General features: G+C 34.8%; 2 protein-coding genes and 1 pseudogene across 6 annotated transcripts; all 3 read right to left on the minus strand.

Moving 5' to 3' along the window:
• Nucleotides 1-1,893: 1,893 nt before the first annotated feature.
• Nucleotides 1,894-21,260, minus strand: Klrf1 (killer cell lectin like receptor F1). 3 transcript variants are annotated; one of them, XM_046423955.2, is made up of 8 exons: nt 21,133-21,260; nt 13,804-13,869; nt 12,843-12,941; nt 11,507-11,638; nt 6,832-6,974; nt 5,943-6,055; nt 4,174-4,323; nt 1,894-2,429 (listed from the first exon to the last, which is right to left on the minus strand). In XM_046423955.2, the coding sequence occupies exons 1-7, from the start codon at nt 21,137-21,139 to the stop codon at nt 4,185-4,187; spliced, it is 699 nt and encodes a 232-aa protein (XP_046279911.1). In that variant the 5' UTR covers nt 21,140-21,260; the 3' UTR covers nt 1,894-2,429; nt 4,174-4,184. The 3 variants fall into 3 exon arrangements, with proteins under 3 accessions (XP_046279911.1, XP_046279913.1, XP_046279910.1); XM_046423957.2 differs by lacking the exon at nt 12,843-12,941; XM_046423954.2 differs by lacking the exon at nt 21,133-21,260 and having other exon boundaries at nt 13,804-18,780.
• Clec2d (C-type lectin domain family 2 member D) lies at nt 18,914-55,955 on the minus strand. 3 transcript variants are annotated; one of them, XR_009224860.1, is made up of 6 exons: nt 55,747-55,955; nt 49,882-50,007; nt 45,003-45,181; nt 44,335-44,441; nt 31,051-31,152; nt 18,914-21,272 (listed from the first exon to the last, which is right to left on the minus strand). XR_009224860.1 is itself a non-coding variant. In XM_058572508.1 (5 exons), the coding sequence occupies exons 1-5, from the start codon at nt 55,823-55,825 to the stop codon at nt 31,149-31,151; spliced, it is 495 nt and encodes a 164-aa protein (XP_058428491.1). In that variant the 5' UTR covers nt 55,826-55,955; the 3' UTR covers nt 24,175-31,148. The 3 variants fall into 3 exon arrangements, 2 of the variants coding, with proteins under 2 accessions (XP_058428491.1, XP_046279914.1); XM_058572508.1 differs by lacking the exon at nt 18,914-21,272 and having other exon boundaries at nt 24,175-31,152; XM_046423958.2 differs by lacking the exons at nt 18,914-21,272; nt 31,051-31,152 and adding an exon at nt 41,580-42,855.
• LOC131423379 (poly(rC)-binding protein 2-like) lies at nt 52,367-60,286 on the minus strand (annotated as a pseudogene).
• Between the last annotated feature and the right edge of the window lie 5,197 nt (nt 60,287-65,483).

A 65,483-nucleotide genomic window follows, 5' to 3' on the forward strand; every position in this document is an offset into this window, starting at 1 on the left:
ACAAAATTCTTATACAATTTAAAATTGTTCTCTTTGGTTTCCATTTTTTCTTGGACAGTGTATCTTGTCAGAGATTGTCTAGACATTAATACCCATTCTCCAACTTGTACTCAACTATGGTTATTTTGACCCACTTCCTTTCTGCTTGCTTGCTGCCAAGCCAACCCAGAAAGTCCCATGGGAAATACTAACATACCCATTGCATTGTCTCCCTATCTGCCCAATTCAGCTTCTGTACCTGCTTGCTTGCAGCTACATCAACCTGGATGTGGTTTTTGTGGGTTTTGCCTATAAATATCCTAAAATGTTCAGGCTCAGGGCTGTTTCTTGCAGAGAAATCATGGGTCCTGTGAGGGGCAGTCACCAGCTTGCCAGCTAAATAAAGACTCTTCAATTTGGACAAAACTGGGACTTGGAAGAGTAAGTAGATGAATAGGGAGAGGAAGAATGCTTGTTAAGCTGAGGCAGACAATGTGATCAGATTAGAACAGAAACTGCCCCAGGACATTGGCTTTCTAATTTAACTAAATATAAAATGTCTAAGGAGTCTCCTTCTGATAGTAAAAAGAGCACTGAGAGTCCATTGTGTGAACTCTTGAAAGAGGCAAAGTAAATGCTTTTGATGCTCATACTTCACTACTAATAAGATGAGAGGAATTTATCAACTCTATATATAATAGTTTAGAATACTTCTGCTTCTAACATTGCTGAAAAAAGTAAAAAAGAAAAAAAAAAGAGATTCAAATTCAGAGATTCAAATTCCCAGCTCCAGTTATGCATAATAACTTCCAATCTTCTAAGTGTTCCCTGGAAAAGAATCCGATTTCCTATAGCCACAGCACTGAAATTGCTTAAATTAGCCAGTTGTATGCCCTCCTCGTGTGATTGGCTAAATAACAATGCAAGTTTAACACCCCACCTTGCAACAAGGTACAGTTAGGTGAAGTCATTGACTAGGAAGGAATGGGATATTGTGACTTGGGATGGAGATGTGTTGGAGGACGCTGATGAGGCAGGGAATACTAAATAAATTACAAAGAGTTTATTTTGCCACATGAAGTGGCTTTATTTCTTACCCTCCATGGCAGCAGCATCCCCTCCTTTACTGCCAGTACCCCTGCCCTCTCCTCCTCTTCCTGAAGGAGCTGACACTGAATTCCCTTAGGAAACAGTAATGAGTTGGCTTATTAATGGGATAATCAGATCCCTTAATCTTCCATAATTTTTCTCTCCTTTTTGAATTTTTTTTTTGGGGGGGGTACTGGGGATTGAACCCAAGGGTACTTTACCACTGAACCACATGCCCACATGCCCAGCCCTTTTCAGTTTTTTGCTTGTTTGTTTGTATAGATAGGGTCTCACTAAGTTGCTTAGGGCCTTGCTAAATTGCTGAGGCTATCCTTGAACAACTAATGCTCCTGTCTCAGCTTCCTGAGCCACTGACATTACAGGCCTGTACCAACTTTCCAATGTTTACTCTGACAAAATAGTACGTATTTTTCATACTTATTAAACTAAAAAAGCTTGGTTCCATGAAAATTTCTATGTTTATTTTATTAATTTATTGTTCTTAATAGTGCTAAGAATCGATCCCAAGGCCTCATGCTTGCTAGGCAAGCACTCTTTCACTAAACCACATCCCCTAGCTCTTTTAAAACAAATTAAAGATTTTATAAAAATAAACTATAATTACTTCTGTGTACACACACGGATTTGAAATTAATGTGATTTGTTTTCAATTAATGTTGACCTTTCAATTTTATTCTGAGTAGATATAAGGCCTTATGATTAGATTTTGATTGGTGAACCCATACTTAAGAACATTAATGTAACATCCCCCTGTTCCAAGTTTTAATATAGATTCTACATTAAAAATAAAAACAAATAGGCAAATAACCTAGAAATTTTTATTTTATTAGTCCATTTAAACTTAGCATTAACCCTTACTTAAAAAACAAAAACAAAAAAAAACAGTTTATTTCCCTATGTGAAAGTGGACAGTACTCAAATATGTGCATAACCAATAGAAGTTGTTCTGGGATGAGTCTTAGAACATATTAAATACATGCTGGACACCACAGGTATTTATTCAAGTATTATACATCAGGTACCTTGCTCCACACAATGATGAGGATTAGTGAGTCTAAAAAGCTTATGACACATTAAGAAATATGAACAACTAAACAAGAAAGAACCAAAATGATTAGGATGTTGACTGTTAAAATTAGGTATGTGCAAGGAGCTGTAAAAATATATATGAAACCTATGCAATTTACTCTGCAGCCTCTGCTTCCTCTTCTGTCCTCTTACATACTGATGTTCCTCAGAATTCTGCCTGAGTCCTCTATCACACACATGCTGGCTACATCCACTCCATAACATCAGTTGTTCAAGGAAGTATTTCCTCCAAATGACATTTAACTGGTGACCTGAAAAATAAGGAAGCTTAAGTAGATGAGTAGGGAGAGGAAGAATGCTTGTTAAGCTGAGGCAGACAATGTGATCAGATTAGAACTGACAGAAAACCTGACATGTCTGAATGACTCAGCAAAGTTGAGTGTGGCTCCATCATATGGAAGCTCAGAAATGGGGAGGAATGAAGAGAAGCCAAGACATGAAGGAGCTGGGAAGTGTGAGTAAGGGCCTTCTACAGTGAACCTCCCTTGGAATAAAACAGTAATACTCTCTGATTTGAGGTTTGCAGAGAAACAATATTGAGAATAGATTTGGTGGGCAAAACTAGAAGCAATTGCAGTCATCCAGGATGATAGGTTGGGTATGAACATTGTGTAGACCAATTCCAGAAATAATTAGGTGTTAAAATTGACAAGACTTAAATATTTGAATGTGGAGAATGAAAAGAACACATTCTTTCATTGTTGTTTTTAGTTATGCATGATAGTATATTTTGACGTATTTATGCAAACATGGAATCCATCTTATTCTAATTAGCGTCCCAGTCTTGTGGTTGTACATGATGTGGAGATTCACTGTAGTGTACTTATATATGTACATAGGAAAGTTGTCACATTCACACAGTCATTCTTGATTCCAATGACTCCAAGTTAAACTAGTATGAGAGTGTTTCTGCAATTCGCTAAATTAATAATTTTAATTTTTAATATGGGAAAATTGAGAGGCCTTGATAGGTCAAATAGAGATGTTTGTTGGGCAATCAGATATATTAGTGTCAATCCTTGGAAATATGGAGTTGGGAGTTATCAAGTTGATGGCAACTGATGTTATGGAGTGGATGTAGCCAGCATGTGTATGATAGAGGACTCAGGCAGAATTCTGAGGAACATGAGTATGTGAGAGGACAGAAGGGGAAGGAGATCCTGCCGTAAAGACTGAGGAGGAACAGCTGGGAAAGTAGATAAAAGTTCTAGAGAGCATTGTGCCATAGATGCTAAGATTAGAGAATATTTCAAGAAGAAAGGATAAGTCCATAATGATCAACACTGCTCAGGGTTATAGTGAAACCTAGAAAGTTCTCATTGTCTTTAGACATAGGAAAGCCAGTGTTGACATGGTAAGAATATTTTTGTGAAACAGTGTAAAAGCAGAAGACAAATTTTAAAGAACATGGAGTGAAAGTAAGAAAGTAGAAAAAGCAAGTATAAACAACTTTCAGGAAGTTTGACTTAAAAATGTGGGAGAAGTTGGGCAGAAACTGGAAACCACATGTGGTTAAGGGAAATTTTTCTTGTTACTCTTGCATGTTTGGCTGTTAAAGAACAAGAGTGAAATTAGAAAGAAATAACCAAAGGGTTCTCTTTGTAAAAAAAAAAAAATTATAAGGGCTGCAACCCCACTATAAACTAAGATATTTGATTTTGATATAAATGAATTCTGTAATTTAAGTAGGAAATGAATTCTGTAATTTAAGTGGTAGAAGATTTAGAAAGATATCATCTAATGGCTTCTCCTAAAAATCAAGGTCCCCTGTAAGAGGCATAGAGTGAAGTTTTGAGAAGTCAGTGAGAGTGAAAGATAAGTGTGAAATTCAGTGCTAGTGTCAAGGTTAAGCTGAGGGTGAATGCTTGAATTTACAGTAACACCATTATTATCTACACCTTTATTATCATCATCATGATATTTGTTAAAGAAACAATTTCTTTAAAATATCTAAATGCAAAAATTATGAAGAATTTTTTTTAATAAGAAGAATACCTATGATCAATTCAGAGATTGCCTGCTTTGGATGAAGAAATCACTTCTTGACAAATCCAGAAACTTTCCATCAAACACTTTTCAGAAAAAACACCCTTATTTGTTATCAGAGCACAGGCATTCTCTTTAATCTGGCCTGTGACTTGAAATCTGTAGAGGAAAAAGCAACTTTTTAGTGATTCCCAGATAACTGTTGTCAGTTACTATTAAAAGCACAACTATGTGAATTTTTTATGCTTTTTATTTCCATTTTAAGTTATAAATTTCAGGTACTGCAATATTCGAGCAAGAAATATGCATTAAAAAATATTTCTGCTGGGTATGGTGGTGCACACCTGTAATCCTTGTGGCTTAAGAGGTTAAGGCAGGAGGATAGTAAGTTCAAAGCCAGCTTCAGTGAAAGTGAGGTGCTAAGGAACTCAGTGAGACCCTGTCTCTAAATAAAATACAAAATAGGACTGGGGATGTAGCTCAGTGGTTGAGTGCCCCTGGGTTCAATTCCCAGCAACAGCCTCTCCACCCCCCAAAAAATTCTTCTTTAATGAAGAAATTGCTTCAAATTATTTCTTAAACCAAAAATGCTCACTTGTATGTGATCAATGGAAATAAGCAGGTGAATAAAACAATATTCCTTTACCAATCCTATGAAATAATATGAAAAATAAAGATCTGAGAGGACAATCTGACCATTTTAAGGTAAATATTTACTTTCTTACCCCCAAATTCCTGTTTTTAGTATCTTTTTTAGTATCCACAATAATTAATTAATATCAGCTTCCATACTAAACAGTATCATATTCATCATTTTAAGTTTGGAAATATCGACACTCAAAAATATACATAGTTTTCAAAAAATATTAAGCCAACTTTCTGTATATCAAACTATTAATTTTTCATCTTCCGCCCTTAAATCTCAATGTCACACTTAATAAAAAATCTTCTCTTTATTTGATAAACCTCTGATTCTCTTTGATTCCTAGGTACCTCTATGCTTCAAATGGTGGCAACATTACTCAAGACAGGACTGGAGGTAGAAATGAGAATTATAATGAGGACTAGGGAAGAAAAACTCCCTTTTAATTTTTTTGAACTCATATTGACAAGAGAATTTCTGTGCATGCAATGTATATATGGGTATATCCAAATTCATTAACCTTATCACAAAAGATGGAAGTTTCTCTTTTTTTCCATTTTTCCATGATGTTCCAACCAAATTTTTCTTAGGCAAATAAGTTATAAGGCAATTTCATAATCTAAAAGTAATCAGCAAATACCCAGTTCTAACAATCAGATTAGTAAATTAATTACTCTAAGCAAGTTTGTATGTCAGTTGACAGAGGTGGTAGATTTCTGTTAGAAATCATCAAAGCTAAAAAAAATTCTTAATTTATTGTGTCTGATATATGGAAGGATGGCATAAATATGCAATTTATAATATAGAATATAAATTTTAATGAGAGATGTAGATCATCTGTAGGTGAGAATCTTCATTTGGATGGTGGCCTTCTATTCCAGGGCATTTTTCACTATCCTCAGCCTGCTTACCAACTCTTGCATTATTAAATTATATGGAAGTCTTAATATAAGAATAAATTAGTTTAGGAGTCTATTTCTCTAACACAGATTTTCTATTCTTCACACATTAAAAGAGATCAAAATCTTCCATCTGTAGCAACCAACTGGCCATTGGAATTCCAGAGAGTCACCAGTAGTTGCACACTGCAGAGCTGTTACATTTCCCCAATGATATTTGCATGCCAAACACTTACAACTGTAGATTTAATGGTGTGCCATCCACCCAGGTCCATGTCTTCTGTGGGTATGTAATGTTTAACCCAATCCAAAAGTGGTTTCCAACTTGTATATTACTCTGTATGAATTCCTGTGAAAGGAACCAGTGAAAATTAACCAAATTAAGCCTCTGAAGATAGCCTCTTCTCACTTTTTCTCCTGACTGAAAATGGCCTTAGTGTTTATCTTGGTAATCAGGAAAATTATAAGAGGTGTCCATAATTTTATGGAAGAAACTCAATATAGGACAATTTTCAAACCACATGATCTTGTTGTGTGAGGTCATATGCAGCTTTCATAAAGTCATGGCAATGTGAGCAGCTGATGAGGGGTGCAAAGAGATGTGAAGTCCCAACAAAGAATTAATAAACCTTCCTGATGAAGGCAGCTGTTCACTAGTTGTTTTCAACTATCAATGAGCAGTCTCAAACAAATCTGGTTCCTATGCTGAAACTATACACTAACCAAACTAAAAAGCCCGTCTCACCTACTCCAGATACTAGCAATATTCCCAGAAATTGGTAATGCTTTGATGAGTATCTCCAATCATTCCTATCTTTCCTTCCAAGAATATGGAAGGCTGACATTGTAAATGGGCCTTAGTTTAAAACCTAGATTTGCCATTTACTTGTACAATGAAATTGTCTAATTGCACACCTGGCAAAGTTCTGATTTGGAAGCAGGGAAAATTCTATTTATCTTACAAGTTTATCTTGAGCACTGACTTATATAAAAATTGTAAAATGCATAGCACAATGCCTAGCACATAGTAGGAATGCAAGAAATGGAAATAACTAATACTTGTATAATTCCTTTGTCATAAAATGGATCTATTTTTTCCAGTTTTGAAGACAGATTATTTCTTACCAGCTCTGCCTTGTCTTGTATCACCAAGAGATGTGACTTTTTCAGAGAACATGAGTTTTGGCTATCGATCCATGATTTGAAATTCATGAAAAATTTATAACATTTCCCTTTTTTGTGTAGCCAATCATCAGGGCATAAGTTTGCTGAAATAGGAAGATAGGATGACATAGAAATGAGAAAGAAGTTTCAATATAAAAACAATTTTTGCATTATTTTTTAAAACTTCTTCATTAAAAGTAAGAATTTTGCCCCATTTTTATGAAATGAACACACGTTCCAATGAAGAATGTCTTTAGAAGAGACAAATGCTAAACATATTCATATTTATTATTTTAGTAACTACCACACATGAAATAATTTTCTGAATTTTGAATGTATGTGAATATATGAAATTTTTGCCTAACAAACTTATGAGAGCCATAAAATTATCAATTTTAAACTCCTCTTTGTGTATATAAGGATATTAAAGGTTAGTTAAAGTAGAAAGAGGGACAGTGAAGCAGAGATACAGTAACTGACTCAAAAGTTCAAAGAGATAATAAGTGTAAGGGCAGAAGGAAACTTTAAGCCATGGTCATATTAGTACATTTACACAAACTACACAAGAGATAAAAGGTGCTATACTCTTAAAGAACTCAAAGGGTAAATTTTCAGCAATCTGATCTCTGACTGGGTTCCTGTTCCTGTCGTGATTGTAAGAAACTGACTTTCAGGATGTAGATCAACCCAAGGATTAAACCACAAAACCAATGTCTTAGGAAACCATGACCAGAAATTTTAGCGATCAAGATCTGTTGCCCACCAACAGATCTTGAACAGAGGAGTGATTTTTTAAAAAGAGAATAAATTAAAATATTTTATTTTTTATAGCAGACAACCATTTTTAAAATTCTAACTAGAATCCTCAAGTAAATTTCTGAGTGATTAAAAATCAAAGGATATGAGAGTTATCTTTGAAATCAGAGAGCATAAAAGATATCAGGGGGAAAAAAACTGATGAGGAAAAAAACCAATTCCTTTAAAAATTCCTTTTTGATACAGAAAAATATATTCCATACATACATTATCAGAAATTTGTAAAATAAATGATTTACCATGACCTCAGTATCTGTGTGTCTCAATGACCACCAAATGTATCTTTATGAAAAGGGAAAAGTTGAAATGGATATTAAAATAAACCTACATTCAGAAAGGGTACATACAGGTTTCAACTAATGCCATATGTTTTTATATATTAAGCTATATAAATATTGATTAAATTTTATTTAAATTTTAATTACTTCATTATTTAAATATTATGTATTTTTAAATATCCATAAATTTGTGCATAAACTTATCTATCAAATGATATATAAACATATAAACATAAAAATAGAAAGTATAAAATACTTTATACAAAAGTCCTTAAGTGCTGCATTGCTGGAGGAGGAGGAGAGCCTCCAAGTGACCTAGAGAAGCCTATGGGAGCATAAGCATGGGGGAAGACGGTAGTGCCTAAAGTAACCTACTGTGGGAGTGTGGAGAAAGACTAAAGTCTTAACCCAGAAGCATCATTATAAACATGCACATTAGTTATATTTTTCATGTTGTATTCTTTCACTCACTTTAAAACACAAAATAACACATATACAAATTATACTAAATCTACATAAGCCTTAGAAATTATCTTGGAATGATGCATTTAAAATGTATAAAATTTATGGCTTGGGGTAGATTTTCTACTTAGGAAATAGTTATAACATCTGAGAATTTTTTATGGTATAATAGGAACTTACAAGTAAGAAAAAAATAGGCATCCTAATTTTTAAAAGGGGCCAATATGATAAACATTTTATTATTTCTTAACAAATGGGCATTTTGAAGAATAAAAAAATAAATATCTAATATATATGATTTTTATATTACTACTTTGTAACAATACAATTAAAATATATTATATGTATTTTTACATGCTTTTATCATATAGAAAGAATCTTAGCTCATATGGTCAAGTTGGCTGAAATTAAATGGATTTTTTTTAAGTTTTAAACTGAATTTTGATTTTGATAGGATAGCAGTGCAAAACTAGAGTTTTGTTTTCCTTTTATTAAAATGATAAAATTTTCTTGGAATTTTTTGTTTATTCTTCATAAGAGATTATAAAATATGTTTCTTTACCCTGCAAGTAATCTGTTTAGGAAACAGATTCTGAACCTTATTCAAATAAATTCAACTACTTTATGTTGTGTTTATCGTGACTGATTACCGAAAACTAAGTTTTCACAATACTGAAAAGAGCTAAGTTTTTTTTATATTCATGTTAACTTCTGTATTTGCTTTTTAATTTTTTTATCATGTGGGTTAAACATATGACTAAGTATTATTTTATCATGATATATATGATTCTGTTGACCTAAGTATTCAAATTTTTGGATATTTTTGACTCATTTCCCAAATCAAATTAAAAACAAACAATTTTGCCCAGAGAGCACCTAGAAAATCTTAAAGGTATTACTTTTGAAAAATGTTAACCAGTTAGATTCATTTGAGATTCTAAATTGTGTGGGAAGCCTTGTTAAATATGAAGGGGGCTTTAATTATCCTTGTTATATTTGTATGGGGTTACATTTGTTAATATAAATATTTCAGAATTGTTATGAGGTTACTAAAATTTTAACAATGTCCCTACTATACATGAAATTTCTATGAATAACATTATCTGTCAGAATTGCAGTTATTATCTTAAAATATGTATCATAGAAACAACCAGAGATCTTTATCAATTGCATTACTCTCATCAAATCTTAAACCATAGCCATTTTTAAGCCCTTTGTCATTCACAGTTACTGTTTTATGCTTTCCTAAATACATAAAATTCATTACAGTTCAAAAGGCTTTGTCTTCTAAAAGACCCATGGAAAAAGTAAGAACTTCTGGTGTCATTGCATCAATAATTTGAAGTCCACAGCATTGGACTGGGTAAAGAATCAGAACTAATGAAGGAGCTAACTGGTAAAACTGCTATCCCAAGATAAAGTAGAACAAGAAAAAAATTATAGGAGACCAAATGAACTAAAGAAAAATGATCATGATTTCTTTTATAAAATTCTCTCAAAATGTTACTGGCTCTTTAATATCCTAATTTCTGAATATATAAGCAATTTTTGTCTCTTTTTTCTCAGCTATGTGTAATTTATGTAACTGAGTATTTTATGGCTTTATAAACAAAACTAAAAAAATTATCTCTTTTCCTCTCCTAATGTCTCCAAAATATGGAAATTCTAATTGAATATTTTTATCTTCACGGTAGTTCAGTTAGCTGTTTAATAAGAACCTGTTATCCTTGCAACAGAACATAATTAGAAACATGAGATTTTACCAGGAATGTCATGTTTGAGAATAATGTGTATAAAATTAGATATAACTGGACAGTTTCAAAAACTAAGGTTCAGTTTGTGGAACCAATTTTAAAAAATGACCTGAAACATGGCTTATAGTATTCTCAGACTCATATTTGAATAAGGAAGATTGCTTCTGGGCAAGCCCAAGAATCTGAAGATGCATAAGGGCCTCTAAAAAGACAGGAATTCATTCATATCTATAGATACTACCAGTGAGGTCTGATGGAGAGTTTGTAATTTGGCTTCCTATCTTCAAGAGGTTTCTAGGAGTCCAACTTGATTTCCTTATTCCAACAAAGCAACCTTTAAAAGACTTATATGATCAATACGCTCCCTGTTACCCTTATGCAAATAATCAGGCCAAGTTAAATGATATTTATTTTTGTAAACAAAATAATTTGACTTTGATTATCTTTGATAGAAATGGAGATGACTGTAGAGAGAAATGTTGTTTCAGTTGAGAATGAGTATCACTGAAAACTAAAACTTGACTGCCTAGATCCTTACCTGGACCATCTGAAGAAGTCCCACAAGCTAAATAAAGTTCATTGATCCTTTCTCTACACAGAAGAATTACAGTGACTATAACACTAGTGTGCATGACACGAAATTTACTAAATTTCCCCCATTGTACACATGCCACCATCTGAAGACACTTTAGAAAATTCCAGATGAGAGAAATAAAAAGGATGGTAACATGCCTTCTCAAATATTCCGGTTTTGCATAAAAATTATTTCAATATGAAGACATTTGAGGTTCAACAGACAGAAAGAATCCTGGAGGCTCCCCTTCTCTGACCAAAGGCAGAAACTTCTAAGAAATGAGGCGACATACTTTCCTTCTTCATGGGTCAGGTTGTGGATGGGGTGGTGCATATGTGTGATGGGGGGGTCACTCCCAGGAAAAAGACTGGGAATAAATCTACCAACTACCAACATCCTCTCCCTGAGAAGTTAATGGCCCTAAAGAAGACAAGAAGACCATTTGCACAAGGATAAACATAAGATATTATTATAAACTTTCTTATCCCTCGTTTGTTCTTCTGAAAAACCTGTAGGTCTTTCCTAAAGAAATCTACTTTTATTCTCATAGAGGCTTCCTCCTGGTCTTTCCTTAAAAAGCTAGGTACCATGTTAGTGATTTGGCTAATTCTCTCTTTAGTTTCTATATCCGTTCTAATAAAATCTTGTCTTCTGTTAATCTTTTATCAGTTTGACTTACTTACTGACCACCCCTAAGAGGATGGAGGAAAAGACTTTCCTTCTCAACATTACAATGAAATAAAATCACGTACCTGCGGAGTTTGCATTGTTCAGCTGTTTTCTAGGAGAAGTATTCATACAATTGCAATATTTGGTTCCATTTTCATTACTAAATATCTGCTCACTGTGGTTATCACTGAAGGAATGCATGTTTTGATGACTTACTAATAAACAAAAACATTAACAGTAATTATATTTCTATAAATGGAAGCGTGTGCCTTTTAATTATTTATTTCAATTAAACTGCAAGTGAATCCACAAATTGCTTGTCAAGAAATCTGTTTAGAGGCTGGGGTTGTGGCTCAGCAGTAGAGCACTTGCTTAGCATGTTCGAGGCCCTGGGTTTGATCCTCAGCACCACATAAAAACAAATAAACAAAATAAAGGTATTGTGTACAACTAAAAAGTAAATATTAAAAAAAAGAAATCTGTTCATTTAAATTTGACAAGAAAAATATGAATTTCAAGATTTGGGAAATTTCTTCCTACAAAAACTTAAGTAGAAACAAAAAGCATCATTATCCAAATAAAACTAAATTTAAGCTTTTATCTCTTTAGTCTGATAGGTTAGAATTCTGCATGTGATCTTGAAATTCTGTGTGTGCTCTTCCCTGTAAAAAGGGAAATGCTTAGCAAACTTGCACATTCTTTTAAGTTTCAGAAATGATGTATATAAAATGTTTACATAACTCCTAACATGTAGCAGGTAACAGCAAATAGAAACAATTATGAATATAATTGTACATATTTCGTATTTACATTTCATAGTTAAAGATCTTAAATTTAACTTGGGCTTATATTTTAAAGTAGCTGATAATTTTTGTTCAAAACTCCAAAGCATCAGGTCACCTGTGAAGTCCAAATTTTTACTGAAAGGGCCAGATCAACTTCTACAAAATTTATAGAGCTATCACCAAAATATGTAACTTCAGTTCCTAGAACAGTGACAGTCACTAAAGATTTGCCAAGCAGGTAAATGTATGAACAAAGTAGTTTTTTATAAAATAATACATTTGCTGCTTCCTCTGTATAGGCAAAAACTAATTATAATGGAATCTGAAGTGGTATCATTTAATGTCAGTATAATTAAAATGATGAAAAAGAGTATGAGGACTTCATTAAAAAATGTATCTATACACGTGGAAAAATGAGGATTCATACCCTATTTGAATCAAATGTATGATATGTCAAGATCATTGTATTGTCTTGAGCAACTAATAAAAAAAAAAAAGACCATGAACACAGACTTCATAAAGGTGGCCTTCTAAATACAAAAAAAAAATGTAAGAAGTTAGAGAATGTAGAAGTTAAACTCCAAAGGAAATGTTTTTGCCTCTCTAGCTAAACATGTAAATTCAATTTACTCACCCCGAATGATTAGTCCTATCACTGTGGTCACCAGTATAACAAGTACAATGCCCATCAGTCTCAGAGCAGTCTGATGCCACTTTGGACACTCTGGGTAATCTGTAATGAATAATTTTTCTTCTAAAACTTTTAGACATTAAAATGAACTTAAAAATGTGTCATATAAATGAAAAATTCTGAGTGTATACATTGTCTTTCCATGGTATAATGGAACATACAAAGTCTGTTAGATTACCCTGAGATGAATTTGTATGTAATTATCTTTAAAAATTGGATTTGATTATAAAAAGTCAAAACACTTCATTCATTTAATACTTATTAAATATCCTTCTTATATTAACACTTTTGTTCCCAAACCATAATTCATACAGAGAATGGGTGAATATTAGTTGATCAAACAAAATATTCCAACTAAAATTTATCATTTATATTCATTTACATCTTGACTGAATTACTTGTATTATATTCAAGTAGTATCAAAATAACTGAGTGGAAGTTAAAACGATTGTCTAAAGGAGATACACAAGCAAAACTGAATGTTGTAGCCATTTTCATTTTCCCAAATATTATTTAAATTAAAACACATTTGTATTAATTCATGAAATAAAACTTACATGCTCATCTTTATAATTGTATATTTTTCTTTAACAAATAAGCATTGTAAGAATTTCATAATCTTCAATCCAGGGTAAAAATGTATTCATTATATTCATTTTAATAATATTTATAAACATTATTATTGCCAGGAACTGGGCTGGGTGTGTGAATTGCAGAGATAGATAACACAGTGTACCAGTAAGACAGCTAAGCAAATATATTATTTCAAAATAAGGTAGCAACATTTCTTAACACTAGGCTGTAGTTCAAGTTTTTAAATGTTCTTATTGATAACAGAATTGAAATTCTCCCCAAGAATTATAGATGCATAATTGGTAGTACAATGGGAATTATAAGTTCTTACCTTTATATGTCCACTTGTGATGACAATGATGGGAATGTTTTCTTGGCTTCTGAAATATAGATCTTTCTGTGTTTTGTCCAACCATTCCATAAATAGAAAAATCCATTTTTGAATGAGGTGGAAATAGAGACATTATTTGCCAAAAGCAATCAGTGCCTACAAAATGTCTTGTTGAAACAAAGCTTACCACTCTAAAACCACAGAGGATATGGTTTAAAAAGGGAAGGGACCTCTCCTTCATACATGAAATGCTTTTTTATCATAGTTCTGTATTTGTAGCAAAATTATAAAGATAATACAAAAAATTCTCATTAGGTTAATATGATACATATACCAAAATTATTGAATCAATATTGACACATTACTATTAATTAAAGTCTATATTGAAAGATTCTCAGTTTTTACCTAATATCTTTTCTTTAAGGATCCCATATAGAATACCACAATACATTTAGTTCTTATATTCATATCCTTAGTTGTAATGTTTATTACTCTTTATTTTTGATGACTTTGAAAGTTTTGAAAAAATAATGGTCAAATATTTTGTAGAATATTCCCAAATTTGAATAGTCTGCTGTTCTTTTCATTATTATACATGGGTTATAGATTTTTGGAAGAAGAATGCTGAGATAAATTGTCAGTCTCATCACCTTATTGAGGGTATATATTATCAATATGGGTTCTCACTGTTTATGTTAATCAACTGGCTGAGATAGGGTTTAAAGGTTTATTTAGTGTAAAGTTATTCTCCCCCTCCCCATTTCCAAATTGTACTCTTTGGAAGAAGCCCAATATATGCATCGCAAGGAAAGGATTGGGTTGTATATAGACACTGTGAAGACATTTTCAGAATTCTCCTGGGAATATTTACCTACTTTTCTATTTACTTACTCCTTTATTTTAGTATATATCTACTTATATTGATTTTATAATTCTAATCAGTACTACTTTTTTTGATGCCCACATTTTTCTATCTTTGGCCATTGGGAGCTCTATCAGTTGACTTCATGAGTTCAGTTCACACAGTTGTCTACAATTCCAATGCACATGAATACTTCTAGCCTCTTGCCTCACAATTCTATAACCTCCCACTCCAATAATAAAAAATCAGCAGGACTATTACCATCATACTTAATTTGCTTAATTTTTTGATTTCAACATACATATTTAATGGCTTGGGAATGGTTTCCCCAAACCTCATAAGAAACTATTTATCAACTAGATCATAGTGCTTAATATGCACAATTCCTTTTGTCCTACAGTTTCTACTCATTTCTAAGTTACTTAGATCAGCAACAGCCTCACCTTCAGTGAGGCTGCTTATGCATTTGTAATGAAGTTAAAGTCTTTTGGCACTTTCTGAATATCATCCTAGAATTCTCAACCCCCAAACTGATTTTTAAATTTGCATGAATTAATGTTCATTCTTTCTGTCATAAAGTCTTATGAGTTTTCAAAGATATCATACCATAATTATATCATACATGCTCAAAAAACCTCCAAGTTCTTCATCTTTCAACTCTATACCTCTCCTAAATGCTGGTAACTCTTGATATATTTGGCATCTCTACATTAGACCCTATCCAGATAATGTATGGACTCATGCATTATAAAGCCTTTTCAGACTGGTTTCTTTCAATATGCCATACACATTTAAAATTTATAAATATGCTTTTATAGTTTGATAGCTCATGTTCTTTTATTGCTGAATTCATCATAGGAACATATGCAGCTTGCTTATTTATTCACTCATTGAAGGACATCTTAGCTATTTTTTAGTTTGGGGCAATTATAAGTAAAGGTACAATAAACACTCATATGTAGGCTTTTGTATTGATTTAAATTCTCAAATATGTTGGGTAAATGCCTAGAATTTTGGCTACATGGTCATATGATGGACTCTGTTTATCTTTGTAAGGAACTGCAAAGCTGTCTTTCAAAGTCCCTGTGTCGTTTTGCTTCCCACTAACAATGATTGAGGCTTTGTCTCTCCCTCTTCTCATCAGCAATGGGTGTTGACAGCATTTTGAATGTTAGCATTCTAAAAAGGTCCTAGTGGTATCTCTGAGTTGTTTTCATTCTCATTTCTCTAATGAAAAATGATGTGGAACATTTTTTTTCATGTGCTAATTGTTCATCTATCTTCTTTGATAAAGTGTCTGTTCAGATCTTTTATTCAATTTCTATTTGGGTTTTTTGTTTTCTTATCATCAGAAGGTAGATGTTCTCTACATATTTTAAGAACTTTTTTTGTTATCAGATGGTATGTATTTCACAACTATTTTCTACTAGTTTGTAATTTATGTTTTTATTCTTTCAAATATATCTTTTGCACCCCAGAATTTTTAAATTTAAATAAAATCCATCTTATGTTCATGGATTGTACTTTTGGTGTTGTGTCTAAAAACTCCTCACTAAATAAAGGTCATGTAGATTATATTCCTGTTTTGTTCCAGAAGTTTTATAGATTTTTTTCATTTTATACTTGGTTCTATGATTGCTTGAATTAAAAATTGCTTGCGATATAAAATTTGCATCTGGGTTCTTTTCTGTTTGTTTTTTGCAAGTGGATATACAGGTTTCCTGGTACCATTTGCCACATATACATAAACATATATATGAAATAAATGACAGATGAATAGTTAGAAAATAACTCCTTTTCCTACAAGTTCACCTTTTGCCCTTTCTCAAAAATGAGTTTACTATTTCAATGAAGGTGTTCCTATTCTGTTCTGTTGAGTTGTGTATCTGTTTGTTCACTGATAACAGAAGAAGACTTGTCTCCAAAGAAGTGTCCAAGGAGTTCTGAGAGAGAGGAGGGAACTCCACTCAGGACCAGTGGGATTCTTTGTATATGTGACAGTAAAGAATTTCAACATTCACCTGTCAGAGGCATAGACTGAGGGTTACTTAGGAAAGAAGATAAAAATTCAAGAGAAAATTGGGGCAGTGTAAAGAGAGAGATGTCTTTGAGAGTGAAGCAAGGAATGCTCATTCAGCAGAGAATGTGGGCCACTTTGAGACTGAGAGAAGTATTTTGGGGGTACCCAGCTCTTCTTTTAAAGAACATTTGGTGAGGGTTGTGTATGGAAAAGTATGTAGGAATGTTATCAGTCCAACAATCTCAAAGACAGTTTCTGGTGGTTTCAGTCAATCTCTGGAATGTTAGACTGACAAGGTCTTTGTTATCTGATCCACAGACAGCACCAGAAATTCCCATAAATTATAGGTCTCTCATTACATCATCTCTTTTTTTGTTGTTGTTGTTGTTTCATCTAATTATTAGGAGGTTAATTAACAGTGGACGGGTACATTTAGAGAGTTCTGAGAAATTTCTGAGAAAGGAACGTCTCCTTTCTACCTTTTCTTATTTCTTCTATTCTACCTCAATACCATGCTATTTTGTATACTTTAGCTTAGAATAAGTCTTGAAATTACATAGTATGAATCCTCCAACTTTGTTCTTCTTCCTCAGCATTGTTGTAGGTATTCTGACCATGGAAATAGGGAACCGTTCCCCCAGTGAGCAAACTCCCTGGGGTTTACTGGCAGCCTGATTCCCATGATTGAAATACCCAGCAGTTTTCTCCTGAGGCTATTAAGATAACTACCTGGTTTCCATAGCAACATCCTTGGGTTTGAGAGGCTCTGTGTTTGTATTAACTGGGACCTTATCTTAGTTAGCTAGCACTCAGAGTTAAAGGAATACTGATTAGAGTGTAGTCAGGTGTGATGGGTAATATGTAACCTTTTATGAGTTAATAAAACTCAGCAGGAGGGAGGAGCAAACACTTCACTTCTATACTTCTTCACCACATCACTTCACTCCCTCCACCGCCCCTCCATCCTGTCTGTCTGCTCATATCCTGTGTCTGTGTCTGCTCTTTGTGCACCTCCTCACAGGTATTCCTCCACAGGTGTTCCTTTACACATTGTGTTGACTGCTCCTGGGTTTTGCCTTTCTCTATACTTAAAATCAGTTGGCCATTGCCTACAAAATAGTTTCAAGTCATTTGTTTGAGAGTGCACACTACAGATAAGTCGGAAAGAACTGACACCTAAACCATCATGAGTCTTCCAACCCGTGAACATAGACTATCTGTTTTTAAGATATATGATTTCTTTCATATTTTCAGTTTATAGTTTTCCAAATAGATATTTCATGTATGTTAGATTTACGTCTAAAAATGTTTATTGTTTTGGTGCTATTGTGAGTGGTACTTATAAATGTTAAATTTCAATTGTTCATTGATAGTACATAGGAAAATAACTGATGTTTTTGTATTAACATTGACTACTGAAAATTTGCTGCACTTACTACTTAGTTCCAGGAATAATTTATGTTTATACTTTTATGGAGAGGTCTACATAGCGATCATGCCATCTGATAAAGAAAATAATTTTTTTAAAATTTGTGTAACTTTTCTGTCCTTATATTCTTGCACGAGCTAATACATACAATTCAATGTGGAAGAGAGTAGTAAGAGTGGACATTTTTGTCTTATTCCTGATCCAAAAGGGAAAAGCATTCTTCTTTAACCATGAACTATGACATTAGCAGTAGGTTTCTTTATAAGTTTTTTTTTTTAATCGAGTTGAGAAAATTCTACTTTATTTGCACAGCATTTGTACCATTGATGGGTATTAGATTTTGTCAAATTTCTTTTCTGTTGACATGATAATGTTTTGTTTTCTTAGCATATTAACATGCGTATTAAATTTATTGAGTTTTAACTGTTGAACCATCCTTAAATACTTGGACTAAAGCCCACTTGTTCATGTTGCAGTTCTTTTGTACATTTTTATTCAATTTGCTGTTGCTTTGTAGAGGATGTTGTCTGTTCATGAGAGATACTGATCTGTTGTTTTCCTTTCTTTTAATGTGTTTATTTGCTTTCTGTATAAATAATTATGCTGACTTTACAGAAAGAGTTAGGAAATATTCTCTTTTCGTTTCCTTTTAGAAATTTTGAAGAATTGGTACTGTATCTGCATTACACATTGTACTAGTTTATTCACTTGAAAAGAATGTTTATTAAGCAGTTACTAAATGGAGTATTCTATAAATGTCAGCTAGTACATACCATGGATTAGGAGAAATGGTTGTAAATTACACTTTTGATAAAGTATTTTTATTCTGAATACATAAAGCAGGCTCACAGTTTAATAATAAATCAAAGAATATAATCTAAAATATATAAATTATACAAAAAAGACATTTTTCAAATGAGATATACAAATAGTTAATAAGCATAAAAAAAGACATTTAGGATTACACTTACAAATATGACCATCAAAAATATTGCAGTAATTCTCCGCTCTCTTGTATTCTGTCCTGAAAAATCTAACAGCCTCAGTTTATCTGGTCAACAGGATTCTACTTAACTCAGGGAGAAAGCCAGAATGGGCTAGCCTTGTCTGGAGTCTCCCTTGCCACACAAAAGCCTGAACACATTATTAATTTGGTAAGCTGAAAGGAAAGCCTTACTTATTTCCCGTTTCTCAGAGGTCATGATTATACAGTGGCTGATGGGCTGTGTTCCTGTGAACTGTTTCTCCATTTTCTGAGTAGTCTGAGCATTTTGAGATTTTTTTTCAGACAAAAGGTTAAATGCATTCGATATTGCTTCATCTTGGCTTAAAGTAGAAACCAAATCATAATTAAAACATCAGAAAATATGGGGTAAAAATGGGAGTTCATAATCCGCTTGAATCAAATGTATGAAATATGATATGTCAAAAGCTTTGTAATGTTTTGAACAACTAATAATAAAAAAAAATTAAAAAAAAGAGAAAACATTCTACCTTTGACTTTTTGGGGCTGGAATTTTAACTAATCACTAGGAATTCCAACTACAGGTGTGAGTTAAAAGGAAAGCAGCTGATGGCTTTTCTAGGCATTGTAGAATCTGAGTTGGTCACCCTCTCTTTTACTATGGACTGTTTATACATATGAAAAATAGTTTTAAATGTTTAAAGGAAGTTCTTATATCCAGTGGAAGTAATTTCACAAACAGTATTACAATATTAACATCCTCATTCTCACAAAGATGAAAAAAAAAAAAACACTGTCAATGCAAATAAATCTAAAAGGACATTTTTTTAAAAAAATCCAGTGCAAAGATATTTATAAATACTTTTTGAGGCCATAGCAGTGTGGGAAAGAAATATGTGTATATTTATAATGAAGAGAACCAATGACATAGAGCAGAAAGCCAACATAATAATAAATAATCTGCTCTCATGACAATAAAAGTGGCTTGTACAATGTTGAGTTTATAGATGTGTGAGAGAATCTACATATTATATATTCACATATATATGATACATTATACACTATACATATATAGTACATATATTACTGATATAAAAGAGTCTCTAAAGAGAATCTATATATATATAATTATATATGCATATATAAATACATATGTAATATATTTCTGCTACATAATATATAATCTACATATAATTATATATGCAATTATATGTATAATACATATATATTTTCTATTTAGAGAATTTTTTAGCTCTGAAGCAGAAATCAATATTTTTTACTGGTAGTTTGTATGGAAAAAATAGTAGGATAGAAGCCTGAGTCAATTAATGACTCAGTGAACCAATGTAAATTTACTGAGAATCACTGAACTCATACTAGATATTAAAATATCTAAGGAAGGAAAAGCTTCAACTGTTCTTCATGATGGTTTACATACAATTTGAAGCCTAAGAAATTTATTATGCTATTATTTCAACACTTAGATCATATCCCATTCATTCATGTTTGAATTTATTTTTATTTTAATCAGATGAGGAGTAAGTTTGATGCCTTAAAATCATTTTATTCTTTTTTTATTTGTACTTTTTATTTATTTGTACTTTTTAGTTATACATGACAGTAGAATGTACTTGGGCAAATTATACATACATAGAGTATAACTGATTCAGTTTAGGATCCCATTCTTGTGGTTGTACATTATGAGGAGTTACCCTGGTCCTATATTCAAATACAAGACTATCAAAGTTATGTCATTTTATTTTTTATAAATATATCAAAATAATTAAATATATCCCATCAAAACATTATTAAAAATTTATGCTACCTATATTTTTCTCTAATGAATTACAATTTGCATCACTCATAGAGGTATAATTACAGTTTATTTAATCATTGACCTAAAGTGAGGTGCTGTGCCCCTCCCCTGACCCAGGAAACTGCAAGGCCTTCCTGAGGTGGACGGCGCAAGGCGACCGACCTCAGGGGGAGCGCAGCATATTTTTGGGAATTGAATGGTTTTTGTTTGGCTTTATTTTAATTGGAATATTACTCACCTCTCATTTGACCATTGAGTCTAGGGGAATTAACGTTACTCTCCAGGTAAACATAACAATCCTGGAAAATAGGTCAGCTTGCAACAACTGCAGTAATGCAGCCAATTCTCATAAACAGTTAAGCTTTATAGCAAAACTACCTAAGGAAAAAACAGTTAAGGAAGTTTATGAAAACCTTGTTAAAATTAATCTAAATAAGCCTCAAGTAACTACTCCTGAAAGCCCAAAGACCCTTCCTGCTAAAGTAGGTCGTAAGGAAAAGAATAATAAAAAATATAGGCCTATGCCAACAGTCATGGGGCCCTATTGGCCGGTCTACATGATTGGAGGTAGGTTTTGGTGTCCCCCTCCTAGTCCCGGACCAGAGCCAACTCCCACCTTGCCCCCTTGGTCCTGGACAGAAAAATATGATCCCAATGTAGGGTTGATAGTAAATGTTAATTATAAATGGGTACGCTATAGAGATTTAAGTAACTGGGAACGAATCAGACATAGGAGGACCCCATGATGCTTAAAAACTAGAGAGGAAAGTTAATCATTAGAAAACAAATAAGTAGATGGTATTGGACTCAGGGACCGGCTAGCAGGGCTGAATGGTATGATTCTTTGCCATTAGAGTGATTTAGAATAATAGCTAAGTCTTTCAAATTAACCACTTGCTATAACCGCGGCGCTGGAAGGAAGGAAGCAGTACTCAGAGAACTGAGGCCAATTTCTGTGAAAGCCAAAATTAACATCTCTTGTTAACAATTTTCTCATCAGAGAAAAGCAGGGCTGAGCCACAGCTTTATAGGATTTGGTTGCTGCACCTGATCACATGTTGTAAAACTGTCCTTTGTTTTACTGTGCTAATGAAAACTCAATACAATTGAGAATAAACTATGAGTTTATAGGACTAAACATTTTTTTAAATGGTGCCTCTCAATTATGATGAAAATCTCTTAACATATAATTTTGAGTTGTTGACCCCACATTATTTAGAAGGTAGCATATGGCAATATATATTGAATAAAATGTTGAAATAGCTACGGTGTTTTAACCATAGAATTTGAATTTGCAAGGAGGTGATGAAATGAGCACAAATTTATAATTTTAAAACTGCAATCTACTATAAACATAAGCATTGTTCTGAATTTGTCATCAGTTTTTTGTTTTGTTTTGTTTTTTTTTATAAAATTTAGATTATTGGTCCTCAATCCTAAAGTTTCTAAACCAGTAGATTTGGGATATTATGTGGAATGTCTATTTTAAAAAGAATGTTCTGGATATTATGTGTGGATTAGATATAAAATTATAAGGCAAAATAATAAATCCTTAGAAAATTAAGAGAATATTTCCATAACTTTAGGTAAAAAGATTTCCTACACAAGACACTAAAAATAAAATTGTAAAATTGCCTTTTTTATATTAAGACTCTTTTATTAAAAATCATAAAACTATTAAAATCAACAAATTAGAAAATATATTTGCAACACTTAACAATATACAATATACTAGCATCAAGTATATTAAATAAAACCCCCAACAAACTATAGGAAGTAGTCAACTCACAAGCAAAATGAATAAAAACTTGAAAAGTCCTTCACAGAAAGAGAGTCCAAATGACTACTGCACATTTTACAAGGTGATTGTCTTCATTTATAATTAGAAAAATACGAAAAATTTTACCAACCTATAATAGCATTAAATACTTTTGGCACAGTTTAACACATCCTGATACTACCAAATGTCAATGGAATTGTTGAAGCAATAGGAACAATGGGCCATCATAGTGGGACTAGACAATCAGTTTCAAGGACAGTTTAATATTACCTAGTAAAGTAGGTAAGTTGAGAAGAATTCTCAAGAAATATGCAATTCTAAGATCTTCTTCTTAGAAATGCTAGAGTATGACTAGTGATTATATTTACCAGGATACACACATAAGAACATTATTGTAGTTGTCTCTTTTAAAGACCTGAACAATAGGAAACACCTGATTTGTCTATAAAAAGAAGAAGGCTAGAAAACTATTGGAGTAATTGAAACTAATGATATATCCAGCTACCTATGGTATAGTTGGATCTCATAAACAAAATAATCATGTGAAAGAAGAAAGCTACTGCATAGACAGATAAATGACAGACAGATCAATAGACAGATATATAATAAATGCAACCATAATATTTAATGAATAAAGTTAAAAATAAATCACTTAAGAGCTAAGTGGTAGGTAAAGGGACAGTAGAAGAAAAAGACCAAGTGGTCAAAGGTGGGCAGGAAGGAGGTAAATGCTGAACAGTGATGTTGACCAAATTATATTGTTAAATTTTGTGAATATTTGAATATGTCACAATAATCCTGTCAATATGTAAAACTATAATGCACCAATAAAAATATGGAAAACATAAAATAAAAGAGTTAAGTGGCCAAGTTATAAAAAAAAGCAGATAAAAAACTACGAAAATTAGAATAAAATTCAGAAGAGTGCTAAATAAAAGAGGAAGCAGAGAGTTAAGGAAAATGTATTAAGTTATGTTGAACTATTTTAGCAGTTCTTAAGTCTGATTTTATTTTTTCTTAATAAATTACCTTAATATGTAGAGGAGCTCTTCATTGTGTAATTGGAACTGGAAAGAGGTTTTATATATAAACCAACGTAAAAGTAGGAGTTAATAATAATTACATTATTTAATGTACATGTGGGGAAGAGGAGTTAGTTTTCATCATAAAAAACTACAAAAAAAATTAAAAACAAGTTTATTTTATGCTTAAAATTTAAGATACAATTTTTAAATGCAGCAATTCTTAGAAGGAAAAAATGGTGAGATTTTTATAGGGGTTATTATTTTTCCACAAAATTTTTTAGCACAACTGTACCTTGATTTTTTTTTACTTAATTCATCCATCTATGAAATATGTTTCATTCTTTAATTTTTCGTATCTCTGGTTGTACACAAAGTAGAGTCATACCATTCGTGTCTTCATACATGTACTTAGCATAATGATGTCCATCTCACTATCTTTCCTACCCCCTAGCCCCCTCCCTTCCCATCCCTACCCTTTGCCCTATTTAAAGTTCCTCCCTTCCTTCCATGCTCCTCCCCATCCCCATTATGGATCAGCATCCAAATATCAGAGAAAACATTAAACATTTGTTTTTGGGGGGATTGGCTTACTTCACTTAGAATAATATTCTCCAACTCCATCCATTTACCTTCAAATACCATGATTTTAACGGCATGTCATCTTCCATGATTTTGTAAATGTAAATGTGGAGAATAAGAACTTTTGGAATGAGAACATGTTGAAGTAGAAGATATTATAACAGTTTTTAAGTGATTCTTAAAGTTCTCATGAAATATAGTCAAGATAGTGCTATTTCCACTTGATACTGATTTGAAAAATTTACCTGATTTGTTTCAATTACAGAGTTAATAACATTATGTAAATTTGTATTCAAATCCTTAATGTGTCAAAGTCAGGTTTTATCTAATGTATTATGCTTCCCCCAAGTGACATCAACTTATATTTGCGAGTACCTATAACATAACTATTTCCCCTTTCTTGGGATTTAAGAAGATTAAAGACTTATTTAATTCTTCTTACTTGAAGTAGTTTTTTCCCCCCTTGTAGGCAATGGTGAACACTAGCCCTCTTCAATGCATATGTTGGTGAGAGGTACAGACATTAATATCCAAGTGAAGTAAGACTAAATGGAATGTCAGTATTTAAGGAGAACCTGAAAATATTCCTCTTTTCACAAGTGTGGTCATATATGGATCTTCATAACTGAGATCGAGTAAATAAATTTAAAGGCAAATGAAAGCATACATTTAAAATGAAAAAAAACTTCCAAAGGTTTGCTTAGCCTTCAAAACTATCATTAAAATATTCCTCTATACATATTACTTGGATAAAGTCCATAATGGTATTGTAAATTATAAAATGTATATGTGTCAAAATGTAGAAGAAATTCCTACAGCTATATTAATTGATGGGATAGAGTTAAAACATTTTCTAGTGGTCAGTAGGAATTCTACTACCTGTAGGGAATTAAAAAGTAACTTTGACCTTTTCTAATGACAGTCTCTAAAATAGGCACAGAAGTTACAGCCATATTAATTTAAGAAACTGCACCAGGAACAGTACAGGCAGACAGAAGGATCCTCTGCTTGAGGTAAGGATTCCTTTCACTTGTGCACACTGGTTGCACACAACTCTATAAACAGGAAAAAGAAGCTGTATAATTATAACTAAGGTTAGAAGATAGCCCGCACCTCCATCTAGAGGGCTGGTATTACAAGCTCAGCAAAAAACCCTATTGCATCACTTTTGGTTTGAAGATCCACCTTCTTAGAGTCCTGCAAGAGCAGTAATACAAGGATTGGACCTGTTGCCCCACATGCCTTCCTATACTCTAAATTGAGTGAGCTTTGCGATCCTCTTCCACTGGCCTCCAGAGTTTACACATTGGGTGAAGACAGCAGTATTTGGCAAAACTGACAGGAACTAGAAATTGTAGTATCACCAATCTACCCTCTAGTTTTATACTAGAGATCTGTGTTCTGAAAGTTGCCAGTTCTTTAATGAACATGCCTAGAAATGAAGGGTTATCCCTTTAATGATATCCTATTCCATGTCAGGCTCTATCTCCACTCAAGGATGAGAAGACAGAAAGATACGCATTTTATAAACACACTTCTCTGGGCAAAAGAGAAATAATGTTAGGAGACAAAACAGAAGAAATGTAATCTGAAAAGTTCTTATTTTAGCTAACTCCAAATTTGCAAACAAAGTGAACAGTAAGTATTCATAATTATTGAGATAACAAGAATAAACAGCAACCATTTCAAAGATAATTCAGCAAGGAATAAGTGGACTAAAAATTTCAGTAAACTACGAAAAATTAGAATAATAGAATATTATAAGATTATAGCTATAGTAAAATATGAATTAATTTTTTTATTTCTTAATGGCAAGTAATGAAATTAGAGACAGATTATCCTATGATGGATGTAACTCTGCACCTGCCAAAAGATGACCTGTGCCCAAAGATGAGCTGAAACTCATCAACAATTAAATAAATATGCTTTATTTCTCCTTGTAATAATAAAGATTCTATTCCTTGGGGAATCACGTGGGCTTCTCATAAAGAGAAGTCTTTTTATAAAGACTGACCTGGGGATGTGGCTTAAGTGGCAGCGCACTCGCCTGGCATATGCAAGGCGCTGGGTTCGATCCTCAGCACCACATAAAAATAAAATAAAGATGTTGTGTCCACCGAAAACTAAAAAATACATATTAAAAATTCTCTCTCTCTCTCTTTTTCTTTAAAATAAATTAAATTAAATTAAAAAAAAAGACTACCGCATTTGGGCTTATAGAGGTGATTTGGGAGAGGATTCAAGAAAGTGTGTTATACTGAGTCCTGTCTGGAAGCAAGGGTAATTCAATGACAGGAATTAAGGAAGCTTCCTTAAGGAAGCTTATCTCAAAAGAGGTAAAAATAAAGTAAGGTTGAAGCTGTTGCTGTTATCTGAAAGGAACAGCATCAGTCATATTAATAGGGTATAGGGGGCATGCATGAGGGACAGAAATCAGTATTTTTGAGTTTTGTGATTTGATTTTGTTGTGTTTTGAGATCGTTATGAAACAGTCTTAGCTTTTATTTTGTTATCTTGTTCTGTTAGGAGGGGCTATTGGTATCATTTTATCACAGTCACAAAATGACCTGACATAGTGTTCTCTGACAGTCTTTGTGTTCAACAGGAAACACTCAAAATGTAACTGTCAATGCCATATCTACTCCTACCAACATCAGATCTAGCTGTTAGTGCTAGGACTGGCAAATACAAATGTGACTGTCATCAACTCATAGAAGAACCAGGTAAGCCAATCTCAAGGGCTGAGGTGCTACATATTTTAGAGACCAGAAAGTAGAAAAGGTATCAGCAGAGGAACCTGAGAAGCAAACAATGAAAGAAGAATCCAGAAAGAAATATATTGGCTTGTAAAGAAAGAATCTCACCAGGTGCAGTGGTGCACACCTGTAATCCCAGGAGTTCATGAGACTGAGGCAGAAGGATCATTGAGTTCAAAGCCAGCCTCAGCAAAAGGGAGGTGCTTAACAACTCAGTGAGACTCTGTCTCTAAATAAAATACAAAATAGGGCTGGGGATGTGGCTCAGTGGTTGAGTGCCCCTGAGTTCAACCCCTGGAACCCAAAGAAGAAAAAAGAAAGAAAGAAAGAATTTCAAAGAGGGACTAATCAAGAGTGTCAAATGCTGCTGATGCTTGAATAAGTGATCATTTTTCTTTCTTTTTTCTTTTTTTAATATCTTGCTTTTATTATATCAGAAAGAAACTTTTTCCATAGTGGCTTAGTAAAATTAAGTAGTTCAGTTCTCAGTAGGTTTAATGAAATCCAACTTAACTCCCCAGCCTGCTTGTTTGATAAAAACTTTGAGATTAAGTAACCAATTCAATCTGCAAGGCATGAACAAGATGCCAGAGTGATTATAAACCAACAAATTAGGATTGTTTTTCTTTACTTTTGTTTTGTTTTGGTTTTTCTTATTTTTTTAAAAAAATATTTTTAGTTATAGATGGACATAATACCTTTATTTATTTATTTTCATGTTGTGCTGTGGGTCAAACTCAGTGCCTCAGATGTGTTATGCAAGCATTCCATCACTGAGCCACAACCCCTGCCCAGGATTGCTTTTCTTAATAGTCCTGCCTTTAATGAATGTCTGTAAGTATGTTTCAAAAATTCTAATGAAATGATAAAATGAAATTATTATGTAAGACCAGATGCTAATATTTTAAAAATTATTTTTCAAAACATTTATTCTCTTTATCTTTTAAAATATCTAGATTTGTGCTATTTGCCAGGACTCACATCTGGTGTTCATTGCATATGTACACAATGATTTTACTTTATCATTTTACTACAATAAGCACCAGAATTTCTGAAACTCCAAATAGTTTTCCATTTTTTTATATGAATAAAAATTGACCCTTATTCTTTTCTTCATATCAACTGTGATATAATTATCATAATATAGTAATGTTCACAAATATTTATTTAAAACTTCTTTAGAACCTCTAATACAGAAAATATTTGTTTGAAATTCTCCTTATGGAATTCACATTCTTAAGTTATAAAAATCAAATATCACATATTAATAATATTTTAAGAACTTTGAGATTTCCATTAATTATATACTAATTTGGTAATAAATAAAATATAAAATCGAACTTCCACACTAAATAATTCATCATTGAAAACAGAGTTAAACTAAATCCATTATTTTACATGTGTGGTTTTGCAAATCCTTATTTCACCATAAAATAATCTTTAACATAACTTATAAACATTTGTATGTAAAGAATAGGAATACGATAGCAAATATCAGATGTATGCTTACTTAGCTATTAATGTACCTTACAAATATAATCTTTCTTTATCCTTTTGTTGAAGTCACCATTGTAGAACATGTAGGTGATCAATAAAGCAACAAATGAAATCAACAAAAGGTGATTATTTCTTATTGAAGGAAAAGAAAATCAATTATACCCTATCATGAAGTTTTTAAGTAAGATAACTATAAATTATAAATATATTCTTTAGGTATTAAAAGTCATAGCACAAATTCTTATATTTTAATACTAAGTGTGTGTGTGTGTGTGTGTGTGTGTGTGTGTGGTGGCTGGTTAGAAAGATGGAAATCCAACATTTAATAGCTACGCCATGCATCAGGGGATATTAATCTTGATCATCCATTCATAGATACTGTATATTTCAAGTACAAGTAAGTTCATTCAATTTGGCAGCAATCTCTCCAGAATGGACTTCAGGCAGAAAACTATCACATCTATCCTGGGAATGTAAATATGTTTGGATAAATGATGGTCAAGCAGCTGGCTGCAGTGATTGGTATTACTGTTCATTATAAGAGGAGCTATTTTCTTGAATTTTGGGATGTCTATTAGTTTATTGACAGAACTAAGCAGCCCTTCCTCTGTACTGACAGGAGGCTTGGCAGTCACTAGGTGACTCACAAGGAGTCGTATATGTTTAACTGAAAGACTGTGACCTTTTCACTACAATAAAAGAAGAGGTACAACTCAGATACACTAAGGAGGAACTGAAAACTTTCAGTGTCCAGATTTAGCACAACTGACTGACTAGTGAGAAGAGGCAGTTTTCAGTTATCAGAGGAGTAGAGATGTCTTCGAGTTTTTGACAGATGTCATCATTGTTGTTTTTAATGAGGTTGTGGAACAAAGTTTTTTATATGAAAAAATAAAAAGTTTGCTTTGGGGGAAGCAGCATGATAACTGTCAACCCCTACACACTATTTCACAGTATTAGGAGCAGTGTTGACTCTCTTGGTGAATGCAGATGGTTCTTATTTATTTATTTATTTTTCGGTCAGGAGGAGGAAGTTTCAAATCTTCAATCTAAGTTTTAATTTCTAAATTATTGATTGTGTCCACAAATTTGGCACAAATGGGGTTGTATCAGTGTCGCTAATCCATATGGAGTATATTTCAGAAGATCAGCCACTGCATGGTCTAATAGTGTAACTGTCCATTTCACTGTGCTGCTGATGCTCCCTCCATTCCCAAGGTGAGATTTTTGTTGTAAGGTGAGTAATTCCAGTTCTCCGTATGTGTGCTCTTGTAATTTCTCTTGAGGGTTTTTGCTTATATTTGTAGTCATCTTTAAAATGGATGATTCTTTATATAAGAAGCAACTGGATTTTTATCAATCCAGTTGTCTGGCCTTTGAGGTATAAGTAGTCTAAGGTGACTGGTGACCTCCTCTCCCATGGGACTCTGAGGTAGTCCTTCACTGAAGCACAAACTCTGACTCCTGGGTGATTTCAGCCTTTGGACAAGCCTGAGAGCTAAACATAACTGTCTGTAGATGATAGCTACAGTTATTTATTTGGCTCATTTTATAGAAGACAAAAATGTAATTCAAGTGGTTGAGTAGCATCCCAGGGTCAAAAAGGTAATATTCAGAGAGCTGAGGATTCCCCCCAGGCAGCCTGTGCCCTCCACCATAATTCCCAGGCCTCTGTGCTGGATGCTCTTGGCAAAGTCACTTCCTTTCTGAGCAAAGTCAGAGGAGGCCTGCCAGTCTTAAGTGGAGCTTATATAATCAACCACCCCCATGACCCTTTCACAGTTTATGGTGCCATTGTTTAGGCACCCACTTCAAGTAAACCTCAGGGGCCTATGACTTGCAGGTGTCTTGCCAGATATGACTGTAGAGAGTTGGATCCTTGCTTTCTGTGAACTCTGAAAGTTGGGGACAAAATCTCTTCTAGCTTTGTCCTTTGTACAAATGAGACAAAGCACCCCTGGATGTCTGTGTGCATGTTGGGAGGGTACTGCTATAAAATAAGGTACCATCCTATGTTGAATTACAGAAGGTGTCCCTTCTCCTGGATGAAGGCAGCTCCACCTCAATCCACCCAAGAGACAGAACTCTGTGTTTTGTTTTGTTTTGTTTTTAAGAGAGAGGAGAGAGAGAGAGAGAGAGAGAGAGAGAGAGAGAGAGAGAGAGAGAGAGAGAACCTTCTTAATATTTATCTTTTAGTTCTCGGCAGGCACAACATCTTTGTTTGTATGTGGTGCCGAGGATCGAACCCAGGCTGCACGCATGCCAGGTGAGCGCGCCACCACCTGAGCCACATTCCCAGCCCCTCTGTGTTTTCTTAAAAATAGTTTTCTACTATTATAGGGCTAGATTTTTACCTGATCCATTTTTTTCATCTTGAAAATTATCTTCTCCACTTCAACAGGACAATTTGGTTTAGAAGTAACAGTATTATCTTTACAGCTGACTGCAGATTAACCTTGCAGCTTGATGGATTTTAGGGTATTGTACACACAAAAATATTAAGGGCAGCAGAAGGTTACCTCAGATGGTAGTAGATATGAACCCCTCTTCCCATGAGTAACATCCTTATCGTGCTTCTTTCTGTTCCATGATGAAAGTAGAGGTTTCTGAAAAACAGTCAACTGAAGAAACATTCAGTTTAAGCTGGAGGAAGTGGTGCACAGTTGTAGTTGTTTTTTTTCTCCAGTGCTTTATCTCCCTGCAGCACAAGCACAGTGAGCTGTGTGCCCTCGCACGTGTTTTGTCCTCCCCCATCCTTACCATCTCAGTGCACTGGCAGTTGGACCGTTAGGCCAGGACTAGAATAGAGAAAATGGTATCATCTCAGCCCAGTGCCTCCTCCTCACCTGCAAGTGGGGTTTCCCGAGTGTTGAGCTGTGAATTTTTTCCCCAACTCTGACCCATTTTCCTTCCTGGAGTACAGACCTCTTGCTACCTCCTCCCAACATTCATGGGGAAGTGGGGGTGAGGCTGGCTGCATGTCAGTGAGGGAGGCAGAGACCAGAGAGAGGTTGAGATAGGAGGCACTCTGATTCTTATTTTGACTAAATGGAGAACATTGGTGACTTTGACAGGAGTAATTTTGAGGAAGTGGTAGAAAGAAAAAAACACAATTACCCAGGTGGGTTCAACAAAGAATGGAAGGAAGCTGGTGCCATGGTGAACACTAGTAATCTCAGCAACTTTGGAGACTGAGGCAGGAGTTGGATGCCAGCCTCAGCAATTTAGCAAGATCCTGTCTTATAAAGGACCAGGAATATAGCTCAATGGTAAAGTGGTTATCCTCCCCACCAAAACACACACACACACACAATGAAAGAAGAGTGAATGAAAAGCAGAATATGATAGACAACTCTTTTGAAGATGTTTGCTGTAAAAGGAGCATAGAAATGGCTGATACTACTTGCAATCATGGAAGTGCAGTTATGACTAAAGCTTGTATATTTAACCCAGAGGAATCCTTAACTTTTCTAAACACTTATTTAGGTTGATTTAGTTAGGATTTAAATTAGCCTGAAAACCTTGATTGTTTTATTCCCATCAGCTTTTAGATAAAAGGACACAAGACTAGTGAGGTTGGGTGGAATAACTTATGATAAAGAAAAATATGAGATGTGTGACATTGTAAAAAAGATAAGCCTGGCAGAGGACAACAACAGGTCAGGAGCCTCAAGATTTTCAAGTATGAACCAGGAGGTGGAGAGAACCCCGAAAGAAGGTGCAGAGGGCTGTAGAAACCCAACATTCTTCAGAGTTTCACTCAAGGCACACCATGCTTTCTTCTCATTGTCTTATTTGCCTTTTTCCACTAGAGGTCTCTAGAGCTCAATTTTGTCCATCAGAGATAAAGCCTTATGAGAAGTCTGATAATGATTTTCGAAGAGATGAAATAAAACCTAAGAGCAGAACAATCTGTAAAGAAAAACTTGCAGATGCAATGACTACCTAGCATCTAAATGAATTGGTAAAGACTTGAATACATGGAAAAAAAATGCCCATAATCTTCATTTACTAATTAAAAGAGGAATTTTCTTTGCAAATATATTCTAATGCTATTCCTTTCTGTGACATAAAAAAAAAAAAAGAACACATTTTAAAAAGGTATAGGGAGGCAGCTTGATATGACTCCAGCCGTAGTGGTTATAATCAGCATTTGTCCCTCCAATTGTCCCAGGCACATATCCCAAGCCATACAAAGCAAACAAAATCATTAAGAGTCCAGGAAGCATGGTGTTCTAGGCACTAATGCTGGAAATGTTTCTTAACTGACTTTTGAATCCGTTAATAACTTTTGAAAAAGGCCAGATACATCCTGGTTGGCCAGCTCACCTATGTTTGGCTCAGCTTATAAACTCCTCCCACTGGGCTGGAGGAGCAGAAATCTGCCTGACTTATCCCATGCCCAGACATGCCTCCATCTGTAAATCCCCAATAAATTAGACTTTCAGCAGTTCCAGATCTGTCTGCCTCTTTCTTAAGTCATAAAGCACCCTCTGCCTGTGTCAACTGGTTCTTACTCCCCAGGACCATGTTTTTCCTAAAACAGAATGGTATTTTGAGTCATTCTGTAAGCTGTTTATATGCTTGCCACTCTTTTGTTTTCTGGGAACTGGAACAGACAGGTTCCTCCAGCCAACTGAATATTGACTACAGAATAATTTGAGAGGAAGTTCAGGGTGTAGAGGAAGTGGATGAGGGTTTTCTAAGTATAGAGAAGTGAATTTCTGAGAAGTCTTATCACTCATAGTCTGGCTTTGAGTAGTTTTTTTTTTTTTTTAAACATTTGGGGGTTTTTTTAGTTGTAGATGGACACAATACCTTTATTTTATTTTTATGTGCTGCTGAGGATCGAACCCAGTGCTAGGTTCCATAGTCAGCACCACAAATGCTAGGCTAGGCGAGTGCTCTTTCCTCTGAGCCACAACCCCAGCCCCCCCTCTTTTTTTTTTTTTTAATAATGAAAAATTTAAAAAGCTGCGAGAAGAGTCTGGAAGTAGTTTTTCAGTCAGAAGGAAGTCAAGTAGTTTCCAAATAAATTCAGCTATGATTTGAATCTTAAATATTTCTAAAAGACCCAAGTGCTAAAAGCTTAGTCCTCTTCCTGTGGCATAATGGGGAAGTGAAGTGGTAGAAACATTAATATGTAGGCCCAATGGAAGAAAGTTATATCATTGGAGGAACACCTCTGAAGGAGGTTGTGTGATTAGAATCTCATGCTGTCTCTCTTTTACTTCTTAGCTACCATGAGGTGAGCAGGTTTGCTCAACCACAAGCACCCAGCCCCCAATGTTTTGCCTCAACAGAAGCCCTAAAGCAAAGAAGCCAACCAACCATGGAAACCATGGATCAAAATAAACTTTTCCCCTCTTAAGGTGATTGTCTCAGGTATTTTGTTACAGTAATAGAAAGCTAATCCAAACTCCTTTTCCAAATAACCTTACCCCATATTCCTCTGACAAAAATTCTGTCTCCCTTTATTATTGCTTTCTCTAGAACTATCTTCTTCATTCCTTTCTTTTGACAGGAAATTCTCAGGCTTTTTACTCCATAGATGTATTAAACAGAGGTATAATAAAGGTTAATTTCCTAGGTCTTCTAGGGTTCTATTAGCAGGAAGTTAAATGACTTTTACTTTAAAAAAAACTGTCAAAAATTTACTTTCAAAAAACTTCAGAAAATCTGCTATTCAAAGGGAAAAACAAAGTATCACTTTACTAGGAGATTTTTCTTGTTTGTTTTCTTTCTCAAGCAGGGAGTAACCTGCTTTTCACACAGGGCATATAGTTGTATCTTCTTGGTCCTATGACAAAATACTGACTGAAATTGGTTCTTAGCTATTCCTATAAGTAGTTCTTACCTTCACCCTGTGACATCTTTGAAGCAGGACTCAACACCATTCTGATTTCCCATAACAAATAGATTCATTCCAGAGCATTAGTAGCACATGTGCTTATACACATGCTACACAACGGTATCTGGAGAAGTTTGAAGGGGAAGCTCACAGTGCATAGAATGCATCATTTCTCTAAAAATATCTTCCATGAGGCATTCTGTGTTTCTTCACTACAAAGCAACAACTGTTTCCTTAATTTCCCCTCCACCCTCTAGAACTCAGCCTTAGAGATTCCTCTTTCCCCATTTCTGTATCTTCCCCCAGTTTTTCAATCTCTCCCCATTTTCACCAAGAAAAAACTTAGCTCTTTTGAAGCTTTTATTTTTATTCATAAAGAATCTTCCCACATCTCAAGCATGAAAGTCTTCAGATAATATTACAAAGATACTGTGTTACCTTGCTTGAGGGCAATGGATATTATGAATAGGAACCATTGTTCTGAATCAAGCAAGCTATTTATTTTCTCTTTTGATTTTCATAATTTTTAGTTCAAAAGTTTAAGATGTTTATTTAAATGGCAAGTCATAAATTTCCTGAAGTGATTTCTCTGGCATTTTTCAGAAATTTTTTGTTTTCTCTACGACTATTTCTCTTGGCCTATTTTCAGAGATTAAAATGTACTATAGTTCAAGGTAAATACTGTTTAGATTGAACTTTCTCCTTCATCAGTGAAGACTTGGATCTGAATAAACAGAGCTCACATTCTTTACAGTTGTGAGCATTTCTCAAAAATTGACCTTTAATAAAGTATTTCTACCCATACAACCCAAAGCTGGAAATACCCTAGAACTGGCAGGGGGAGAATATTCACAAGGGACTGCCTCAAACCATACTGATGTGGGATTGCTAGGGATTCTAAAGGAGAAAGCACTGAACTCCAGGGTGAAAAGCCAGGGCACTTATTAGGGGAACTTAAAGAGCACTGCAGCCTGTACTTGTAATGGATGGCAAGAGAAAAGTGATCTTCTGCCTGGCTATACTACACCAAGGGAGTGGAGTATGGAGTTTATACGAAGGAATAAAGAATTTGAGCTCTGACCAGAACCAGTGCCTTTCAGTATTTTGGATAACAACTTAAAGATCTTATCAGTGCCTAGGATGTCCAAGGCGCTGCCTTGGGCTCAAGGTTAACAGAAAAAGGAGAGGAAACAAAAGTGAAAATATAAGGAAATGAACAATAATTCAGTCTAAATATAAAATTCATTACATGTCTCATCTACTTAATATTAATACTTATTCTTTAATTATTATCTGCTGGGGTTATCGGCACCCTGGTAGAGCAGATTTCTGCTTGGAGATGTGAACTGGCTTGGAAAATAAAAAGTCTGAAAATAATCAATAAGGAACAGAAGACAACAGAGAGAAAATAGTTTTAAAAGAGAGGTGCCTGGTGGGTCTTCCAGCCCTGATAGGAACTGGAACTGAACAAGGGAAAAATCCCAAATCCTTTATTTAAGGGGACATATATCAAAAGTTTTCAGTGTGCCAGGGCTCTTGAGGAAAACAGAATAAGAATGGGAAAAACAAGTTGTTTGGGGCTTGGCAGGTTATGCCCATCTCTGAGTAACTGCAATTGAACTTAGGACTATGAGCTAAGGCACTGTGCCAGCATGATCCCAGCTTTCAGGAACTGGGGGATTTCAGCCAGCATTTCCCAGAAAAGTAGCCTCCCTGACTAATGATGTCTCAAACAAACCCATAATTTATACATGGTTTCCAGTAATTCTATCCTTTCATAGTCAAGGAAACTGGTTTCTCAATGTTGCATAGCAAGTAAAACTAGCTTTCATTATTGGCCCATGAAACTACAGGGCCTAGGGGAAAGAGTGAAGAAATGCTGCCCACAATTGCCTAATTGTGTTGCTGTTGTTCATAGTCTCTGGTATTTTCCTAAGCAGTCAAAGGGCTTTGCTTAGCAGGACACAAAGCGAATGAGCTATAGGAACAAAGCAGAGTAAGTTAAAAAGCCCAAGTTAGGTCTGTAAGCATGGTGCTCATTAAGCTACATCCAATGCCTCATTTGGCTGTGGTTGCTCCATTCAGTGGTCTTTTATGTTTGATAAGCTCATAGGCCTGGTTTTTCTGATATGGGGGTGCTTCTGAATAATTTGATAAGTTCATGGGTGGTCATTTTTATTAGCATTATTATCAGTTTGTGCCTTATGGATGTGCTATTCAGATGGTAGTTGTCTACCTGTACAAACAAGGTATAGAGCCATTCTACCTCAGTAACTCATGGCAAACTTCTGCTTTATAAAATGGAGTAGCTCAGGGCTAGGCACAGCCTGAGGCCTACTGTTATCATACAGATACCATGGAGTAACTCAGAGCAGTAACTCAGATAGACTGCTATCTACATCCTGTCACATATCCTGTAACAGAAACTTCAGGAAACCAGCTGGCAAAGCAAAACTGCAGAGTCCAGATATCACAAAGCAGAGTGTGGGAGCATTTTAGCCCTCACGTGGAACAACCTAATGACTGGCATAGTTCTATACCCAACCCCTTGACCTTAGAAACTATAAAGTACTGGAACAAGAAGACAGTGTGCAATTTCAAGCTCTATCAAGCATCATGCAAGACTAAGTTCTGGCTAGCAGGTTTTTTGAGACCACGGACATGTTTGAAACAAAAGTTAATATTCACCTGAGTCACATAATGTTAAGTTCTTTGAACAAAGATCATCAAATGGAGATGGTCTATTTTGCTCAAGATTCTTATCAAGGATTGATTATATATATATCTATACATATATATATATAGTGATTATATGTATAAATATTATATGTTTACATATATGAAAATTTTATTGAACTGGGATGTAGCTCAGAGGTACAGTACTTGCTTAACATGTGCGAGGCTCCAGGTTCAATCCCCAGCACTGTGAAATAATAATAATAATAGCTGAGCATGATAGTGCATGCCTCACATCTCAGCAATTCAGGATGCCAAGGAAGATAACCACAAGTTTGAGGCCAGCCTCAACAACTTTGCAAGACCCTGTCTCAAAATTAAAAAAAAAAAAAAAAAAGCTCAGTGGTAAAGTGCCCTGGGTTCAATCCCCAATAAGTCTCACAGTCTCACCTTAAACTTGTGATTCTCCTGCATCAACCTTCAGAGTGGCTGTGATTGCAGGTGTGCACCACCAAGCCTGGCTGCTGTTCTGTATCCTGCCTGGATTGATGGACACAGGAATCTACAGATTTGATATGATCATATACAATTAAATACACAAGCACACTCAAATGAGTATAGGTAAATAGGAGAAATCTGAATAATGTTGGTGTGTTGTATTAATGTCAGTTTTCTGTTTATGTTTTTGATATTGCACTATATTGTGGCCAATGTTTCCACTGGGGGAAATCGGTGGGAAAGTATATGGGATTTCTCTGTATTAGTCAAGCACCACATAACAGTGTTTTGGTCAATGATGGACAGCATCTATGAAGTAGTCCCATGGAATCACATCACCTAGTGTTGTCCTGGCCATCTCTATATAAATACACTCTATGATATTTGTAAAATGATGAAATAACCTAGCACCACATTTCTTAGAATGTATCCCCAACCTTAAGTGATACATGACTGTGTTTTTTGCAAATGCAAAATTCTATATTATCTCAAAAAATATTAATTCTGAACATATTAACAGGGAGCAGATTTCAGGTTCCTACCCAGTTTGGCAGTGGAATTGGAAGAAGGGTTGCATGGCTCTAAAGGGATCTTTATAGCTCAAGTCCTTCTGTGGCATTTTCACTAAGAATTGATACTGTATATCAATTTATTTTAAAATAAAAACCAACAACAACGAAAAAGAAAGACTGAAACATGGGAGAAGAGCTAGAAAACATGTCCATGACTCTTCTGTGCCTTCAGTGTGACATAGTCACTTAGTAACTTTTATTACTTTTTTATTGGTTCTTTTAAATTATATATGACAGTAAAATCCACTTTGACATAAATGTAAAAGCATGAAGTACATCTAGTTCTATTTCAGACTCCGGTACTTTGAACCATCTGTTCTGTGTTTATTCATGCAACAGATGTGTTATGGAAATAAAACCAAATATAAGCCTCTAGATTAGATAAGAAAGCCTGCACATACTGTAATTGGGTGACTTAAAAATGAAAAGACTGGACTTTTTTTTTTTTAGTTGTTGATGGACCTTTATTTATTCACTTATTTTATGTATGTGCCATGCTGAGAATCAAACCCATTGCCTCACACATGCTAGGCAAGCACTCCACCACTGAGCCACCATCCCAGCCCCAAACATGTTTTTTGCTTTCCAATTTCCTGGTATTTTGTTTTTATGCTTCCCAGTTTCCTTATGCTCAGAATAGAAAATGAAACTGTTCTCAAAATCTGGACGGACACCAACAACAGTGAAAAAGCAGAATTGTACACAATTCTCTGGCTAGCACAGCCTAACTAAATCTCAGTTGTATATTTCCTGCCTTTTGTCCCAATATTCCATATCATCTCATAAAATCTGTTGACTCCCCTGAATCCCCTACGGATGGCAATTTGAGGCAGACAAGTCTCTTCTATCTTCCTCAATGCCAGCTTTGTTTTATTCCACCAACTTATCTCCTGAGATTTGTTTGAGCATCAAATAATACAAAGGTCAATTCTGTTATTCATTATAACAACTCTCAGTAAAGTGAAACACAATTAGAGTTGTCCAAAGTTCCAAAGCTTCATAAGTAATAGAGGTAGCATTCAAACCCAAGCAGTCGAAATCCACATTCTTTACTCTGTACTCAATCTGTGCTCCAAGCTAAACTCTATAATCACTAGTGTGGAATTTGGCAACTTAGTGACTAAGAGAGTTTAACAAAGGATGAGCATAATTGTGTTGAAAGGTAGAAAGGACATAAATAGAATTCTCTATGAGGGCTTTCAGAAGATAGACACAGAGAGAGAATACTTCTTAACTCCATCTGTGAGGTTAACATTACCCTAATAGTAAAGCCAGATAAAGGCATTACAAGAAAAGAAAACTACAAACCATTATGTCTCATGACATATAGATACAAAACCTCAATGACAAATTAGCAAAGTAAGTGGGTGGAAAAATTATACACCACAGTCAAGTGGGATTTACCTTAGTAATACAAGGCTGGTTTAACATTCAAAAACCAGTTAATGGAAACTATGATATCAGTTGAGTAAAAACAAAATCACTTAATCATACCAATGCAAAGCATTTGACAAAACCCAACACCATGATTAAATAAAAGAAGGTCAGGAAACTAAAAATAGAGAGACTTTCTCACTTTGACCAAGAATATGTAAAAAAACAAAAGAAATAAAAACCGATAGTTAACATTATACTTAATAGTGAAAAGCTTGAAACTATCCCCCAATATCAGGAACTCTTAAATGTTTCTGGGCATTTGGGGGAGATTTTGTATCACTGCTGTACTTCCCTTGACACAAAGCAAGACACCCAGAAGTCTGTGAAGTACATTCCATGCCATAGAAGATGTTTTTAAGAAACATCTTAACATGCATGTTTTTAAGAAAATGTGCCACAAACTATTAAGACTACATATGATGTTTTAAAAATATGACAAAAAGCTGTATTCAAATAGATTAATTCATTTACTAGACATTTATGGAGCCCTTATCATCTACCAGGGACTACACAAAATGCTAAGAACATAATGAAGGAAAAGGCACAGTGGCTCTTCCTGCATGTAGCTACATTCTGATTGGGAAATGAGAAAATTGATTAAGAGAAACAATATAATGAGATTTAGATTGGGGAAGTAACACAGGGATGGGGAAATATGAACTAACATAGAGGTCATAAAGCACATGGGTAGAAACTGTTGATTAAACAAAGATCAAGGAAGAGCAGAACAAAACCACTTCTCTATATTTGCAACTCTATTTTCCACAACTAAAGTTGATCCCTAAGTCTTTGGAACCATAGTTGCTACTGAGGCTTTAAAGCAATGACTTTGGGGTAGCCATGACCTGATTACTTTAAGAATTATAAAAACATCAATAGAAAATAGACATGATAGTTCAGTGGAGTTTCTGGCTTAACAAGTTGCCTCTTCTGAGACCCTTCCAGAAACTGGGGTTCTATACATGAGCAGAAAATTAACTAGAGATGGAATTTCTTTGGTTAATTTTTTTTTGTGTCAAATTTAGAAGATTATGAAGGGAATGACTGAGAGAAGAAGATGGGAAAAAACCAGTGGCATTGTATGGACTTGATTATAATTACAAATTTAAATTGTATACTAAGTGCAAAATAGGAACCTTTGAAAAGTTTTATGCAGAGAATGACCTGATTATATGTTGGATTAGAATATTAGTTCAGTTGCAATGTAAAGAATAAATCAGAATGGATTTAATGTGGGAAAATGGGTGAGTCCCAAAGTACCTGAGACTGCGTCTGTAATATGTTGTAAAGCATTTACTTGTGCAGGCTAGTTCCTGTAAAGAAGAATTTCCCACATGTGCTTTGAATGATTAATTCAACTAGTGGTGAATTCCCCGAACTAATACAATTTTATTTGAATAGCACACGGACTTGTTGTTGCTTATAGCAGGATCATTTTGAAGGTTGAACTTTTTGGTGTTAGTTTTACTTTTATTTCCACTGAGCAATAATGAAAGAACAGTTTTATCAAAAAGTTAACATAAGTCAGGTATACAGATTAGCAAGAAAGTTCCATGCACAATTTTATTTGAGTCTTACAACTCACCAGTGGTGCTGAAATTAGTATATTGAGTTTTCATATGAAGAAACTCTGGTAGAGGGCTACACAATTTATCAAAATCATAGGTGGCAAATAATGTTTAGAAACTAGTTTTAAAAAGAATACTAGGTCAATAAGTGTCATAATTTTACTCAAATTTCATTTGTGAGTTAGTCCCACACTGTTTATCAATATAAAATCTGCTTATCTTTTCTTTCTTATTTTTTTTTTTTTTGGAAATTAACTTTATTTTTGTGAGAAAAATACCTGAAACTAAGCCAATAAGACAGAATCTCATAGTTACGAAGACACTGCTTCATTTCATAGGTTTGTTTTGAACACATCTGTATTTACATGCTGTGCTAGTCTCTGGGGATAGAGAAGTACATTATGCATTAGATTATGAAACCCGAAATAAAATAAATTGTAAACCAATTAAGCCAATAAATCTTTATTAGAGCTACAGTGAAAGAATTACATGAATATAGCATATTTGGTTGATTTAATTCCCTAGTCCTTCCCCACACCCTCCTCTCACCCCTCTCAATCCTCTTCCTTTATTTGTCTCACTTCTATTTTTATGAGATCCTGTTTTTCCTTAACTCTTTTTCCCCTTTAGCTTCTATATAGAGATATTTAAATTTAAAAAGAATTATAAGGAGAAATCAACATATCAATAAAGTAGGAAAGATGGAAGGGATGAATTGTAACTTGTTATTTCGTCCTTTTTGGGACTCATCAGTACAGTGTAGCATATTTTGTTTTCAAAACTGAATAATAAATAAACCATTTTGAAATTAGGTATCCAGTAAATGAAGAGTTCAAGTAATTGTCTGTCGTTTGATTTTAAATTCAACCAAGATTTTCAATTCAAGGGTAAAATAAAATGACATTTGTTTTTAAATATAGTATAGCATTTATTTATTATGCCAATATGAACATTGAAAATTAAAGTGCAAAAAACACTTTGTCACTACTTGTAGTATTTTAGAATATATAATAAATATTAATTTTAGTACTTATTAAATTTTCATTTAGGGCTGGGGATATAGCTCAGTTGGTAGAGTGCTTGCCTTACATGCACAAGGCCCTGGGTTCAATCCCCAATCCACACACAAAAAAATAATAATTATAATAATGATTTATTATTAAGAAAATTTTGAATGGATTTAAGAAAATGTTAAAGGTCTCAAGCCAATTATAATTTTTTCATTGACTATTAAATAATTTGCATAATTTCAGTTGTCTACTCATTTTTATTGCCACATGCATTCAAAGCAAGTAGTGACTATATAAGAAAAGTTTAATATCAGTTCATAGAAGTAGAGTTCACTGATATTGATTATATTCCAGGTTCAAAATATAAGTTATGAACTCATACCAAAACACCTATCTAATTTAGAATCACACCCTTCCAAATCCCTGTACTATGACAGGGCAAGTATAATTTGCCACTTTGTTGTTGTCAATAAATTTGCGAATGCATGTTCCTAGTGCTAAGTAAAAACAAAAGTGGAGCAGCAACTGTATATAACGAGTTACAAAACATCCCTCCATCCTGCTTTATTTTAAAGAACTTGACATGATTTGGCACTTGTGGAAATAGCTGTTTGGCTTGCTACAAATCCATTTCCTATCTGTGTACTGCCTGGCACTGCTGATTCCATTATCATTCAGGTAGGCACATTCGCCATCTCCTCTGATGGAAAACCTAAAACCAGACACAAAAATATTAAATATTCATAGGTTGGACATCCACATTTGCTTCTCTACTATAATAGAGAAGCATCAACCCTCCATGTTTTTGAATGTGAACAAGAGAAATGTGTCAGTCATTGGTAGTTTACATTATTTCTGCATTTAGTTTCCTTTACATTCTCAGGGTCTTTGCTTGAGTAACACAAGTTTATCATTTATCTATTATCAAACCCACTTATGTTATTGATTAGGTATTTAACTGATGCTTGCCGCTGTCTCCAAACTTTTGTCACTGGTGGACTTCCCTGAAGTTTATTTATTTTTTTCGTCTTTTCTCCAATTGTTTCATAAATGGATGAAATTTTTAAAAAATAACTTAGAACTAAATTCCTAAGAGAATTTAATTTTTTTGATGAAAGTGATTGTGCCCCTATATTTTACCCATTCCAATGTAATGATTACTTTCAAAACACCACCATTGAAATGTTCATAGTTCAAACAACAAATTAAAGGAGGTAGGACTTCTTATTGTTTCAGAGGTTTCAGTCCATGGTCAGCTAGGTCTGTTGCGTTGGGCCTGATGTGAGGAAGAGCATCATGGTAGAAGGGCATGGCGGAGGTAAATTGCTCAGCTCATGACACTCAGGGAGCAGAGGCAGGCATAGTGGAAGGGGCCAAGAACTAGGTAGAGTCCCCAAGGGCACACCCCCAAGTGTGTGCCATATATACAACTTTGGGAAAGTCTCAGCCCAGGCCTGTCATTCCAGCACAGTGCTTTTAATGCCCACTTTTAATATTCAACACATGCCATTGTGGATGACAAATTATCTGATTACTGTATTTCTGATTAGAAGGAGAACAGTGTATCCAATGTTTCAGGTTAGTATGTCAGTGTATCTGCTTCCTCTAGCCATGTCCCACCTGCCTACAGTTACCAAGTATCCATTAAAATTATTAATCCTTCAAGTGGATTTATGCACTGATTTCCTTCTGATAATAAAACATTAGAAGATATTCCCCATGTTTCTCTGGAAACTTTGCTCTTACGAATGGATGCAGCAGTGGAAAGAGTGGACTTGAGAGTCTTACAGATATCAGTCCTTCGACACTGGCTTCCTAGGATTTTACAGCCCTCTCTGTTTATCAGCAAAGTTCTAAATCAGTGCGTGAGAAAGCAAGAACTATGTGGAATGCTGTCATCCTGCTAAAGATGTCAAGTGAAATCACAGTTAAGGATGTTCTTTCCAAAGAACAGGTACTCAATGGAAGAGCATAAAAAATTATCATTTTTAGGGAGTGTGGAATTTAATGGGGATTGAATCTAGGGCCTTGAGCATACTCAGCACACTGTCTACTGCTGAGTGCAGGATTCAAATTTCTTATCTGTTAGTACAATTCACTTTCCTTGTAAATACATTTCTCATCCCATTCACAAGTTACACACATAACCACACATGAATTCAATGGAAGAAAAAGAAATCTGAAAACTTACAAAGCTTTATATTCAGTGTTGTCTGTCCACCTCCAAACGTGATGTGATGATTCTCTGTTAAGGCCAATCCAATGATCAGAAAGCCCTTTATATCTTTTCAGAAAATTCTGTTATAAAACACAGAAAGTGAAAACATGTTTCTGTTTTTCAGAAAGATCTTGATTTTATCTTCTCTAGAGACTTCTATTTTAGAGGTGGCAGCATGATATAATTGAGAAACATAGACTTCCAAGTTAGACCAATCCTCAATTCTCAGTTAAGTCATCTAATATCTGTGATCCTATATTTCTTCATAAATGACCATATATTCAAATTTGGGAAAGTCACAGCCTATGGCTGTCATTCCAGCACAATGTTTTTAGTGCCCACCTTCAATATCCAACAATGTGTCAATGAAGATGACAAGTTATCTGGTTAGCATACTTCTGAGTAAAAGAACAGTATATCTAATCTTGCAGGTTAGTATATCAATGTATCTGAAATGACTTGCAGAGTTCCAGGCCAAGAATATGTCCTCAAGAAATGACATACACTAATATGTATCTCATGCCCCAAGTTCTGTCTGAGATGGGATCCTTTCTCATATTTCAGCTTTAACTTTATGCAGTCTAAACCACTCAGAGAGCAAAGAATTCTAAAGAAAAAAGTGATCCAAAAACGTTTCTTACCAGTTCCTCCTGGCTTTCAAACTGAGCAAGATTGGATGCTAAAGAAGCACAAAAAGTCTGGCTGAATGTCCAATTCCCTATGTCTTCAGAAAAATAAAAACACTTGTTTCCAAATCCAATCCAATCTTTTGGGCAGGTAGCAAACACAAGGTTCTGTACGATTGGCTCTGTCTTTTTTGCTAAAATTGAGACAACCAAAAGGAATGACAATAAGTCAACTTTTTCATTTCTTTTATTTACTTTTTTTCTGTTTACAATCCCATGGTCTATTTTGAAGTAAGCATATGGATTGTTGCTTTCCTGACTTATCATCAAGTCTTATCCCAAGTGTAATCATTATCTGTCCAGTGACCTTCAAGTTGGGAATCTGCTCCCATTTCTGGGGTCATCCTCCCTGCTTTTTAACAACAGAAAGAAAAATTCCTTCCTTGTCCTGGATTTTACTATTACGCATTTCTTCAGGGATGCAAAGCTTCCAGTACACAAAGTTTGACACTGTTCAAAATACTGTTTTTAATACCAAAAGTACAGTCTAGGATTTCCTAAATTTTCTGATTTTGTGTGTGTGTGTGTGTGTGTGTTCTGTTAAATGTATGTAAATGTGGTACGCCACCCATGAAGCTACTTGAGTGGTCTTTTACTTGGTACCAAGCCATGGGAGACCTACTTCTGCCCTTGGGAATAATCCTTGCATTCTAATGTGTAGACTTGAGATCTCTGCCCTCCCTCTACTAGTGGACTGCCTCTGGTAGCTCCAGAATTAGGCACAACCCATTGGGGCTGGACAGCCCACTTCATACCTTATTTGGCAGAAGAACGTTCTATGGAAAAAACCTTTGATGTTTACCCCATACAAATAAACCAAACTCGGGCTCTCAGCTCTTGCTCTGTCTTTTCCCAGTGTGGAAACTCTGCCCTTAATGTCAAGAAGCCATCCCACCCCCGCTTTCTAAAATTACTTTCTGTGTATTGTGGTTTTTTCCACCGCCTTCTTTTCTTAGCTTTATGCCCCAGCCAGCCCACTCCACACAGAGGAAACCCAAATTCCACTGCTTGTGCAGGTAAAAATATTTTGGCCATTGGCCATTGTTAGATGTCTTGAAACCAACAAGATTTCAGGGTACATCTTATTGGAAGAACAGATACTTTCATTCCATAGCTCTACCTTCTCCCTCCCTTAATGTCTAAAAATTATGCATTGCTTTTTGGAATGTTTAGTGAAAACAAAACAAAAAGAGGTCAGGTAAGAGCTATCAAATATCAAAACTTATTTTCTCTTAGATTTAATAGTAGGCAATTCTTTACAACTATTCTTAATTCTTATCCCTAGAATGAGTCACTAGTTAATAGGATAAAAGCAAATAGCTGTAAGATCAGTATCACTGATATATTTTAATATAACAATTATTTTCCAGAGACTGTTAAGTATTTTAGGTGACAATAAATAAAACTTTTGGCAAAACATTTATCTGACGTTTTTAGACTTGTGTATTATTAATTGAGCTATTTAAGGCTAATTTAATGAAATAATATGTTTTTTCATATTAAATAGTTTTATGAAATTTTTACTCCAATGATAGTCAATTCTCTTCTTATTTCTTCATATAAAATGTTTAATATATGTTTTTATTAACAAAAACTAAAATTATATGCTAACTGCTATTCCAATTAAATCTTGGGAGAGGGGTTAGTAGATTAAACAACTCTCATGTTCATAGAAAAAAATTTCATCAGAGGATTAGTTTTCTTAATGGAAAAGTCTCTGAGGTTTTATACATCATTTAATTTAATTAATATGGTGGGCAAATATCAGAATTAAGTACACTATATGCAGGTATTTAGAGAAGAATTAGTATACTTTTTTTGTCATATTCCCCAACTACTACATATTCATACTTTGAGCTATACATAATATTACATTATGGCAAATTATTGAGAGCAGAATATGAATTAAATCACAATTTTTTTAATATATAAATTACATTTTCTTTTGATAATTATCAAAATTTATATTAAATGGTTATTAAAGTTATAATTCTAAATAATCTGTAAAATTTATCTTAAGAAAGGCTTATCATATGATTTTTTTTTTTTTTGGTAGTGGGGATTGAACTCAGGGGCACTTGACCACTGAACCTCATCCCCAGCCCTATTTTGTATTTTATTTAGAGACAGGGTCTCACAGAGTTGCTTAGTGCCTTGCTGTTGTTGAGGCTGGCTTTGAACTCGCAATTCTCTTGTCTCAGCCTCCTGAGCCTCTGAGATTACAGGCATGCGCCACCTCACCCGGTAATTTATCATATGATTTTTAAAAAATGAAATTTCAATGTATATATACATATTAAGTGAATGAAAAATATTAAACATGAAGAAATAAACTTTTAAAAATACAAAGACATTCTCACATTATGATAAAATTCTAAAAGAGAAATACTTTTGAAAAAAACAAACCAACTAGACTTTTCTAAGATTAAGAAAGTTTTGGTTCATGTATTTTTTTATTATCAATTTTTAATTATTCACTAATACATTCATTCACTCATTCATTCATTCATTTTATGGTTGGGGAATCAATCCCAAGTCTTCACGTAAGCTAGACAATCACTCTACTACTGAGTTACACTCCCAGACCCATAGTTGATCTTTATACAAAAATAAATAAATAAATAGATAATGGTGTGTTTCAAATCATGACAAAATTTATATTCCAACAGATATATTTAAAAGGACAATATAAAGATGAATTTTAATACACCAACATTTACGATGTGCTAGAAGTTACATCATTTGCAACTATTTAAATATCTGATGAAAAATGTCAGGTAATATGTAGTTTTTCAAATTATTTTAGGTCATGTTTTAGAAGTTGTAGGATGGCTTGGGAGGCTGAGGCAGGAGGACTGTGAGTTGAAAGCCAGCCTTTGCAACTTATCAAGGCCCTAAGTAACTTATTGAGACCCTGTCTCTAAATAAAAATATTAAAAGGTCTGGGGATGTGGCTCAGTGGTTTAGACCTTAGTTCAATCTTCCCCACCAAAAAAAAAAAAAAAAAAGATAGTATAATAGTATAAGTTGTAGGAACAACAATAATTTGAAAAACAATTTATAAACCAAAATACACATATTTTCTTGTGTTAAATCATCTCTACCTGAGCAGTCCTTTAACATATCCTAAGCAAAGCTGGTGACCTATTGCCTGTATGTATAAAGGATGAATTTTTTAAATTAATTTTTTATTTGTTTTAATTAGGTACACATGACATTTGAATGCATTTATGCACTTTGATATATCATATATAGATGGGATATAATTTCTCATTTTTCTGGGTGTACATATTGTAGAATCACATTGGTCATGCAGTCACATACATACATAAAGTAATAATGTCTGTTCATTCTACTATTTTTCCTATCCCTCCCTTCCCCTCTCTTCACTTCCCTCTACCTAATCTAAGGTAACTCTATTTTTCTCTAGTGCCCCTCCCCGCTTATTGTGAATTAGCATCCTCATATTAAAGAAAACATTCAGTCTCTGGTTTTCTGGGATTGGCTTATTTTGCTCAGCATGATATTCAGACATTTGTAGTTCCCCTCACTTTCCTGTATTCTCAATCTGCTTAAGTATAAGATATAAATACTTAAGGTCAAAGGATATGCCTCTACCTGAGAATATTTCAAGTAGACACCTCACTTTTTTCTTTAAAGGAATGAAAAGTCTAATTGGGAAATTTCAGGAATTAGTCACATAAATGGAATTTATACACCCATATCTTTGCTCATATCAGTGAATTACAATTATGTTCTTTCTACAGCTCAAAAGAAAATGCTTAAAATTATTGTAGACCTTTCTTTTCCCAAGACTCTATATCCAATCTCATATGAAATACTGTTGGTTCAACCTCTAAAATATCTATGTTGCCCACACCTCCACTGTTATCATCAGGCCTAAGCCATCCTCTTTCAAGTTGATTTCTACAAGATTTTCCTGACAAGTCTTCCTGCTTTTATCCTGGTCCCCTAACAGTGTATTCTCAGTATGGAAGTCAATTATTCAGCCATTAAAGTTCAATGCTGCCACATCTCTCTTTCTGTTGCATTCAGAATAAAAGCCAGTTTTTAAATAGCTTGGAAGACTCCTGCTATCCATGGAGGATATATTCCAAGTCCCCAGTGGATGTCTGCAACTATGGATAATACTAAACCCTATATATACTAGGTTTTTTCTATACATACTTGCAACCACTGGTAAAGTTTGATCTTTTTACTTAAAATACAGCCTTTATGGCTTCTCTTAGGTATGTTCAAATTGCCAATATTACTATTTTTGTGCTTTGGGAGCATTATTAAGTAAAATAAGGATTAGTAGAACACAGATACCATGACAATCAATCTGATAATTTTCCACTTAATATTTTTGGAAAACAGTTGACCATGTGTAACTGAAACCACAGGTAATGGGGGGATGCTGTACCTATTATATTACTCTTCTCCATTCTTATTCAGCTTTATCTACAGCACACTCCCAAAGTCTTAGGGCTTCACTTTACATTTTTCTGTCTGGAAGAGTTCCACAGGAAACCATGATTTTTCCATTCCCTTCAAAATGTTGCTAAATAACTTCCCAAAGAAGATCACATTGCTACCCTACAAATATTACAACCTGTTTCACTCTTACCCTTACTTATTCTTACCTGTATCCACCTGCTAGAAATTAACTTTGAAGACAGCAGGGATTGTTTTTTGTGTGTTTTATTTACTGATATACCTCAAGCACTTTATACAGTGCCTGACACATAACAGAGCTCAAAATTAAATAAATATTTATTGGCAATATAAATGTGTACAAGATATTGCATAGTTTGGAGGAAAAGTAACTTACCTGACAAAATAATGGAAAGTGTAATGACACTTGCAATTAGGATTGAGATAATGAAAAAGCACAAATAAATTTTGATAGGAGTTACAGGATATATAACTGCTAGAAGTTTTCTTTGAAGACTTTTACCTGCAAAACATAAATACCAAATACAATCTCATGAAACTCTTAGGGAGGAAAAAAATTGATTAGCCACAGAATCAACTCCAAGTTTAGTTTGTACTCTCCTAGTGCAAGTCTCTTCTACAAAAGATCCTGTCCATCAATAATATCCAGAGGGCTAAAGACAAGGGAAATGGAACTTTTTCTCTATAGGATTTTTCAATTTTTGGAATAAGAGACAATGAAAGTGTAAGACAAATCAGGAAGAAGAAGAGACATATAAACAATCCAGATTTGCCTCCATAATAAATAACCTGGCTAGAAATACTAAGGGATACATTACAAGATAAATAAAAGTAATTCATCTTTTTTTCTATTTAAAAGGCTAGATTTATTTTTTTACAGAGAAGTGTTTTTTTTCACATGCCCTTTAAGTAAAACAACTTATTGCCTAATTTCTTCCTTTTTAATTTTTTTATCTGTTCTTTTTAGTTATACATGACAGTAGAATGTATTTTGACATATCCTATATACATGGAGTAGAACTTCCCATTGTTGTGGTTGTACATGATGTGGAGTTACAGCAATCATGAACATAGGAAAGTTATAGCAAATGCATTCTATTCTCTTTCCCATTTCTATCTCTCCTTCCTTCCCACCATTCCTCTCTGTACAATATGATGAATTTACACTCCCCACCATCATCTATTGTGAGTTATCTCTATATTAGAAAGAACATTTAGCCTTTGGTTTTTGAGGATTAACACAAGAATTCTCAGTTCAATCCATTTTTCCAGAAAATGGCATATTTTTATTCTTCTTTATGGCTGAGTAATATTCCATCGTATTAAATATACCATATTTTCTTTATCCATCCATCTGTTGAAGGACACCTAGGTTAGTTTCATACTTTAGCTATTGTGAATTGAGCTGCTCTGAATATTTATGTGTCCTCATCACTATAGTATGATGATTTTAAGTCCTTTGGATATATTCTAAAGAGTAGTGGTTCCATTCCAAGTTTTCTGAGGAATCTCCATATTACTTTCCAGAGTGGTTGCACCAGTTTGCAGTTTCACCAGGAATGTCTTTTTTCCCCACATCCTTGCCAACTTTTATTGTTACTCGTATTCTGGATAATTGCCATTTTGACTCGATGTAATGTAGCATTTTAACAGAATAAGAAAAGAGAGGACATAGGAGCATCCCAAGAAATGCACCAAAAACATGAGAAAATTTTTACTTTTTAAAATTTTTTTTAAAAAATTCAACAAAATATTTAATGAGCAAAATTGTCATAGCAAATATGAAACTGCCCCAGAGAGGAAGAGAGGGACAGGGGCCTGGGGATTGTGGGGGTGGGAGCCTCTTGGGGAAGGCCAAAGAGAACCAACTAAGAAACAAGGAAAACCAGAGCTGGGACCAGGGAGGAACAGAGGGAGGGGGCTGTGATCCTGCAAAGGGGAGAGGGCAGGGCACTAAGGGCCAGTCAACAAAATCCAAAATAATTTGGCCATGAAATATAAACACAGTGTGTTCCTACCATGGGGAGGAGAAAGGGGTCTAAGGTGGGGAGGCTATTTTGGGAGAGGCCCTGGGGGTCCTACTTGCCCTGCTGTGCACCCCTCTCCATCCCAACCCCCTCCCTCTGTGCTGTGTGGGTGCTTGTCTGTGTGGGCGCTTGTCTGTGTGGGCCTGTGTGCACTTCAGTCCCTTCCCTTCCCTAACCTCCCACCCCTCGACCCCCCACACTTAATTGCTGCCATTCCAGTTGCTGCTGGCTGTCAGGCTGTCATTTCCCTGTCACTTCTCTTCCCATCATCTTCAGAGGGGGGGAAGGGAAGACAGGTGGGGAAAGAAGCCTCCAACCAGCCCTGCCTCCACCCTCCCCAGGCCACCTCTACCATAAGTCTAGCTGGTGGTAAGAGTTGCGGTCGCAGTATTTTATGACAACTATTTTATGACGCTATTGGTGAATTTGAGAAGGTCCTGCATAGATTTCTGGTAGTCATACAGAGGTGAACTCCACAAGGATCTTGCTGTAGTCAGGCACCTGGATACCATCTGTATCCAGGTGGACTTGAGGAGCTGTACTTGCTGTACTCATCCTGCAGGTCCCCCACGACCTCCTGTACTCCTCTATGGCCAGGCGCGCCTCTGTACTCCTCGTTGGCCAGGCGCACCATGTTCATGAGGCACAGGACCTCAGTAGGGTGGCCTCCCATCTGCACCTGGGAGCTCATCAGGCCCCGCACCTGCAGCACCATGGGTGTCTGGTTGATGGTGCTCATCATGGCCCTCTGCAAGAGCAGCATTTTTTCCCTGCAGCTGTATCCCATTCAGCCTGGTCTGTGACGATGACCTCAAGGAATCGAGCAAAATGCTATTAGATGTAATAAATGAAATTTATTACATTGTATCCAAAACTGTAGGATACAATGCTAATCTTTAAAAATCATTTCAATTTTCATATATTAGCAATTTTCAAATGCAAATTAAAATACAAAATCAGTACCATTTGTAGTGACACCAGTTAAGATAAAATACTTAATTGTAAGCCTATCAAAATATGTTCATAATCAGTATAATAAAAACTATATTAAAAAATAATAAACAGCTCAAAGAAGATCTAAATCAATAAAGAAATAAAAGATGTTCATAGATTGGAATATTCAACTCATGGATGGAATATTCAAACTATTTCCAAACAGGTTTATAAATCCAGTGTAATTCCAGGAAACACTTCAGCATGATTTACTTTATTTTTCGTAGAAATCAAGAAGGTCACTTTTTAATTATGTGAAAAGGTAAAAGAACTAATAGCCAAATTATTTTGAAAAAAAGATCAAATTTGCAGAAATCAGAGTTCTAGATTTCATGACTTACAAAGTAACAACAATAAAGACAATATCATAGTGGTAAATAAACACATAAAATATGCTTGATGTTAAGACTTTTGAGAAATGCTTGATGAAAGACTTTTGAGAATCACCATATGATTCTCAGAGTGGCAAACAAAACTAAACAAAGTCACAACAGCAAGTGTTGGTGAAGAACAGATGCAAATCATTTCATCTCCAAAGAAACCAGGGAGCCTCAGTTTAAACCATTCACAAGGACAAAGATACGTAGGATTAGCTGATTTTAAGCACAGTGTTATGTCGTTTGGATTTTAGGTTGACATAAAAATCTCAACATTCATTATTTTTAGTTCTATAGTAAAAGTATCTTAACAACTCAGTGCATCCTAATTTTCATATATTTTTCATTGTCATTAAGATAGAATAAAAATCCCTTGAATTTCCATAAAGCTCCAACTTGCCCCTCTGACTAGTCTTCTAAAAGTTCCTCCTTTCTCTTCTCCTTTTCCTTATAATATTTCTCTTCTTGCTTTTTTTACTTACTTTTTTGACATTAAAAAAACCTCAAGCATATACAAAAAGAAAAAAAATAATAAGTGCCTAAGTATCTATTACCTTTTCAACAATTTTCAAAATTATCAACATATAAGCAATCTTGTTTCATATGCATTTCTTATTCATCCCATCATCCCCCCCACACACATAGTCCTTGAATTAATTTAAAGCAACTCATTCAAATTTGAAAAGAATGGAGTTGATTATGACTGCTGGGTTTTGCATTGTGTTTAAATATTCTCTCCAACTCCAAGAAAGTAATACTGGCTCTTAATTTTTTTTTTCTAGCTGGTCCCTGTATGATCCATTTTCTTTGGTTGTAATCTAAAGAGTTTAAAGTCTATTATTTTAAAATACAAAACTTCCATGATATTACACATATTTTCAAAGTCTTGCAGTGTTTATCTTCCTGGGCCTGACATTTCACATAAAATAATGTTTTCTAGGTTCCTCTATGTTGTCACCAATTACATTATTTCATCCTTTTTGTTAGTGTATAGTAACCCATTGTGTATATGTCACATTTTCTTTAACGGTTCATCCCTTGATGTATGTTTAAGCTGATTCCATATCTGGGCTATTGTGAATAATGCTGCAATAACTTTGAAATGCTCATGTCTCTTTCCAGAGACTGGGGAGAGTGGTGGGAAGAAGATGGAAAATGTACAGTGTTACAGATAGGAGGAAGAACTGCTGGTGTTCAATGGCATAGCAGAGGGGAGGGATATAGTTAACAAAAACACAGTATATTTCTCAATAGCTAGAAGAGAGAACTTTTAATATATTCATCACAAAGAACACAAAAGTTTAAAGTGATGGGTATGCTAACTGTTCTGACTTTATTATTACAAATGTATACAAGAATCAAACAACATATTGTACCTTATAAGTGCATATTATTATTATGGATCAATCAAAAAGCTAAAAGTCAAAAAGCTGGAGACTTTGAGGGTAATGCTAAAAAACAGGTACCTAAAATGTCTTCTACCAGATATTTCAAATATCCAATAGGACTCAACACTAGAACTTTCTTACATATTACTAACAGCTGGAAAGATACTTATTTATAATACTTGGCATTTATTCCATTTGATGTTCATATTTGACATTGAATTTTTACTTTTAATTAATGCATAGTAATTGTACATATTTATTTTTCTTTTACCTTCCTTATACTGTGTACTTTTCTTATCTCTTTCCAAGAGATACTTTGTCCTGATAACCTTCAAATTCTTAGTTAGAAAACAGAATAGAATTTATCTCTCAGAGGAAAAAAAAATAAACCATATTTCTGGTTTAATTTAAACTTTATAGTTTTATGATCCAAACAACTTACTTAGCTTATAAAAGCAGTTAAGTTTTAGTAATGGGGAAATTACAAATTAGTAGCAATTTTGTAACATTTGTATTTAGAAACATAAGTTTCACATTTGAAATAGTTAATACTGGTCAATATTTGACCAATTTGATGTTTGATGAAATACTTAGTTCTACTTATGGAAACACTTATGGGCTTAGCTGATAAACATTAATATTCCTCAAGAATTTTCTTTTTTGTTAAGTTTGAATCCACCTCATTTTCCAGGAAATCCAAAATCCTGTGCACTCAAACAAAAGAAGAAAATAAACTAATAAACTAACAGGGGTGAAGGAAATACATATGTTTAGTTCATTTTCTTCTTTTAGAAAAACAGGTATTTCACTTCATTTTTTGCTAGGTTCACTTCCCTTTTTCTGGACTGCAATAGAAGTATCCATTATGTTGTTCTTCTTTCTCATATAACATCTCATATATTTTACTATAAAGTGAAAATGACAAAGGATTTGCTGGTGGAACAGTTCAGATTCCCTCCCTCACCCTGAAATCCCTACATTTCTCTTTAATTACAAAGGATAAGCAAACTTAATGTCCCAGCTTTCGCAGGGTAGATTGTCTTGGTAAGTGTATTACAGTCATTGGCATTGGAGTCTGCCATCACCCTGGGATATAAAGAGCATATTACTGAAAGTCACAGTGTGACTTGACAGTGTGTAAATTGCCAGAGACATAGGCAAAAGCGAGTACCAGAGGTCTGAACACAAGGAACAGTTTCCTCCTCCTCTTGTAATCAACTTCACTCTTCATTTATCTTGCTTCAGAAATATTTAAGTAACATATACCATGATACACTAACTAATATAACAATTCTATATCTATCCTCCCACCCACCCTGTCCCCCCTGCAACATATCACCTTCTATGGAGTCTGTAAAGTACTAACATGCCTGAAGTTCAGCTCCCTTTGTGATTTGGAGGCTGGAGAGTAAAAATATCCCCTTTAGTATTTTTCAAATGTCATCTTTTACTTTACCAGGTCCTGCTTTCTCCAGGCCATCCGTGAATCTAAGGTCTGTTTTTAACATTTCCACTGAAGCCTCTGCAGCTGTCATCTTGGTGCTCAGACAGGGGAGGAGATCTCTAGTGATCTCTTGGTGAAGACTGTATGCTGGTGGAGCACAGCTGCTCAGAGCAGGAACTGAAGAGCATTGTGAAACCTAAAGCCCGCCCTGGGAGGAACTTTGAAACTATTTATTCAAGCAAATTATCAGAATAATTTACTCACAAGTTTCTGGCTCTGAGAGAAGGAACATTTCAAAAGAGAAGAACTAGGGAACCAAATTAAGAGGAACATAATCAAAATAAGTTAAACTGATGAATGCTTTAAGATTTTAAAATGCTTTTTTAACTTTTCTAAAATGTTTTTTTTTTAATTTTTATTTATTTATTTATTTTAACTTCAGAGACCTCTCTCCTTCCAAGATGAAATAAAAAGGGCCAGTTTCAATCTTCTGAAATCAGCTTTTAGAGAAAGGATAAAATGTATCTAAATATCCTTTCAAGCTCAGGTATCATGCAATCAAGGAAGTGATCCTCAGACACAGGGGGAATAGGTAAGCCTAAGGTGTCCAAGTCACTCATCCTGACCTTTTTTTTGGTCCACACTCCTGCTACAGGCCTCTGCCCTCTGGGCTGAGCCTGCCAGTATCACCAGCACTCCGTGGTGGGTTTGCTTTTGGTTTCCATATTTTTGTGTTTCATGTCTCTGGATGAGGAGAAAACCCTGGAAACTGGAAAACAGGAAGGCAAGGCTTTGTAGGCTGGCCAAGGACACTTAACCCTCCTCTGTCTGGCAGTTCCTGTTCCTAGATCTGCTGGACTCCCTAACCCTGTGATGAGGAATGGTGGGGGGACACCCCTGTCCCAATTTGGGGGCAGACCCTGGGGAATCAGGGAAACCAAGCAGAGGCTTGGATCCAGGCCAGATTTCTGAACTGGGAGCAGAGAAAGATGTGTATGTGGAGCACAAGGGATTACGTTTTAGACTGTGAAGCTATTCATTTAAAGGAGGAAATTTTTATTTTAGCTTAGGTTTTCAGAGGTTTCAGTCTGTGGTCACTTACCCCCATGTCTGTGGGCCTTTGATGAAGCCAGACTGCTGGTAGAGCACAGCTACTCACCTTGAGACTGAGAGAGAGAGCCACCAATGGTCATCTCTTCTGTGGTTTTACCCATTTCTTAATAGCATTAACTGATCACTGATTCAATGAGATCAGAGCCCTCATGATCCAATCACTTCCTGGACTCTGAAAATTGCTGCACTGGGGACAATTTGACACAGGAGCCTATCTATATCCAAATTGTAACACTACTCTAAAATAAAGCCTATTACACTTTTAAAAAAGAAAGAAAAGCAGATGTCTTTCAGTGAGTTGTTTTCAGCCCAGTGACATAGGAACCTCTAATCATCTTCCACTTTGTAGTTTGCTGCTGCTTATAAATAGAAAGGACAGATGTCCTCTGCCATGGGATACAGTCAGATTACAATTTCATTCGGTGGCAATGCACTGGTTTCTGTCACATTTCAGAAGTAGCACCTCAATGACTTGCTGTAATTTTTTATTCTCTTGGGAGGTAAAGGAAAGTAAATATGATGTTAAAAACTAAATTTATTAGTTTATTCCCTATGAAATATTTTACTATTTATATGTATGTATAATATCAATTTTATCCAATAGTTGAACTCATTAGCTATTTGGAACATAGAATTTTGTCCCCGTTTTTCATTTTAAAAAATGGTATTTAGCTATTCGTTCCTCTCCTGATTGTTTTTGGAAATAGGAAAGATACTTTTCATTATTTAATACATATAAATATACCTGTTTAATTATTGCATATTAGGGATTTTTCACTTTTTTGAGTAAGAATTTTTTTTCAGAAATAAGAAAACTCATACATTTCTCTGTAAAAATAATGAAATTGTATAGGTATACCTAGTATAGCATGTCTTTTATAAAGAAAAGTGTCTATGGGAACTGAATTTGAGTGCATAACAATAATTTAAAAGCAACCTTTTTTGTTTTGTCTTTTTTGAAACTCCAAAAGACTGGCATAAAGGATCTGACTGCAGGCTTTGCATGTTGACTACACTTCTCAGGAACATCATCAGGGAAGGCAGTTTTAATCAATGCCTATTTTATATATTCAGAAAAAAATTTATTTCATGGGCATAGCAATATTAATTCCTGGAGCTGCATTCAGAATTCTCTTGTCCTCAGAAGAAAGGCAACGTTCTACCTCATGTATTATAATCTTTTGCTTATAAGGAGGAGGGTACATAAATGAGCATGTGATCACAGATTTTTTTATGACAGACCCACAAAATGTAAATAGATTTTGAGTGAAATAATTATTTGAAAAGGTTGTGGAAGCTGGCTCAAATATGCTTTATTTCTTATGATCTAATCAAGTAAACAAATTGCAAACATATGTGTGAAAGGTGATATATAAAGTGCTAGATGGTGAAATTAATAAAAAGGCCTACAAAAGAGTACATAAAAACTAAAATTTCTTTCATTGAATGAAAAAACATTTCTGGGATTTTATTGACCTGCCTATATAGTAACATATCCAGAGTTACTGTGATAATTAGAGCCTCATCAGGGGCTGGAGTTGTGGCTCAGTGGTAGCAGCTCAGTGGTAGCATGCTTGTCTAGCATGTGTGAGGCACTGGGTTCGAATGTCAGCACCACATTAAGGAAAATGAACAAATAAAATAAAGGTATTAAGTCCATTTAAAAAAAGATCCTATCATAGAAATAACAACTTATTTATCTCTTTTTTTTGCCTTAGAGTGATATAGTTTGAAGTATAATTGTGGACCACTGGCAACCCATAAAACTATATTACCAGTTAAAGATGAGTTAAATACAGAATTGAAAGTAACTATAAATAACAAGTTGACATTTTCATGATGTCCAAGCCTGTGGACTCACTTTACTGAACATGATATGAACTAACACAATACTATTTTAGTCAGTGGTGGATCACTATCGGCATGAGTTTCACATGAGGCATGAACAGCAGGCCATACTAAAAAGTGTGATGCTACATTCCATCTTTTAATTTTTTTTTTAAATTCCTGACATTACAGCACTAAACTGAAATGTGTTAATAGTCCACTCTTACATTTCCATGACAAACAGAAAAATTCATGAGCCAAAAAAAAAAAAAAGGAGAAGCTTATAAAACTAAATATACATCTCAGCATTGATGGCAGAACAAAGAATTAAAATGCTTTAATTTAAAAAGCATAAGTGAATGATAAAGTGTGTAGAAACTGAAAATTTACAAATTATTTACAACCTGGAATCGTTGACACAGATGGATCACGGTGAACAACAGAAAGGGATTATGGATGAATCTGCATTGTTCTAGCAGTTCCTCATGCCACTCATCTCCAAGGAAAGCCTGACATTGTTTAGATACTGAGCCAAGATAATGCTGGCAGCAGATCCAGGGATGGTAACTTGCCTATCAGTAGATCCTTCCACGGGGTTTGCAATTTTGATCTGCGCCCCATACATCTGATGGATCTCACCTTGATGCCCGATTATGCAGCTGATCAAGTTGTTTGGAATGGTGAGTTCATGAGAAGTAGTCTGAGCAGATGCATACAAACCTGCCCATAGTCTTTCACCTCAGAGAGCTGGATCCAATGCCACTGAATCCGGTGTTGTCATGCGTCATAGGAAAATGAGACTGTTGCACTGCCAACTAGTGCAGCTTGGCCAAATCTGGCTGTGGAATACACCATCCTTGAATAATATAAGCCTGATCACCAGCAAAGATGATGGGAGAATTTAAGGGCTTGGGCCAATAGAAGACGGCCACGTTCTTTGGGGCGGGGACAGGGAGAGAATCTCCAATGTGACATTGCAGATCTGTTTTGACACACTCAATAATGGATTGAGGAATACCAGCAGTAGAGATGGCCGGTTCAGATGAATTGAGGAGCATATCCCCTGCCACCTGGACTTGAGTCCCTGTACACTCTCATAATTTCCTTAATCTTTTCCCATGAGAGAGCCAAACTGACTTGCAGGGCCTCAGAGTGATAGGGGTTCAACTGTCAGCTGTGCTGTTGGTCATAGAGCTGTTGATGTCTTCTTCTGGTTTATCCATGATCATAGCAAGGGCTGTGAAGATGGTATTAGTGGGTCCAGCCAAAGTGATAATTCTCCCAGGACAATTCCCTTCTGAGATGTTGATATGGGCACCACTCTCCTCATGCATCTTCTTAACTGATTCTGCTTTCTTTCCCATGAGACTGCCAGCTTCCTTTCCATGCATAAGTAGCCCAATGGTGAGAGTGACATTGAATCCACCTTCAATCACAACGGTGAGCAGCATTATGGAGAGCTGGATTTTGAGTGGTCAAGTCTTTGGTCACTGGTGGGGGTGAAAGCCAAAAACTGCAGATGAGAGACCACTGCGGGGGGAAAGAGGGGAGCTGGCCAGAAAGGAAGGCTGGAGGCCAGGAGAGGAACAATTAGAGTGAGCAGGAAGGCACAGGGGACCCACCAACAGGGGAGGGTAGAAAAGGAAGGGTGGGGTGGAGCAGAAAGGGAGGAAAGAGGCCCAGGTGGGGGAAGGCAGGAGGGAGATTGGGCAGGAGGGAGAGGGCACAGGCTGAGGCTGCTCAGGCCACCGCCTCTGCTGGTCTCTCATTTTCTTAAGACAGTAAAAATTAATTATAAAATTTAAAAGATAATTTGTTGTAAGTTGTAATTAATAAGTTATTAAAGTCAAAATTTGAAAATACAGTATTATTTCAAATTACTTTTAATAAGATTTAAAGATAAATAATCTTAGCTTGTTGAAATTATCTTAAAGCATCTTGTTTTAGTCTCGTGGAGATATATATATATATATATATATATATATATATATATATATATATTTGAAATTGGTTCCTCTATTATGAGTGGCATTGAAATGAAACAAATACCATTGCAGAGGAGAGTGACTATAGTTAATAATAATAATGAATTAAATGTTTCAGAAAACTAGCTAAGAATTTTCACCACAAAAGTTGATGAGATAAACATGTTGAAGCTGATTTAAACATTTAATATGGTATCTACATATCAAAATATCACATAGTACAAATTAATATGTACAGTTTTTAGTTCTTAATTTAAAATAAATAATTTAAAAGTTTTTAAAATTTAAAAAGAAACTATTACTTCTGTGGGCAAACTCATTTGTCAAATTAAAACTTCACATACTGATATAAATAAAATAAAATTCATTAAAACCGCAGAGGTATGCATTTATTATGAGAAATAAAACTTCACTCCAACTTAGGAACAGTTATAGTTTCAGAATGTTAAAATCTGGAATGTAATAGTAATTCTTCATAACATAGTTTTATATTCCTTTCTCCCTGTATTTTTGTTCTGATCATATCTGTTGAAATATAATTTTATGACTATGGAATCTAATTTTAAAATGGATTATTTTCTTGGTCTTCTTTTTTCTTTTTGAAAAATTTATTTCTGTAACAGTTCCTTTTTATTGTGTTTTATAAAAGTGTCAGCCTGTGATGTATTGGAGGGAAGACAGATATTTTATTACAGATAGATGTTTGATTGCTGTTTATTAAATGTTCATACTGATATTCTTATCTCAGTTAATTCTTGCAACAATGACACAAAGCCTCATTTTATGAAAGAAATTGAAGCTTATGCTTAATAGCTTTCTTATGTTACATAGATAATAACTGCACAGCTATGTATGATTCAACATTCCGTCTATCTGACTCTAAAGCACGTAAGATCTACTACTATGCCATAGGAGTCACTGTCTACACCACAATTGGACTCTCCCATTTTCCTTTAGTTTCATGCTAGTCTATTAGGTTTGAAATTAATTCTGAAAGAGGAGAGCTTTCTTTGAAGCTGCAGAACTTTACAGAGCAAACTGTTGTCTTTATAAAAAAAATGGGTCATTCATAAAATCAATTCTAGTTGGTAAAAGTCTAGATAGCTACAAGATTTGTGTTACTAAACTGAAAAATATCAAACACTCACAAAACAAAATGCACTATTTATTACTGTGTATCATGTGCTGTCACATCGCTTGGAAATGCAATTCAGTTATTTTATCCATATATATTATTATGTGCTTGCTGGGTACTAGGCTTTAAAGAGCTGTGAATAAGACAGGAAATGTGCTGCTGTCTTAGAACTCTCATTCCAGCAGCTATGAAATGGGCAATACTAAACATGCAGCAAAGTGAAGGTGATTTCAGAGAGTGTTAGGCATGACAAACATGGCTGGGATAGAACATCTTGGAAGCAACATTAGACTGAAGGGTCTGGGAAGGTTCCTTGAGAATGTAAAGCATGGAGATCTCAGCATTCCATCCCTAGAGATTAGCTAGAGCAAAGGGGAGAAAGATGAAATTCAACTCCACTGGACAAATGACAGTAGAGTCCACAAGCCCTAGGGGGTACTTATGGAAAAGTCTTGGATAATTTTAACAGCTAGAGAAAGGGCTCCATGATTAGATCATCTGTGTTGACTGACTGGGACTTATGTAAATCAGATTCTACCCTCTTACACTGACAGACAGATAGAGATACTATCTTTGTTGATTATATTTCAAAGGGATGGCTTGCAGAGAAATATTCCTGGAATCTTTCTGTCCAAAGACTAAAGATTTACATTTCAAAATACAAGAGGAAAAGAATTTACAATGGTAAATTTTCTAAGAAAGTAAATTCTCTAAGAAAAGAGATTCAGAAACCTACAGTCAGGAGGAAAACTGTCTACAGTGAAGTCAACTTTAAGGGTACCTAAGGCCATTCAGATCATCCTATACATGTTTAAATCTTGCTCAGAGTGATCCTGTTATTAACTCTCCCTCAACGTTTCTAGCTAAAGATGAGATAGAATATTTTATTTAACTCTGTGAAGTCTAAATAGGGCCTGTGGATGTAGCTCAGTTGGTAGAGTGCTTGCCTCACATGCACAAGGCTTGGTTCAATTCCAAGCACCACAAATAAATAAATAAAGTCCAGGTAGTATGGGTTACATTTTGCAGAAGCCACAGACTGTTAGCAAGGCAACATAATGAATATTGTTTTAACTTACTTGAATTTAGGCAGACTATTTAAACAGAAGCCTTTCTAAGCATGAATCCCAGGCTCAGAAAAATCTTGGAAGTAGGTAATGTCCATGATTAGGTATTTCTAGTATTCTAAGAGCAACCAAGTGGTACTGTAGGTTGTGAAAGAAGCCAGAATTTTAGAGTTAGAAAACGTAATTTACTGTTGTTATTCACTCACTGATAAAGTCAAGAAAACAATCCATAAATAATGCAGATATTGTTTCATCAAAAACAATAATGATGATTTAAATGTTTTCCCGATAACTTCAACTCTCTGACTTCAGTATACAGGTGTGTGTACAAAATGAAGGACATTGTAGCGCCCTCTGCTGGGAACTGTTGGTCTACATATTCTGTAGAAAAGAAAAGAAAACAAAGATTCTTTGAACATCCACAAAAGAAATTTCATTCTGGGGATAACTCCTCCATTTCTCTACATACAAATACTTTCAAATGGACTGACAAACATCAACTACGAACTCTTGGGGAGCGTGTCAGTGTTCATGTTCCCCCTCTCTATCACCCATCCTCCTCCTCATGTAAGCAGCCAGAGATCCCACTAAGTGAAAATAATGGACCAGATTATTTGCATCATTTTTTTATTTACATAAGGGTTCTAAAAGATCAATAAACTTGCAAAACACTTGGAGATCTTATTTTTAATTCAAAACTATATTCAATGGGTATGGAATTCTACATTTTGAAAAACAATCCAGGTGAGGCCTACACTGCTGGTAGGAACTTGCAGAAACTTCCAGGGTTGAAACAGACAGAAACATTTGCAGCCAGATTGGTAAAAGAAACCAATTCCCATAGACCCTAGAAGAATCACCCTCCAGTGCAGGAGGAGAAACGGGGATCAGTAGAAATTTGCTTTGGGTAAGGAAGTGGGGTATAGCACAATATGAAGGGGGAAATACCCCCCCAGGGTGAAGCAAGCATGTTATTAAGCTCCACCTCCCTGCCTCACACCCCACATCCTAGGGCTTATGATTAGGCCCAAGAAGGGTCTCAGACCAATGACCTGGGACTGATTTAAGAATCTTTACTCTGATTTCTTCAAAGATGAAGAGTTATTCTGCCTAAAGCTTGACTTTTTCTGAGCCTGGCACTGGGGAAAAGTAAAGGAGCAACTGTGTGGCTTCAAAGATGACTAAATGTGGGAAGAAACTTCCCTGACTGGAAAGGAGTGTTTTAGGAAAATAATGGAGGGATAGTGAGCTGTTCTGGGTCTTTCCTCCTGCTTCTGGTGTAGCTGAATGATAAATAAAGAGAAATTCATCTCACAACTAGATGGAGAGAATTAAGGGTTTATGGGATTTTCAATAGATGGTGTCTCCAGGATCAGGTTGCAGGACAAGCTAGGAGTTGGAGCAACCAGGACAAGGTGTCTATTTAGCTCCCTGACTCCACATCATGCAGACACAAATCAACTTGTTGACTGTTAAAACCAGGTTTTATGTCCTATGATAAACATTAGTGCTTCCTTTATAGAACTAAAACTGAGAAACTCCTTCCAGATTAGAGAGAGAGAAAGAGAGACAGAGAATATGATTTTGTATCCCACTTTACAAATTTATTGAATGATATTTTTTGAATGACTGAAATGTTCCACATGTTCTGTACATGTATTAATTTACAGTGCCTGCTTAAGATAATGTAGCCAATATACATTGAGCATCCTAGGCATGGGCCTACCATAGGCCAGAAGCTCTATTACAAATATTGTCTCAGTTTTCCTAGAGCACTATTACCTCAGCTTGTTCTGACTAACTGCAGATTTAAAGGGTTTCAATATCTTGCCTAAGCTAACGGAAAAAGTAAATGGGAAAACTGGGCTTGGTCCCATACAATCGAGTCTATGAAAACTTATGGTCAGAGAATTCTTATGATACCACTAACAGGTGCAACCCAAGCCAGTTGTATAGGGCTCTTTCTAAAACTGCAAACTCATTGAGCTAGAATATCTTAGTCCATTCAAGTCAAAAGTGTGTATGAAGTTGACTTAAAAAAAAAAAAAAGTATGATTCCATGGAATAGAATGCAAAAGTTAGTAAGTAGTATTTTTGCCTGTTAAATTATGAAACTATAGAATACAAATATAATATTAGGAAGTAATAAAAATAGATAAGAATTTACATAGTTACAGAGGTGGTAACTTTAGCAACATAACTTTTCAAATTTTGAAAAGAAGTGTATGGAAACAACACACAATGCACACATATAAAGCAGAGATAACATACCAAAAGGTAACTAAAATACACATATGCAAACACATACATGCACCCAGACACACTTACACACACAAAAAAAATATGGTGATAAAATTATGGAGAAACCGAAATATCGACAACAGTAAATGGAATAAAATCACATATTAATTTAAATATATGCTTGTGTAAATGAGACATTATTGATTATAAAATTCATTAAGCAAATCACCAAAAATATTGAAAATAAAATTATGACCAAGTACATACTTGGGACTTAAAGGAAAATAAACTACAGATAAATGAGCAATTTAAAATAATATGGCTCCCCCATATGACATGTATTCACACATTTGCCAATGTTTCCTATGTGTCAGGGTGAAA

The sequence above is a fragment of the Marmota monax genome, unplaced genomic scaffold (assembly GCF_021218885.2).
Source record: "Marmota monax isolate L192 unplaced genomic scaffold, Marmota_monax_Labrador192_F-V1.1 WCK01_AAM20220418_F8-fsc00488, whole genome shotgun sequence".
NCBI lineage: Eukaryota > Metazoa > Chordata > Mammalia > Rodentia > Sciuridae > Marmota > Marmota monax.

Excerpts from the sequence above, each read along its gene's own strand:
- Klrf1 (XM_046423954.2), bottom strand. The coding sequence starts at position 14,044 with ATGAAGGAGAGGTCCCTTCCCTTTTTAAACCATATCCTCTGTGGTTTT. Across the intron at positions 6,975-11,506 it reads GAACAATGCAAACTCCGCAG|CAAACTTATGCCCTGATGAT; the intron begins GTACGTGATTTT and ends TTCCTATTTCAG. Across the intron at positions 6,056-6,831 it reads TACAAGACAAGGCAGAGCTG|GAATTCATACAGAGTAATAT; the intron begins GTAAGAAATAAT and ends TTCCTTTCACAG.
- Clec2d (XM_046423958.2), bottom strand. The coding sequence starts at position 55,825 with ATGACAGCTGCAGAGGCTTCAGTGGAAATGTTAAAAACAGACCTTAGA. Across the intron at positions 50,008-55,746 it reads CCTGGAGAAAGCAGGACCTG|GTAAAAGTCTTCAAAGAAAA; the intron begins GTAAAGTAAAAG and ends TATGTTTTGCAG. Across the intron at positions 45,182-49,881 it reads ACTTTCCATTATTTTGTCAG|CAAAAAAGACAGAGCCAATC; the intron begins GTAAGTTACTTT and ends TCTCAATTTTAG.